General features: G+C 46.0%; 2 protein-coding genes and 1 long non-coding RNA gene across 4 annotated transcripts; all 3 read right to left on the bottom strand.

Annotated features, from left to right (window-relative positions):
- Window positions 1–11122: 11122 nt before the first annotated feature.
- fbxl20 (F-box and leucine-rich repeat protein 20) lies at window positions 11123–32341 on the bottom strand. 2 transcript variants are annotated; one of them, XM_064321897.1, is made up of 15 exons: window positions 31633–32341; window positions 28792–28856; window positions 27043–27097; window positions 26697–26771; window positions 23365–23459; window positions 22211–22279; window positions 21491–21586; window positions 20957–21083; window positions 20101–20175; window positions 19102–19232; window positions 18609–18669; window positions 17080–17124; window positions 16916–16972; window positions 16233–16445; window positions 11123–15408 (listed from the first exon to the last, which is right to left on the bottom strand). In XM_064321897.1, the coding sequence occupies exons 1-15, from the start codon at window positions 31672–31674 to the stop codon at window positions 15301–15303; spliced, it is 1314 nt and encodes a 437-aa protein (XP_064177967.1). In that variant the 5' UTR covers window positions 31675–32341; the 3' UTR covers window positions 11123–15300. The 2 variants fall into 2 exon arrangements, with proteins under 2 accessions (XP_064177967.1, XP_064177968.1); XM_064321898.1 differs by having other exon boundaries at window positions 28792–28853; window positions 31633–32333.
- An 836-nt stretch (window positions 32342–33177) lies between these two features.
- On the bottom strand, window positions 33178–48236 carry med1 (mediator complex subunit 1). Its single transcript, XM_064321891.1, has 17 exons — window positions 48057–48236; window positions 47279–47385; window positions 46717–46795; window positions 46316–46370; window positions 46045–46177; window positions 45464–45492; window positions 45230–45301; window positions 44520–44594; window positions 43935–44008; window positions 43291–43380; window positions 43057–43168; window positions 41943–42067; window positions 40070–40194; window positions 39251–39452; window positions 38699–38794; window positions 38222–38327; window positions 33178–38039 (listed from the first exon to the last, which is right to left on the bottom strand). The coding sequence occupies exons 1-17, from the start codon at window positions 48175–48177 to the stop codon at window positions 34229–34231; spliced, it is 5412 nt and encodes a 1803-aa protein (XP_064177961.1). The 5' UTR covers window positions 48178–48236; the 3' UTR covers window positions 33178–34228.
- Window positions 48237–51040: 2804 nt separating this feature from the next.
- LOC135247914 (uncharacterized) lies at window positions 51041–53623 on the bottom strand. Its single transcript, XR_010328327.1, has 3 exons — window positions 52764–53623; window positions 52153–52509; window positions 51041–51898 (listed from the first exon to the last, which is right to left on the bottom strand). It is a non-coding gene; the product is annotated as an uncharacterized LOC135247914 (long non-coding RNA).
- Window positions 53624–66585: the final 12962 nt, after the last annotated feature.

Genomic DNA, 66585 nt, shown 5'->3' with positions numbered 1-66585 from the left:
TTCGCGATTCGACTGCATTGCCATCGTCGGTTCCACGAATAGCTCCCGTCTCGCATGTAATCATATACCCCCCTCCGAGGGGGTCTTGAAATATGCGCCCAATGACTCAATTCTGCACTAAGTATAGAAGCCAATCGAACACAGGATACGAAAAAAGCACAGTGCCCACACAAAAGATCTGAATGCACTTAACTTATATGGGATAGGTAATCAATTAAAATTCTAAGCAAAAAGCCATGAAGTAACGCCCCAGGCATTAGCTTTTTATTATCATATAATGAAGAGCTCGGTCATTGACTCATAGGACTTAAGGCACACGTTTGACCATATATTTGGCTATAATTTTTTTATTTATTAATAATTAAAATAATTAAAAAATCGGCGTGTGGAAAACTGACCGGAAATAGATGGATGGTGATTGCGCTGTCGCAGGTGAGCTTTCATTAATCTCCTGGGCCGGATGTGAGGGATATCATCAATTCTAGTAGCACAGTTGGAGAAGCATCTAGAAGAATTGACAACAATTACAAATAGTTATAATGTCTATAGTAAGCATTGAGGGGCGCTATAATTCCCACTTCTATGACTGAGCAAACTGAACCAAATGAAGATTTAAAGGAGTAATAATGCATATTCACAGTTTTTTGTTAAATAATGAAATCGCACCAGGGAAGTCAAGCACCCATTTTTTAAGTACAAAGACAGACTTGATTGAATAAAAGCTGGCAAAATATTTTGTCACACTAATCTGCTGCTGAGTATAATGTGTAAGCTGTCCTAATGTGAACCTGTGACCTCTTGAAGTGTGTGTGTATGTGTGTGTGTGTGTGTGTGCATATGTGTGTGCCCGCATGTGTGTGTATTATAGGTATTGCTGGCTAGGGGAAGATGGAAGATTTGGATGACTGTGCTGGTAGGGGGTGAGTGCTGAGCTTGGGGAACAGAAATCAGGGTGGTTATATAAAAAGCATGTTTTATTAACTGCGTGTGAGTGCATTTCTTTTCATGTGTACTCTCTTGCTTTCTCTCTGTTCCCCAATAGCCTTGGAGCATTTTTGCTCTCTTCCTGGGGAATAAGTCATGAGAGAAATTTGTAGTACTCTGGGAAGTCTATTATTTATTTATTTACTTATTGAGGGGGGAGGCATGTGTATGAGTGAATTGCTGAATATAAGAGAGTGTGCGATATAGAGCTCTTTCAGATACTGCAATGATGCAGTAGGAAAAGGCAAGGATTAGGCAGCCAGCTCAGGAAAATAAGCGGGCTGAAAGCCTTTGAAAATACCTCATCCTCTTCCCCATTGCATTAGCATAACACCCTACCCCCCCCCCCCCATCTCTCTCTGTCTCTCTCTCACTCTCATTCTCTCTCTCACTCTCCCTCACTCTCTGTCTCTCTGTCTCTCTGCTCTCTCTCTCTCTCTCGGGCCCTTATAGCATAAATGTGCTGTTATTTCTTCTCCAGGGAGTGACTTTATTTATTTAGGTACAAAGAAGCCATTTCACAAACAGGGGCATGTGATCAGACAGCGAGCGCCAACCCCTTCTGGCTCCAGGCGGCTTTAAATTTTAATGGCTTTTTTTTGTTTGTCATTGCTCTGCGAGGGGAATTGGTTCCGCCGCGCGTTTATATGTGCGCCGTTCACCCCTGCGCCGTGCCGCACGTCCCTGTTTCACCACGTTCGTCTCCGCGTCGTGGAACAGAACCCGACAAACGATCCGGACGGGTAGCGTTCCTCGGCACGCGTGTGGGTTCACGCTGCCAGTCTCTGAATCAATCATTTTCAGGTGCGTGGCTGTTCGGAGGGGCTCTGCAGCACATTGCCAAAAACTTCCACGCCCGCTCGGAGTCTGCGACAACGTATCTACAAAAAAAAAAAGAATTTCTGTGACTTAAGCTGACAAGTCTGCAGGGATTTCTGGGATCAGCCAGCTCTACATACAGTCTCCAGGCTGGTATTCAAAGTCATCAACCAGGAAAGTGAAAACAGATTGAGAGCACCTCACGCTCAATCAAACAGGCTAATTCCGTCCCTCTGTCTCATTAGCTGCCGTTTGGAGACTGCAGCCTGCGACGATGCAACAATTGCTGTTATTTTCCTTTGATGTTTTCCAGTTGATCCCTGCTCTCCTGTAGCCCCGCGGGGCCTCGATCAGAGCAGCTCTCCTCTTCGCCCGTTACGGCCACTTGGGTGCCAACAAGCGGACGGCGAGATCGCGGGAGCACCTCTGGACGCGCTCGGCGGCTCGGACGGCGACGTGAGAGGGCTGCTGCGGCGGCCCGCCGGCCCGATGCTCCCGGAGCTGCGGACTGCGTGGTCACGTGACCCCTCAAAGGGCTACGCTGAAGACAGATATGATTATGTGACAAACGCTTGGAAGAAAAAGGGTCTGAGCGGCACCTGCAGTATTACTTGCTGTTCCTCTCCTCAGGTTGCGTCCCCTGGTCTGTGTAAGAGAGATGAATTGACTCTGTGACTCCTTTAGCTGCCTGCGGGACATGTTTCAGATTTGTATTTCCACATAAAGGAGCAGAGAAATATTGTTGTGCTGGGTTTCTCTGCTCACCTGCACAGGACAATAGAAGCTTTGTCATCTCTGCCCTGTGTCCCTCAGGTGTTGCGATATGCTTCTGCTTCATTGTGACGCAGACCAGAAGGCCAAATTCTCAGAGCTTCGATAGATAAGAAGTCCTGCTTCTCCACAGACGGGTTCCTGTTCTGTTGCCCCAGTAGAGGCAACCGGCTGGTCACACGGATGCACAGAAAGACAAATTTGCTGAATAATCAGTGCTTAATAAGATGGAAAATGACTGTTGTCTTATGGGCCCTCATGATCTCTGTTCATTGGTCGAGGCTTTGATGAGCATTCAGCTCATTGCTTGGAGCCCATGGTTAAAAGTGGCTTGGCTTTCCTCCACAACTTCTTGACAGTGAATGGCCAACCACGGCTGAACTGAATGTCATGCAGTTACTAACATCCCTGACTAACCGCCTCGGTGGGTTGAAAATGCAAAAGCATAAAAAAAATATATTATCTAAAAGATGTAAGCTAATCGCAGAAGGGCGATTCATTTTTTATTTATTGCTTAGAAATGTTTTTCACTGGCGGAAAATGGTACATGGGGGATTTGGTGTCCCATTTTCATCCATATTCTGTATATATATATATATAGAGAGAGAGAACATAAAATGCACATATTTGCATTTATGTTTAAACATGAGTCTACATATAATTCACATGATTTTGTTTTTGGAAAAATATTTTATTTATAACCAGAGGGGGATATTTACCTTTAAACACATTCAAAAGATTTCATTAATAAAAACAAAATGCAAATAACGTTGAGCAACTAAAGATAAACATATCAGTAGGCTAAAAAGTACAAAGATTAATAAATAAGTAGTTAAATTCCCTATTTGCGAACTAATCTGGTCTACAAGTTAAAGTTTTCTCCCACAAAATAACAGTACACATTTGATATTAGGTTTTGTTTGTAAGTGCAGACAGTGTAGAAAATTGCGAACTGGTATTGGAAAATTACAGAGTATTATATTGAAAATCCAGCAAATTTCTCTCTGCCTTTACAAACTGAGTTCTTCTCATCAAGCTTTTGCATTGTACTGCAAGGACTGACCGGATAGTCAAGGTCACCATGTAACAATTAGCGGCACAATTGTGTGCTCAGCAAATTAACTAATTCAGATGAAGTGAAAAGAATGTGGCCGGCATATTTAAACCTGTGTCACAATGCTTCACCATATGTCACAATCTGTTCTGACAAGATATGGACTTATTAATTACCTTAAAATTCCCATGCCTTTGTAATTACGTAATTGTACTGGTCGCTTCTACCTAGTCTGGCGACGTCCTTTTAGAAGGTCACAGCTCATTTGTACGTGGTTTAAAAATGCGTCGTTTTTACGTAACTCTGCCGACGTGGACTAGATCCAAGAGTAGACGTTTAGTTTTTTTGTTGATCTGGCCCTTTCTGCCCCAGCTGCTTCCCCCTCCTCCTGTCGGCACTGACCCCCCAGGCTCTGGATCAGGTTCAGGCAGTCAGCTCCTGGGGTGCTGAGCTCAGCGTTCTGCACTCCATTAGCCAGGCGCTGCTAGCGAAGCACGAGCATAGAAGAGAGCCCACGCGCTATAAACGTGGAAAACGCTTTCCGTTTCTGCCTACAAAACGCTTTTGAAAATACAACGCAGAACATCTTCAATTATGTGCAATTTTGTCACAATAAAATTGGAAATAAGAGCTGGAGAAGGTCATGGGTATGTGGGTGCATGTGTGGGTGCTTGTGTAAGTGTGTGAGTGTGTGTGTACACATCTTTCCTGTTTTATGTACGAATTTACCATCTTTGCCTGCAATAAAATAAAAGCTAATTCCCTCAAAGAAATGTATAATGAATATGAATGCGAGAAATGAGTAGTAAAAGATCAAGCAAATTACATACCCAAACATATCCATCCATCCATCCATTATCTATACCCGCTTATCCTGGGCAGGATCTTGGGGGGTACTGGAGTCTATCCCAGCCTGAATTGGGCGAGAAATGGGAATACACCCTGGATAGGCCGCCAATCTATCGCAGGGCACACACACCATTCACTCACACATACATATATACATACAAATGCATGAACAACCATCATTAAAGTTCCCTAAATCCTAGAGAGTCAATCACAAAATTGTATTAAAGCCTTTGGAAAAACCAATATAAAATGTTCTCCTTAAAACATAAATTGCTTTTGACAATCTGATGACATGAACAAAAACAGATATTTATATTTGCCATTTCATGTAATTACGAATGTACAAGAACATTTGGATCGTAAAATTGCATTGCTAAAATATCCTCTCCTTCTGTCTTGGCGGCGTGACATCACAGCACAATAACAAGCTCTCGGGAGAAAAGATCTACAAGGCCAGCAGTGACAAAGTGAGGCGACGGGGAAGAGAAAGCGAGAGACCTAGATAGCAACCGTGCTCGCTCTACAAATACGACAGCGTTCTATATTTAGCTCTACTATTAGATTTGCTTTCTGGGCTCAGTCGGTAGAGACGGTGGGCGAGCGGAAGCTTGCGAGCGCGTCTTGGCTTTCGCGCGTGCATTTTCACGCATGATGCATAGCTATATAGGTAATAACATTTCTTAACTGAGGTGCTCTTCCGTAACGATCATTATGTGTGTTTAAAAATCAAGAGGGGCTCAACACACGCGGTTTTATGGGGAGCTATTGCGAGGACTGTAAGCACTTGACCGCATGGCCATCTGGTCACAGAACTCTTTTACCATTCCTGCGATTCAGACCATTATTCTGATGAGAAAAGTCGTAGCCCAAACACAGTGCGCTCAATTACTTTGTGCCATGTTGTGAGGTGCAGTTATGTGAAAGGTCCATTGCATTAGCAGTGCCTCTGTGGAGCCTATGAGAATGCGGCAGACGAAAGTGTTTCACACGCGCAAAGAGGTTTCCGCGTGTGAAACACTTTCGCCAAGGGAGCTGCTGACTCAGCGCCAGGGGATTATCGAGATGGCAACGAGGGCAAAATGGCCGTGATGAACAATTCATGTATCAGCGTGCAGAAAAGCCATCGCATTGAGTCCAATGATGGGACCGGTGCCTGCATCAGCGAGTCAGCTTGATTCGCCAGAAGGACGGTGTACGTGGATGGACATGCGTGTGTGTATAAGTTTGTGATATACTAACACTGTATACAGTGAACTTTAATTGTATTGATGTTCACATGATTTGGAGTAAACAAGCGCGAATCTGCAATAGCTGCGACCGCACACGCGCATGCACCCATGTGTGCATGCATCCACGCACACACCCTCACATAAACACGTGACCTCTTCTTTGGCTCATGACCAACCTTTCCACAAATTCTTGTGCACATCTGTGAATCCATTTCGGGAGTTATGTGCTTTCTTGTGATAGGCCACGCCCATCGCCACACCCCCTCTTGGTCAATCGGCCTGAAAGTTACTCAGCTGTACCTTCCGGTCATGACCAACATCCATGCCTCCTGGGGCGAAAACTGTGGCCACTACGGGGTGGGACACTTTTGTGGACCAACCGAGCAACCAAACGACCGACCGACAGGCAGAGCTATATCGCTGCGGTCGCAGCTAATAAAACTGGCTACGGACAATAAATTAATGCATTTATTCACCGGCAGCATATTGCATTGCTTCAGAGCAGTTACCTGTTAATTCACTGACAGTATATTGCGTTGCTTCAAAATTGGTACCTGTGTAAACACCCAGTTTTGGAGGAAGGGGACTGAAGGTGCCTCAGGTGGTTCCTTTCCAAGTCCCCCAGTGATGCTGAGCAAACAGTCTCACATCCATAACTCCAAGCCAAATAGCGGAGGGGCAGGGCAGATCGATTTCTCTCTGTCATCCAATAGCCTGTTTTGCAGTGCCACTCCAGAACAAACTGGGAAAAAGAGATACACAAAAAAAAAGAATAATAGATCTGCATTTGTTTTGCTTGCTAGGGGGTGTCTTTTTATGTGGGGGGTTGGATCCAAGACACTCTTCTGACACCCTGGGGATGAAGGGGAGGGACGCCCGTCATAGGCAGGGCCCAGTGGCGTTACCCATCATCCTTCTGCTCCGCGCCTGTTGAACAGGCACGCACATTTTTGACTCGTCTTTTTTTCTCTGGCTGATTTTTTCCAAAGCCTGCGGTTTTAACGCTGCAATCTGCAGAACTTCTGTGATTGTTTCGGTCTGACACAGCTCTGAATATAATAACGTGTGGAGACCGCGCAATCCTAAAGTACTACTTTCCCCACTCCCCCCCCCTCCCCAAAGGCTAGCACTGTAAAGCTTAACTAACTGGCAAATTGCTCTCTCCCTGATGTTCCCTTATGGCACCCATAAGCTTTCAAAGCACACCGGCTTTCCTTCTCCTCAAGTCCTTTGCCAGCAATAAGGCAACGTTTTTAACGCGGAACACATCAGAGGGTTGGACTAAAGCTCGGCTCTGATCTGTTGCAACGCATTAGACATCATTGAGATATTATCATTCGAAGAGCCGCCGCAGTCGTGTGTTTGGCTGCGCAGTCAATAAGAAAGCGCATGTGTTCTGTCTTGGGAGCGCAGAGGCTGAGTCACGTTCAGACAGCACAGACACAGACCTGATATGAACTGACTGACGGCTGTATGATACTTCCCATAGGGTAGATGCCAGAAACTCACACATCATCACTAACATCCGATTTAATCTGCAGTATAATGCAACAAATACGATATCGCCAGCATTACAGAAATAATTGAAAGCCAAAAAAATGCGAGAGCAGAGCTGAATACAGATGTGATTCGGATGTGAGGAGCAACACGGGAGAGGTGAGATGTTGGAAGAGGTTAAGAGAGAGAGGACAATAAAACGGGAGTCAGACAGAGGGGGAAAGGAAGCGGGTGACATAACCTGCAGTCTCCGTGATTTAATGATGCGGCTCTCTGACAGACGGTTAAAAGGATTGCGACACAAATTAACTGCCCGGCTGCCGTGACACGACGATAGCCCTGAGACAAGGCAGGCATGTACGCGCGTGTGCATGCGTGTGTGTGTTGCGCAAGATTTATGTCTCAATGAAAGAGAGAGAGATGGAGAGAGAGAGTGATGGGAGGTCATGTGAACTGTGCACATGCATGTGCGCGTGTACCTGTGCTGGGAACAACAAGGGCCGCCTCTCAGGCTGCGTATACCCGCAGGTGCGCGGACGGAGCGTGACTGCTTTGCCAAGGTGGCGCATCAGAGCGTCCTTTGGCTTCGCGAGCGCAGGCAGGGGGTTAACCCTTCTCTATTACGCGACAGGAAAGGAGCCGCGGGGCCGTGCTGGTTTCCTTTTGGGCTGGATGAGACCCTCACGGGTTTCTGCCGCATTTCCTGTAGCAGCCAGCTTCGGTGGAACACCGGGGACCCGAAAAGACGCCCGAAACGCAGAGGAGCGTTTCCCCAAAGATAACGCAGAGTCACCGTGCTGCCGCAGCATCCCGAGTGACTGCCTGCCAAAATGGCTCCCCCCCCCCTCGCAGAAATCACTCGCCGTGACGTGCTCCTCAGATTACACCAGTCCAGCAGAGAAAAATGGCGCTCCCTTTTCTCCTCCGACTCGGTGGTACGTTGGTGCGTGCGGTCAACGAGCTGAAAATGTATGACACTGGTGCTCCCGTTGACCAGGGCTGACCAGTTCCAGTCCTTCTGGTCTTGTGGTCATGGTAGACAGAGGACTTTGTCGTTTGTCCACGTGGGGCAAGAAATAATCTGATTTGACTGCAGCTGACCTCAAATACATTTAATTAGACATTCAAATAAAAAATGTGCACTTGTCAGTGTCTGCTCCTCGTCTGTCAGTCCGCATGGCTCCGCTAACGCTAGCGAGCTCTTGCTGTGATGCGAGTCTGTTCCTGCCTTGTGAAACTGGTCACCACGGGCAGTGTGACCCTACATCATCACTGCACTCAACAGATCTGTAGACACAGCACACATGACCTCAGGAGACCTGAACTAGACTCTCGTCCCAGGATTAGGGGCCTTGTTAAAGGATCTCTGCCATAGACCAGGCATGTCAAAGGAGCATTTCTCTGAGCTCTTACATAAGTTCAGAAGTACTTTCCCACTGTCAGCCTCCCACAGTATAATCTCACAGCCCTCACAACAGGGACCAGATCTGCTTACCGAAGTCTGTATAAATAGACCAGGATCTTATACAAGCACCTATTCACTACAGGAATTAAGTGCTCAGTGCACCATTAGGAAAGATTATTTTTAACCTGAACGTGAGGTACTTAAATTACATTTTTTTTTAGCTGCAAACTCTGATGCAAGCACATGCGTGGACCAGTGGACCGAATTCGGGCTATTTGTTTTTTGTTTCGCCTTTCTAGTCTTAGAGACGGCAATAACAAATTCAGTGTCAATCTTTTTCCTATGAAAGGTGCAGCTCCAGGTGTCTCAGCACCAGCTGAACTGCTACAGTAAGCAAAAAATAGCAACAATAGGACGACACTGGCAGCAGCGCTCCCCGGTGGCGTCTGAAAGGCTCGACTGCGTCACGCCACGCGTCACCTCGTTATCGCCCGCTGTAGCGCCGGACCAGTTCATTGGCCGTTTGACTCTGGTCACGACCCGGCGTTGCGTCACAACATTGTGGAAACAAATGAAACGTTCTCTTCATTGTGAATAATAATGATGATGAAAAAAATAAAATAAAAACAATAATAATAAAACAGAGAAAAATGTGAGTGCGCGTCTTTCTGCCTGTCGTTAGGTTACCTGACTTGCCAGTTCTTGCTTGTCGCGCGGGCTTCGCTGTGGTGTTCTTCGCCGTCGGCGTCTGAACACGTTACCTACGGCGCTGATGATCCCGCAGATCCCGCAGTCCATTACTGACACCATCTGGATTGTTTGTGCATTGCAGATACCACCCAGGCCTGTTTCCAGTCAGCTCGGAGGAAAATGAAGGAACTTCATCATGAGATTACAGGGTAAACAACACCGCTGCTCCCCGGAGCCCCCGAGGCTGTAACTGTGCATCATTGTGACGGTTCAATTGCTGCTTGTCAGCAAGCGGAAAATGGTACCTTTTTCCAATCAGAAGTAGCGTGGACAGAGAACCACTGAAATACTGATATACATCACAACGAGCTATAACTGTACAACCTCTCTCTCCCTCACACACACACACACACACTATATATATATATATATATATATATATATATATATACAGGGAGCTCCATAATTTTGCTCCCTAATGTCCACTTGTGTGTACAAAAATAACAGATCCTGGTCAGCCAAGGAAGACCTCTCCAGTGAATACAATGGAGGGATTTGCTTGAACTTGAGCAGATGCTTATGTACACTTCAGAATTCACTCGGCTGCTATCATCAGCACTTACATCATCAATGAAGACAAGTCAGCCAGTATCTGTGGCAGCCACCCATGCTCGCCAGTTCTTGGCAGCCACACATGCCCAAACCATAACACCCCGTGCCACCATGTTTCACAGATGAGGGGGCGGTGGTGCTTTGGATCTTGCGCAGTGTCCATTGGCATTTTGCTCTTGCCATCACTCAGATATCCACAAGACCTTTTTCCAGAACTCTGCAGGCTTTTAGATACTTCCAAGCAAACTGTAACCTGGTCATCCTGTTTTTGTGGCTAGTGGTTTGCATCTTGCAGTGTAGCCTCAGTATTTCTGTTGGTGAAGTCCCCCATGGACAGTAGTCACTAACACATCCACGCCTGCCGGCTGAAGAGTGTTTCTGATCTGTTGGACAGCCATTTGGGGTTTTTTTCATTATGGTGAGAATTCTACAATCATCAACTGTAGAGCTCTTCCTTGGCCTAGCCTAATGTTTGGCCTATGTCTCTAACTGTTTAATTTCTTATTTCTCAGCCTCATGATGGCTTCCTTGACTTTCACTGGCACAACTCAGGTCCTCATGTTGACAAACTCCAATAACAGACCAAAAAACGAAATCAAAAGGCTAGAATCAAAACTAGGTACTGAAAGTTCTCTACACCCGCACTAAGGAAGCATCACCGACTAGTCATTTGTCCCAAACATTATGATGCCCTGAAATGGGGGCACTATTAAGTGTTGCAATTTCTACATGGTGAAACCAAAATGTATACAAACTCCCATAAAAAAGACTGAGAATACACACTTTAACTACATGTGAATTGTTTGATTACAAATTTAAAATTGTGGAGCACAGAGCTAAATCAAGGGGGGGGGTCTTTGTCCCAAACATTATGGAGCTCACTATATTATCACACACACATATGCATGCATACAGCCACAGGGCTGTATATATGCGTGTGTGTGTGTGTGTGTGTGTAATAATATACATGTATGAGTATGTGAACTTGTAAAATACTGTATTTCGCTGTTGGGTGGTGTGTAAGTTTATGGATACAGCCCCAAGAAATGCGAGTTAATTTCTGTTGTGGAAAGGGCACAGTGGATTCACTAAAGAAATATTTTTAAAATTTTCTGCTAAGGCTCTAACAGTACATTGGATAAACGCTAGAGACAAACTTTGCTCAACCCAACAAATCATATGGCAGAACACAGAGAAATGAAAACAAAGATCTTAATAATATAGTTATATATTTATTTATACATATATTCATTTAGGTTGGTTAATTGTAAAAAAAAAAAAAAGAAAAGAAAAAGATTTACAATAATTATAATATCTATAACTGTTGCAGATGATCATCATACCCCTGTTCATCAGCCATACAGGTCCCAATCTCACCGTGGTGCAGAGAATGGGTCACTCTGGATCTACACCGAGTTCACACTGAAACCACACTGACCCAGGATCACAGGCTTCCATTCACACATCCGCAGAGGAAGCTGCACCTCCCTCCTAGCCAGCCAGAGTAAGGAGTGCACGGATCACACTAGAGATTTCCAGAAAGTAAATCTGCTGAAAGTTCTTGTCGTTACACCTCGAGAGAGACCCACAGAAAAGGCATTCACTCTGAACAAGTTACGTGAGCAATACTTCTCCGTAGCGCACACTGTGTCCCATGAACAGCAACCCTCACGAAACAGATTTGTGCTTTTCCCCTCATTTCTTTAACGCTCTACAGCAGTGAACTCTGTACTAATTAACGGGCCGAGCAAAGGGAACCGTCCTGGAGAGGTAAAAACCAAACGGCGACTGCCGAAGAGGAGAGAGGAACGGAAGGATAGGTCAAATCACCGGCAAGAACGCGATCATCCAATTGCCGGGGTCTCGCTCACGAGATCACGCAATCAGTCGCAAATTAACGGAACCGCACGAGCCCTGCTTAGGCTTCACTACGGTTCAGACCTGCAGTTAAACGTAAGTAGACTCGAAAGGTTTTTCCGTTTGCCTTGCTTTCGGCTGTAAGCTCAAGGCCCCTCTCTATCTGCAGGACGTCAATAGCGATCTGTTGAAGGCGTTGCATTATTTCACTAGAGCTCTGATTTCAAAAAGGTAGGATTGTGTAAAAAAAAAAAAAAAAAAAGACCTTTTGTCTGTGAGGTGGGGGGTTTGGGGGGAGGTTGTCTGTGAAGGTGCCTGCCCATCGGTCTGTCTAGCTGCATATCTGAAAGAGACTTCTTTCCTTTGTCGTGAGGTTGTTGCCATGGAATGGTTACCATGGTGAGCAGCTATGGGGTGGGAGGGTGGTGGAAGGGTTTTGGGTGGGGTCTGGCAAGTGCACACTGAATACATCTCCTCTGAAACCCTCACATTCAACAGACCGAACCAAAAATCACAAGCCAGTGTTTGTTTTCCCCTCTGCTGACAGGTTACCTCAAGAGTCATTTAAACAGTCTTTTGTTCAATTGTTTTTTTTTTTTTTTTTTTTTTTTTTTAAAGCAGCCCTTCATTCAAGCCAGATGAGACTAGATAGTTCCACTGGGAGTAAACAACACCTTGTGTTTGGTTTCTAAAGGTTTTGTCATAAGCACTTTTCTAATCGTCCTCAAATTCACAAACAATGAGGTAAAATACAGACACATCAGGAGCCTCCTCTCACGCTGTCTCGCTGTTAGACCCAGGGAAGGAAGATGGAAATTTCCACTCAAACCCTTAAACCCGCATATTCACCCAAGGACAACTTGAAGCCCTGAAGAAAGCCAGCACTTCTCCAGAGACGATCGGACTCAAACACATTCAGCGTCACGTATTACTCGAGGGGGCTATAAATGATAAATGATTAAATGCAGGATTGTGCAAGAATCACGGCCTGGGAAATGGCAGCCATTTAGGGCCATGGTCTGGGCCTCCACCCTGACCTTAAACCCCATGTTACAGTATAGATGCCCAACTGGCTCTAAATGACACAAGCAAGACAATCGACGGTAACAAACACTTCTCCTCCTCGCTTCTCGTCACAGCTAACAATTACAGGGAAGAGAGACGCAGCTAGACCTCTGAAGCTAGAGACCATTCTCCAGAGCACTCGTTTCAATCCCCTGAATGTGGAACAGTGGAACGGAGAAACAAACAAAAAATATTGGACGCTGAGAGGAAAATGTAGATTCGGTGAGAAAGCACAGGAGATGACTCAAATTCAAATGCGTAACAGGTTGCCAGGTAGATCTAGAGTCCACAGAGCCATAACCTTCAACGTCTCCTCTACGGCGAAACAAAAAGAAATGCTCTTGAAAGAACCGTGTACAACTCCTGATCAGTATAAACGTTTGTTAAATCATACCTGCTCTGTCACCGATTTTACAAGGTTTTCAAATGCAACAACATTACACCCACGTTCACACACAGCTGGGTCGCATTTATACCAACTTCTCACTGGTTTTTTTTCCAAATGGGGACCCTTGGTTTTTTTGCTACTGCAATGTTCCAAGCTATCATAATTTTTCTTCCTGTTCCTTCCCATTTCTGTTTCCATTCTACCTCTGGCCTTCAATCAGGAGAAATCACACCTGCAGAACTTAGAAAAGGTGGGTGGGGACAGCAGAATGGGATTCGACCCCCCCCCCCCCCCAACCCTCTGTTCCCCATGAACCAGCCGAGGGGGTCCTCATGATGTTCCATCCTTGTGTCCTTTCAAGTTTTCCCTCTTTGCATCGCTGTCCACTCCCCCCACTTCCTGCCAAATCACAACCTCTAAAGGGGGCTGCCTTCATCTGTAGCCGAAACGACGTGACCTCCGACCTCTCCCTCCCCCCCTACAGGGTTACTGTATAAGCAGCTTACAGCAGGGACAGATCTTTCTCTGGTGTCCGTGGGGAACTAGGGATGTTCTTTAGTCCACACCTGCAATGTGAACGAAAGCCAGCTCCTCGTTTCGGCTCTGCTTGCGCCCCACACACACACACACACACATCGGCGTGGGACACTTCTGTCCGGGTGCAATGGCGGACGGGCGGGGTTCGCCCGAAACCTCGCGGGGCTTCGCCGCTTCGCTGCAGTAACTAGTGCAAATGTGCCTCTCCTTTGCCGTCAAAAGCACCACACCTCCCCTTGCATGTCTCAGTCCTTTTCTTTCTCCTCCGTTAAAAAAAAAATCTCCTCAAAAAGAAAACAATGATTGTGTTCGGGTCAAACTTTTTTTTTTTTTTTTTTTCTCTTAAAAGAGGTGAAGATTCGGTTGTCTTCCCTTCAACCGAGCCCACCTTCAGAGACGCGAGAAACAGCGCTCGTGGGTCAACGGGGCCGCGAGGGACATTCAGAAATGGGTTTTTTAAAATGGCGGCCACCACGACCTCTTTGAAGCGGCCAACTCTGAACCCAGGCCCAGTTCGCCATCACCACGTTCGGCCACTTCGACCCGAGGCGGCTCCCTCCATTCAGCTCCTGCCTACAGTATAGCATTCCGCAGTCGGGTAAACAGCTGGCAGAGATTCCTATATTACTTACATATGTACACATTTATATTTAAAAAACTAGAATTGTAACATGCAACATTTGGCATCTCAAGAATCCTCCTCTCTTCCTCCGTCTCGTTTGTTGTCCGTTATAAAAAATATGATTTTCTTTTTCTTTCGTTAAGCACTACGGTGCTTCAAGTTGAGGATGAGGCGATGAGCAGGGCAACGATGTTCGGAGCATGGTGTGTGTGTGTGTGTGTGTGTGCGCGTGCGTGTGTGTGTGTGTGTGTGTGTGAGTACGTCTGAGCACGCGCAAATACGCGCCTGTTGTTAAAAAAAAGTACCGTGCACTGAAGACATGGGAATCACACAGTTTTGGTTGATGAAGGGCACAAAAAATGGGTCGGGGCTTACATTCCACTCTCTATAAAGAGCCACAGGACCAGTTATTTCACAAAGATAAAGACTACACCTGATTAAAGGCTGTGTGTGTGTGTGTGAGTGTGTGCGTATGTTCCTGTGAGTGTGTGTGTGTGTGTGTGCGTGTGTGAGTATGTGTGCACGTGTGTGCGTGCATGTGTGTGTGTGTGTGTATGTGTGTGTGTGTGTGCCCGCGCGTGTGTGTGCATGAGCGTTTCTTTGGAGAGGTAAACTGAACGGGAAGCAGTGTCGTTGCCCTCGGTGACTCCGGGGTGACGGGGAATGTCGTGACGCGGACCGCAGTCCCGCGGGGAGGGGCGTGTGGGGCTCAGGAACGCTCCAGGCGTGCAGTCAGTCAATCGCATGCCGTCTTTCCGCAGCGCCTGGGGCACCCAGCTGCCACACCACAGAGAGGGGTGGGGGGGGTGGGGGGGGTGCAGGCAGACTCATGGATTCAGTGTCTCAAAATGTGGAGGGGTGGGCAGAGGTAACAGGGAGGGGGAGGGGGGAGGGGGGAGGGGGGGGGCAGTGCCTTCAACATCATAGCAGGATACAGCAGCGACAGAACCTGGGACGACTTCCTCCCACGGAGGGGGGCGGAGTGACGGGTGCGAAGTAGGCGTGCACTTTGATATTGGGCAGGTGCGTCTGGACAGAGAAGCAGAGAGAGACAACTTCAGCGGGCTCACAATGGCGGCGGTCTGACACTCGTGTGTAAGACCGCATTAACGAGGACGTGGATGTCACTGTAAAAGTCAACTGAGGTCTCACCTATACAGCTACATCCACAGCTACATCCATTAAACACGCTAAAATTAATTATTACAGTGTACTGGACGGCAATTCGTTGGCATATTGATTGGGTAACATCATGTGATAGCATGAAGGTATGCTCATGTGTGGTGACAGTGCATAAGTGTACAGCAACATGAACCTGTGAGGGTAAGATGGTTGATGTTGTGGGCTGTGGGGGTGATTATGATGACATATAAACATTACGACAGTGTAACGGTTTGACAATGACAAAATGGGGCAAGTGGGGACATTATCACAGTGTGTGAGTGTGCAACTGTGCAAGTGTGTGAGGGTGCAAACATATGACAGAATGAGGTCCTGATTGACCACGGTCAACATGAACCCACAGCTTGTGCCAAGCAAAGGAGGATGGGTTTCCCCAATTGACTCTGGTTCCTCCAATGGTTTCTTCCCATTTGCCTACATAGGGAGTTATTCCTTGCCACTGTGGCCCTACACTAGCCTTTGTGGGGGTTTTAGACTATGTTATGCTGTGTAGCATGCTAGGACGTATATTACATATAAATCCCTACATACATACATTTGGTTTGAGGTTAAGTGATGATGTCACAGTAGCGTACGTGAGCGCGCGGTCGCGCGACGGTGCAGCGGCGTACGGAACGGGCGGGGCTAAGAGCCGCCGGCCGCGAGAGGACGAGGGCGAGGGCCCCGCTCACCCGCAGCCTCTTGATGCCGGCGCGGGTGATCTGCTGGCAGTCGTAGAGCTCGATGCGGTCCAGGCTGTGGCAGGTCTTCAGGTGCTCCAGCGAGGCGTCGGTGATGAGCGGGCAGTTGTCCAGCTCCACGACCTCCAGCCGGTCGTGGGCGCAGGGGCCGCTGCCCAGGTGCCGGATCCCGTCGTCCGTGATCAGCTCGCAGTGGGACAGGCTCTGGACGAGCACGGGGGGGGGCGGAGGAGGGGGGAGGTTTTGGAGAAGTGGGTCACCGAGCGGGTATGTTACTGGGATATTCGAACAATGCGTGGCATCTGAACACTCCCCCTGAATCAACCACGGCCGACCTTAAATAACCCAAATCCCGTGGGGCGCTTGCATAGCTGCATATGTTACTGGCGAGCCGATTTAAAATAAATCTAACGGGCGTTCTGGAATTTTCCACCAGATGGCGCTGCTGTCTCCCGAACGACGCCCCCCCCCTTCACTTTACTATAAGTAGAATAGACGAAACAGCCACCGTTGGAAGTCTGAAACCGCTGAACCGGTTTCCGTCACGTGACTTGCCATTCGGTCGGGATAAGCTACGCCGAGCGGCACGTAGCAAGTCCATTAGCGCGGCCCCACTGCGCCTACGAGCTAATTGCCGGGCTGGAGGGCTGGAGGGCTGGCCGCTGTGAACTCACCAGGACCTGTAGCCTCGGGCAGTGGACGGACAGCTGGATGAGCGTGCTGTCTGTGATCTGAACAGAAGGACAGAGAGAGAGAAGGGGGAGAGGGGGGGGGAAGAGTCAAAGAGCTGGACTCACTTCCTTACGAGTCAGATCCAGGGGACACTGTAGAAGCTTACCTGGACACACTCCTCCAAGTCCATCTTCTCCAGCTCATGGCAGTTCTGGTGGAGGAGGAAAAAAGTGAGATTCAGTACAGAGATTCAGACACTGTAAAATGTTAAAGAACAATGACAGATTAATGGATCACTGAGCCAAGCTATCACATTTGTGCTAAAACTGAAGTGTCAACGTGTCTTTTGAGAGTTTTATGGACTCCACGTTACCCGCGTCCTTCCCAGATGAGCCGTACTATGATCACGACTATGATTTTTGAAGGTTTAATGATGAGAACAGGCAATATATCCCATCTATGCTAATTGGTCATTTTCCCTGAGCCCTAGTGTGTATGTACGACTGTTATCAATCCTGGTCTCGGACACTCCAAGGGTCTATGTCTCCATTACAAGGCCTGGAAGGCTATTTAATGCTTTTACAGTGCCTGTAAAAAAAAAATCAAAGCGCTATTCACTTTTAAATCATTTCTTCCAATGCCTTCCGGCTCTGCTAACAGAACACAGCCTCTGTGCCCCACTATCAATCCCTTTTAAAAATGTAAACTCAACACCGAAATCCTCCTTCGCCCTCTTTTTGTTGGGACGCATTCGCATGACACCGACAGCAAATCTCGCGGCCCTTCCGTGTAGTTTTGAATGTTTTCGAGTGCTTCTGTGGTAACAATGTAGTGCCCAAAACTGTACACAACTCAAAATCCTTCCATTTTCATTTTCCTGATGTAACCTTGCAAGGAGCCATTAGGTTATGCACCCTGAAATAACCTCACAATGAGTCACATGATACTTTGCGGAACATGTTTCGAAACCTCACTCCATATATAAAATAGTTCACGGTAGATGCAAGTTAAACCAACTAGCCTGCACTTTTTTTGGATCTATTATAGTTTTACACTTTTCAATACCCTCTTATGTATTATACGTTCCTGTCTCCAGCCATAGGGACCATCAATAAACTCCCCTAGATCTTGAAAGTACTCTTGGGTCCACACAAGCAGATCCTTTTGACGTGTTCATCTTCAGTTTCTGAAATGTTTCCAGTACTGCAACCAGTTCAATATTACCCAGTACCTTATCGCCATCTGGGTATGCAATGTAGCGGTAGGCCCATTCATAACAAAGAAACTCTCAGGGAGACAGTGGAGAATACCTGCAGTATCCTTACCGCTACAAAACGAAGCACCCTTCCTACTGTGACACAGGCTTCTCTTAATGTTCTTTGCCTACTACGATACTGAGAAAAGTGTTCCGGACTACTTCATGAATGTTGAGTGCTCTGTTTCTGAGAACGCGTGGGTGAACGGAGGGAATTACAGGGGAGGTAAACGGCATCATTTCAAAGAGCACGGTCTACGTGCTGAACGGGAGCACTCGGATATTGCGAACGACTGTTTTAGAGATGTAAATGGGAATCGCACAAATCTAGCAGAATGGTGTAAGTGCATGTCTATTCAAGCGGCTGCTGGTGTGTGTGTGTTTGTGTGTGAGTGTGTGTGAGAGAGAGAGAGAGAGAGTGGACCAGGAGGGTGACTCACCCGTGCTAATGTGGTGAAGCCCACATCTGTTAGCTGGGAACAGCGAGCCACCTCAAGTATTCTGTAAGAGAGCCAAGGAGTAAACAGTTAAGAGTCCTCTCTAACCTACAGCGCCTAATGGGCCTGATACCTGTGCTGTGGGCCTCAGGTTGGCTGGGCCCCCGCGGCCTTGTGAATGTGCTGGTATACACATGCTCTAACGAGGGCCATCTGTATCCTTGACGACTCAGGTGTCGGGGCGGCTGACAGAACGGGCTGTGGACATGGTCGGACTGGCCGTCTGGAAATTCTGGCACTTGCCGGTCCAGGATCCCCCCCCCCCAGTCCGTAATCGCAACCTCACCACCCCCCCCCCCCACCCGAAACGACGATTGTAGTAAATCAGAGTGGGCCGGTACACCTGATTGTATCTCTCCCAGCCCGGCGTTGGCTGTGGATGCACGTGTGTGGGGGGTCGATGGGGCACAGGGGCAGTGTGTGTGTGTTAAAGTACCTGAGGCGCGGGCAGTTCTGGCCCAGCGTGTTGAGGATGGCATCTGTGATGTTGGCACAGCCGGACACGCATAGCGACTGCAGCCGGTGGCAAGCGCGGCAGATCGTGATCAGCCCCTCATCTGTGATCTGCTGCTCGTTGGGATGGACAGAAAGGGGGGGGGGGGGGCAGGGGGGAGAGATCCATTTGACATTAGTATCTGCAGTGTACAGCTGAGCAATTAGCCGCAGTATAAGTATCTGCGTAAACAGAGGTATAAGAGAGAAATACGAAGAGTTGGTGATGTCATATTTACATAAAAACATTTATATATGCATCAAGAAAAGAAAGTGAGAAGGTGTGAAACCAGAGGAGTAAAACACTAATAAAGGAGACAAAGTGAAAATAAAAGAAAGAGAAGTGATTCTGAACTTGGATCTGGGAGTTTGAGCATGTACGTGTGCGTGTGCGCGTGCGTGCCTGCCTGCGTGCTTGTGTGTGTGTGTGTGTGTGTGTGTGTGTGTGTGCGCGCATGTGGATAAAACGTGCTGCTAAAACGCCTGTTCTGTGAGGCAGAATTAAGGAGGAAGACAAACTGAGCCCGGAAAAAGAACGTGTTGTTTCACTCGCTATTGGCCACACGGGTAAGATGGAAAATGTCTGCTGCTTCAGTCCGCCTCTCAGCTCCCTTCTGTCACCGAGCCTGACGAACGGCCACCCGATAAGGGCCCCGCGCAGCTGGCCAGGTTAAAACACTGACTGAAAGCGGCCCATTTATCACGCAGGGACGGACGGCAGAGAGCACCAGCTCCGACGCGCAGGCACACCAGACACCGCGGAAGGCACGCCCCTTCCGTACTGCCAGTTACTGAACACGAAGATGACGGGTTGCTACACAGAACGGGCAATGCGTCGATACAGCAGGTCCCCGCCCTACGTCCGATTGGGGGCGGGGTGGCCCGGTTCAGAACCCTGACGCGCTGCGGGGCGCCCCGTGGGTCCGCCGGGTCTGGAACTTACCGAGCACGTCTGGAGATTGAGAGTGACCAGCTCGGGACAGTGCGCCCCTATGTACTTCAAAGCTTCATCTTCCAGCTGCACAGGGAAAAGGGACAAAGTGAGATATGGGGTGTAACAGCTGAGGCTTCTACATAACCTACATGATCTGTTTTGCAGATGCCTCAACATGTTAAAACCCATGCTTGAGCATCCATTATAGCTGGGTTACACACCGTCACATCCCTCAGCCTTCAGTGGGGGGGCACTGGCTGCCACGAGGGTCGTAAGGAGCCTTATTTATCAGTAAGGAGCCTTATTTATCATTACATTACATTACATTACAGGCATTTAGCAGACGCTCTTATCCAGAGCGACTTACACAACTTTTACATAGCATTTTACATTGTATCCATTTATACAGCTGGATATATGCTGAAGCAATTCCGGTTAAGTACCTTGCTCAAGGGTACAACGGCAGTGTCCTTACCCGGGAATCGAACCTGCAACCTTTTGGTTACAAGCCCAGTTCCTTACCCACTGTGCTACACTTCGTCCTCCGTCCATCATATCAGAATTGCGCAAAATTGTTGGAGGCCTTTGTAAAGACTTTCTCCAGAGGAGCCAGAGTTCTACTGGAGAATTCTGAGGGCGGTCCCTATTTACTTTTCTCTCAGCCGTAGGGCGTACGGTTGTTCTTATTGTCTTAAGTAGCCTTTGGCTTTGTTATGTTTACGGTGGCTGTGGTGCAGCCGTAGCACACACTTTGCTTACTCAGAGATACAGTGGCACTGTCCCACCTCAGCCAAATCTGCTGGTTGCGGATTGGCTGAGGACAAAGCGGAGGACGTGAGTTCCCACGCAGCGCGTGAGGCCGTACCTGCGTGCAGCCCTTCAGGAAGAGGCCCTTGAGGCCGGGGCAACAGCGCACCAGAGCCTGTATTCCGTCCTTGGTTACCTGGTCACACCAGGAGATGTTCAGCTGCTCCAGCAGGGGGCACCCCTCACTGGAAAGAGAGGGGAGGGACCTCAGTAAAGCGCACCTCTGCTCGAAAACAATCTTTTTTCAGAATTTGGTGCCGTTCCCTACGTGCAAGATGGTCAGTGAGCTTATTTAGGTATTTGGTCAAGCCTGGTATCTGACTAGTCTACGTTTTAGAAACACACCATTGTCCTATGTATGCATAGGTAACTTGGATACCTATGGGGAGGTTCACAGACTGTCAAACAGATACACAGTGTCTGTACTACAACGTGCAGGCAGTCTAAGGTGCTGTAAGTCTGGTCTGTGCCTACAGTCGTGTGGCTGCCCTCGGTCATTCTGCAGACATGTCCGTCACGCGCAGGTGGCACCGTTAACTGAGCGGGGCTAGCGGCCAACGAGGGCCTTGCGCTCTGCAAACGCGCGGCTGACCTGAGCGCTTTGAGGGACAGGTTGGTGATGGAGGTGCAGGAGGCCAGGTCCAGGTGCTTCAGCTTGGGGCAGAACTTGCTCAGGCTGGTGCACGTCCTGCGGAGAGAGGGCAAGAGGGAGAGGAGAGGGCGGAGCGTCAGACACACATGGGATTTTTTATTTATCTGAGGGCAGCATTACACGTCACTGGTTCCATCAGGCACCCAATCAGGAATAGGAGGAGGCGGGTCATTTGCAGTAGGAAGTGCAAGCCTGAAATCTCATCAAGATATATTAATAACATAAATATATTATGTTCGGGCAATGACCCATTTTTACGTTTGTTAGACAAGGGACATCGCTGAAATTAAAATTAATGAACAAAAATGACAAAACAAAGAAAAATTAAGATTGCCTTCCCCCAAACCCCATTTTCTTGGACTGAACTGAACAATATCAACTCAAGCATTTTGATGCGTCATCGTATCGCTTCAAAGTCTATCACACTAACCACTACACTAAATCTGCAGAGTGCTAAGGCTGCCACTTGGGCATATGAGGCTGCTGTCCAGGCATGTAGAATAATGACCCCACCTCCTTCTTTTTTTGATTGGACGCCGGATAGAACCAATCACACGCAATGCAGCCCTCAGAAGGCATGCCGTTAAATAAAACTCCAGCCAGCGCTTCAGACGCAGTGGCGAAAGTGCGCTGGGCGCGGCCGCTCGCGAACGCACTCACGTGTCCGTGATCTTGGTGCAGCCGTTCAGGCTGAGGAGCTCGATGTTCCGGCAGTTCTGGGAGAAGGTCCTGCAAAAAGCACACGGGGGCGACGAAGGTGAGACCAGCGCACCGCTTTGAGGACGACCCGCGTCCTCCATCTTTAAAAACGCAAACATGCACACCTTCTCGCCCGTGTCCTGCATTAACACCTCCACGATGTAGATGAGCAGGCTGTCCATACCACAAAACAAATTTACAAAAGGATGGGGAAGGAAGAGGGACAAGAGGGAATCTCTTGGTATTTACTTGGTATCAGGGCTGGCCCGACCCAATAAACAAAGTAAACATTTGTTTAGGGCCCCGCATTACATTACATTACATTTATTTGGCAGACGCTTTTATCCAAAGCGACGTACAAAAAGTGCATTTCATGGTCATAGACAACTGCTAAACACAGGTTCAGTAAGGTACAATACTTATTTTGTACAGCTATTTCTAGCCAAGAACACAGTTCACACAGTGAACACTATTCTGACCTAACCTCTGCAAAGCCAACTAGGCAGAAGGATAAGCTACAGTATTAGGACAAATACAAATTACCAAAAAGTACTGGGATGGGGCAACATGTTACAAGTGTCACGAAAAGGGTTTTTTATTTTTTATTTTTTGAATTAATACAGCGTGGTGGTGGTTAGTCTAAGTATAGTCTGTAGAGATGAGTCTTCAGGCCACGGCGGAAGATGGGTAGTGAGGGCGATTGGTTTGGGGCCCCCTCCCTCCAAGATATATATAAATATATATTTTTTAAATAAATAATTGTGTTCCCTACGACAATGGCTTTTTCATTAAAATATATTTCTATTGGTGCCCAATCTTGCTGGCTGGGGCTTGGGGGGTGGTTTTCGACCGAAACAGAGGGCCCCACATAGACTTTTTGTTCAGGGCCCCCAAAAACCTTGGGCCGGCCCTGCTTGGTATATTTGAAGACCAGATGGCAGCTGGTCACAAGGCATAGTCGTGGAGCATGTCTAGCCCAGAGGGGGCACTCTCTGTTTCTCTCCTGTCCCATCGGCCCCTCCAAGCTCCTCCCACTTGTCACAGCCATCTTCATCGCCTGCCCCATCCATTCCACCCAGGGGCTGAGCCACTCCCCCCGCCCGGCCCCACCTCACCTGAGTGCGCTGTCCCCAACGCCCAGACAGCCCCGCAGGCTGAGCTTCCTAAGGAACCCTCCACAGCGCTTAGAGATGTTCTCCACCACACGGCCCTGCAGAGAACACACACATAGGAAACACGCAGACCCAGGCACACACACACACACACACACATGCACACACAGACAAACACACAGACAGACACACACACACACACACACACACACACACACACACACAAGCAAGACAGTCAGCACACACCAATACCAGCCACGTCCCTGTGGTCAGCATATATGCAAGCTGCATACCGTCTCAGACAGCCTTGTAAACGCTAGTTAATTCTGCTTTGCCAATTAACTGCCTGATAAAGGCAGGCAGTCATTAATTTAAAAAACACTTGCTATGGCAACAAAAAATATACAGAACCAAATGAATCAGGTTCCTTCCACCACTTGTTCAAGCAAAAATCTGCTCAAAAGAGTAAGAAGTACAGTTTAACCAAGCCAGGAATTAACACAAGTCCTCCTCATGTACATCCTCCAATATGTTCGCCAATAAATTACCCTTTTGTTGCGTTCCTGTCCTTTAATGTCTTAGCTAAACATGTTGGCATTAAAACAATGTACTATCAACCACTGTTGACTGCCAATAACGTACAAATGAATGAATCCGCCTCTCTGGCACCCTTCCATTTGTCATTTTGGCAGCACCCCAGTGTCTGTCCGTGTCCCGCCAACACGCATCGCTATCCACTTCTGCTTTTGTTCTGATACTGGTGTGTTTGAGATTTCACATAGAAGTCCCTTCGTCCTTCATCGTGAATAACCAGTTTGTACACTGGGAAAGCAAGTGCTTTTTACATGTGGATGCTAAACTATGTATCATGAAAAAAAAACAATAATCACCTCTATGATTATATCCTGAAATTCTTATTGTACTCAGTTCAGCAAATTATCTTCAAGATTAAATGTAAAGTTTCCTCAGGCTATGAGAACATACACCTAATGTCCAATGCAGAGTAAGAAAGGAATCACTCATCAGACACATAAAAATAAGCAGCACTTCGACAATGCTTCCTTTGTGCAAACAGAGGACTGTTCTAATGTGTGTTTAAGAACTATGATGAGGGTTTAAATGATTATTTACCAGGGCTAAAGACTAGTAGAGAAGCACGTGTACATGGATTTAGCAAATGTGCATATTTAGGTTCACCATCTTTTCCAAAGGAGTTCTCAGAAACATGTCATTAATTCCTCAGCATGATGTTACGAGAGAATGTTTTAGACAATGATCACATTACACCACATGTTCATACATGGTCACCTGCTGCATTCAGGGTGGTTATCAGAACCACAGACATGCAACGGTAACATATAGCATTGTGCTATATCTTTGTTTTATTAATATGTGTCAAGCAACCTACGTGTGAAAAGGGCAGTTATATGAACTGCACAAAAAATTATACAAAGAAGGCTGCTCATAATAATGAAATATTTCGTAGTAGGGGTAGCCTTACAAAAAGGAATTTGATTAAAACAGATTGACTGAATTTAAATTAAAATGCAAGGTTTAAACTTTGTGATTTAATGCAGTCATGTCCATCTTTATGCATCAACAGAGTTGGTTGGAATGGAACAGTATAATGTTTTGTTTTCGGCACTATTTTTCCAATGATTTTCCTGCCCCAGAACTACCCCATTGCCACCGTAGGGCGGTTTTCTTGTGCAAATTTGAAAATGATTAGTTCGGAAGAACGGTTCTCGTCAAATCCTTTATTCAAGTCCAGGGGGAGTTTTGTCAAATCAGTTGCTGGTTGAAAGAGACACTTTTAGTGCATTGGGGTTGTAATATGCTGTCAGTTGCTCTGTAGCTTCTCTGAATGTTTTGATGCACTGCCATGCATTATTTTAACTGCACTGTGTGTGCAGAGCCAGTGGTATTGTACCCATTTTTAAATTGTCTATTCCAATTGCGTGTTTCATGTACTCCGATTTCTGATTTCTTTCCCCTCTCCTGACAGATCATCTCAACGAGGCATTTGCCATGTTCTGCCATTAATATGAGCTGTGACTCTAAACCCTCGTTGTACAACAACTCCCTGAGCTGTGCCAGCACAGCAGTATTTGCTAAGACGTCCTTCTCTAGGCCTACAAATCTGGAACAGAAATGGAGGTACTGGGAATGGGACAGCACAGCGGAACCATAACTACCCCAGCCCTTTTTGGATGGCTCAGTTGGGAGTTTTACTGGTAGATCTGAACCTTGCACCACTGTTATATTCTTAGAAGAACTGTGTGATGCAACTTTCTGCTTGGACAACGCATAACTTTTTTTTTTTTTTTTTTTAACTTAACAAAACTCCCAAACGTTTCTCAACTTTGTGGAAACTGGTTGGACAAATTGCCATTGCTAGTGCCAAAATGTGGGCATTGCGGGTTAAATGGACTGCAAATTACATCAAGCCTCCGAGGGTTTTCTGGTGTGCTTTTTGACATGAACTTTGCATCACCCGAGACAAACGTAGCGCAATTGCAGTAATCCGCCTCAAAGTCGAACAGGTATTTCCGGCTGCCATCCAAAACTGTACAGCAGTAATAAAATGAAATGAAACACGCAAAAGCGTAATTGTCTACGTCATCTGTTGACTCATCTACAACAGCAAACCATGCCATTAGCTCGTTTGACCAGTTATTTCATACTTTCTACATGTGCAACAACAGCACACGGCATCATGGACTTCTGTCTAAGCTGCCCCACCATTGATTAACATGCTTAGTGGGAAATGCACGTAATTCAGGGTTATCTGGTTTTTCTACTGGAAGGTTTGCATTTAAAAAATGCATCAGTCAAATCGTGAATGGTTTCTGTCCGCCATTCAACGCTCTTGAGTGCCCTGCTGACAGATCCTTCCCCCTTGTTGGTGACCTCCATATCAAGACTAGTTGATTAGTTTTCTTATTTCAAATTTTGTTCCATTTTTGTTTTGTGTGCGGATATATGAACAGAATATAATTAATCTGTCTGTGTGTAGTGTACCAGGTGGATGCTGGTATACTTAGTCACTCAAGGACATTCATTGTTTGACATTCCACCATGTTTACTTTCCTTTCTCTCGAAGTGTTAGGAAAAAATTGCCTTTACGATGATGATAATGTTAAATCCCTGTGGGTCACGCGCTTTGGGAAAAAATGGTGACCCTAATAATGTTGGTATCTGTTCTGAACAGGTTTAAGAACAGATGTGTAGTGCTTATCAATGGTGCCTGAAAGAACAGGAAAGAGATCAGAGATCAAGAGACAGATCACGAGAGATGAAAGGAAAGATGAAAAAGAAAGAGGAAGGATACCGACCTCAATGTCCCTCTGGAAGTCAAAAAGGTCGATCCTCTGCCAGTTACTGCCATCCAGAGCCAAAACGTTCCAGGACTGAGAGAAAGAGAGACAGGGGAGAAGGACAGTCAAGTTTCACACCATCCTCTCAGACATGCATCACACACACACGCACACACACGCACACTAAAATGTGAAGAGTTACACAAAGCACTTCAGCTCTACAACCTAAACTGCAACCCTGCTGAAAAACTAATTTTTACCATGGCACAAGAAAGCTCAGTTACACAATGATTAACAGAGTGATACAAAGAAAAGATGACAAACTGACAGATACACACGCAGGCCTTCACTCCAACAGACTCACCCTTGAGACCTGGGCACAGCGACACAACGTCACCACGTCCAAAAATGAGAAGATTCTGAAAAACAGAAGGATAGATAGTATACTACAGTATACCGAACTTTAATCAGATTCACTAAATGTAGTCACTGCCAATAAAGCATACTGAAGTAGACTGGCCTGAGGGACAGATAGAGAATAATAAAGATAGAGGATGGCATGAATTGGACTAGAGGGAACCAGGGTACATTTGAAAATTGTTCGGCCAATGTGAAGCCAGCCTATCAAAGAGAACTAGAAGGGACCAGGTCTGTAGGTACAGCTGCACCCCATTGAAATGAAACAGTGATAGGTGGCAGCCAGCAGAAGTGATCTCCTTTAGTATTTATTTCGTCCATTAAAAGTCTGTCGCTAAACATCAACTGTCCCGCAAGTTATTAGACACACACAGTAAGCACTACCAGCAAAATCAGGGCGTGAATTATGTTTTCATCTTGTGTCTGGTAGGAGCCTTTTTTTTGTCTAATGATCGAAAGAATTAAAGCCAAAAAGATAATTACATTTTGAGATGGGGGGACGTGTAAGATAAGAGTCACATGTAAGGTCCTCAGTCATACATTTCCCTTTAAATGCAATCTCTTAAATCTGTGATCTCCTCCCATGGTTTCTCATACCATGTCCATGCTGACGATACTCAGTTTTTCTTCTTTAATAAAGATGCGACAGGAGCGCTTACCCAGAGGCCTTCTGCTGCAAGAAGCCAAGGAGTATCCCTACATGACCAGCTCTCCTTTCCCCTCCACACAGCAGCAGCGAGTCAGCCTTCTATATTCTTTTTATATACAGCCTCCAAAGAATCTACACACCACCCAGTCCAGGCCCTGAATCTCATGCCAGAAGTGCCGAAATTCCATTCTCACCATTCTGCCCGTTTGCGCCACTAAACCCTCGCAACTAATACCGAACACAGCTGCACGACCTGTCCCCAATCTTCCCCCGAGTGTGCTCATATCACCCCCCCCACCCCGCTCCCCCAACGCTCGCTTTACTGGCTATCCGCTCCAGCTCACAGGGAGCTTAAAACCTTGGCACCGGCCTACAGGGCAGCGAATGGAACGGCTCCACCATAACTCCAATCAATCTTCCGACCGTCCGGCCCCGGCCAGATCTCGGCGTTTCGCAATGTCGAGGCGACTGGTTCTCCCCTCCCGACATGGCTTCTTATCTTAGTCAGGATGCCTGTCTGTACTGGCCACGTAGTGGTGGAACAAATTTCCCAAAGAGGTCAGGACAGAATCAATGGCTATCTTCTATCTCGACCCTCCCCATCCCCACCCCGTAGCACCTATTGAACCAATTCAGATTATAGTATTTTGTATAGTTATAGGTTACATTTCAATGGTTCTCTTCAAAGGGCTTGATAAAAATGTAGTCTATAAGCTTTTAGAATGTGTACTTTGTTCTTGGTTATCATAGCTAATTTGCACTCATGCTTTAGTGTTTTTGAACACTTACTCACTGGTCTGGGAATGTTGTTAGTCAGGTCTAGCACAACTGCACATATTAATAAGGTGAATTAACTTACCTTTCTCATATATAGTAGGTCACTCTGGATAAGAGCACCTGCTAAATGAAGGCAATGTCCTATAATGTAATATCGTGGATGTGGTGTGGAGGAAGAGCACTCTTTCCCCCCCCATGACTGTGATGGTGCCCAATGCCCTATGCCCTAGCCATGGTGGGGTATCAGGGGAGTGACCAGGAACCACTCACCTCAACAGCAGCTCTTTGGGTAGTTTCTTGTTGATGACAGCCTCATCATTGTTGGAGAACATCTGCTTTCCCATAAAAATAAAAAAAAACAGTAAATTAGCCTAGAATATACAAGAAGCCACTTCAGCTTTTGTGCTGAAACAGTAAGCACCTAACGCACAGTAAATACCAATGGCATTAAACTTAATGCGCTAAAAGTTGTCTTCAATGTCAAACATTTTCTCTCAGAATGGGGAAAACAACTGTAAGCCTTCCTAAAGGTAGATGGTACATTTCTTCCACTCATACAAAACAATTGTACATATCAGTACGGTGACACATTCACACATGCACACAACTCTCAAAGGACTAACTATCAACTGGTTATATGCCCAGACATGTTGCATGCTGCGAGAGCCTGCGGGAGGGGGGGTTTGCCTTGGGTTAAGATTAGATGGTTCTCTGTGGCAGTAGTTCACAATCCAGCAGAAGATACTATTTAAAAAAAACATATAAAACCATGTATAGGCAATCTGTGGCAGAAAGGGAATTGTTTCATCCTCACTTTGTCAATCTGTGGTACGAGTCACACGGTTATGCATAAGACCACAAAGTACACAGGCCGAATGTACCGAATGGAGACAGCATGGAAACAGCTGGGCAACTGTGAGAAGTTGAGCATGGATAATTATTTATTTGTTTTTTTTTTTTTTCATTGCGCAAATCTTGAGGTTACTTGGGCTAATCTTTTACTATGCAAACAACATTTTTTTAATGAATCAAAAAGCCAAAACAATTATCCTCAGCAACTTTGCCAACAGCAGAACAGCAAATGCACCATTACATTACATTACATTACAGGCATTTAGCAGACGCTCTTATCCAGAGCGACTTACACAACTTTTACTTAGCACTTTACATTGTATCCATTTATACAGCTGGATATATACTGAAGCAATGCAGGTTAAGTACCTTGCTCAAGGGTACAACGGCAGTGTCCTCACCCGGGATTCGAACCTACGACCTTTCGGTTACAAGCGCAGTTCCTTACCCACTGCGCCACACTCCGTTCCACACCATTTACCTCTCTGCATGTCTAAATTCACAGTAATGGTCACCTTCATCAATTTACACCTTACTACTCAAGACAAAACATGTCAAGAAATGTTCCACAGCAATCTTTCGTAAGACACGATGCTTCATTTAAAACATGCACCAGCTCTTTTAATGGATACTGCTGTGCAAAAAAGCACTTTCACTGCCCTTTTCTGATGATAAAAACAGAGAATGGCCAGTTTGTGTTTAAAAGGCAACACAATACAGGCCGCACAATCAAGCCAGTCTGGCAATACAACATCCAGACACCAACACCCTGATGTCTGTATTAAGTATTAAATTAACATGTGTTCCAGTTGAGGTTTCACGTTAACGAGCTGGTTATCTGATAGGCTTAGCTTCCACTGAAATGAGTTTGACCATGGCCAAACAGGAACAGGAGGGCTTCAAATTGAAACCTTGTATGTTACAAACACGGAATGAGCAGTTCGTAAAAGGGGTAAGCGTACATTTCACACAAGCCAAATGCTGTACATGCAACCATCAACAGTATAATCGAAAATAGTTGTGTTGACTGAACGAGCTTGCTGTAGTAGCCATGTAACACTAGAATGTAACACTAATGTCTAACCCATGTAACACTAGAATGTAGTGATCAGTGGTCTTTTGTTTTATGCAGTCTACTTCACAGATCCAACATAAAGATCTACAAATAATATTGAAACAACTCCGATGACTACACGCTGTTAAATTATAAAATGTGAAAGCTAGTATTTGTTACTAATACTAATCACGTATCAGTCGGCCGCAGCTGTCGGGACAGAAGGTACGGCCTGGATCTTCTGAGCCGTCAGCTGTTGCACCGTTAAAAATAAATAAAACCACACAAATCCCACGCTGGCTGGTTGGGGATTACAGAACAGAAGTCAGGGTAGACCTCGACTGAGTACTGCATGGCATGAACAAACACATAGAGACGGGAATATTCAAGGGATCTCGTTTAACATCATCATCCACTGCTGCGGGTAGCGGAGAAGCAACAGAGCCCAAAACAATAGAAAGTTTGACAGCTAGAATATAATAATGGCCACGAATGTATGGTAAATCATTTTTGTGCGTACACGAGTTTGATAATCATCTATCGTTACTTTGAATCAACTTTTAATTTTTCGTCCGCTGGTGAAGTTAAGAGTGTTTTTGGCCGACAATCGAGCAGGCTCGTTTGCAGCAGCCCGGAGCCCCGTAGCCGCAGCAGCCATTAGCACTCACAGTCCCATGCTCAGAAACAACACTCCGTCGCGGACTCTGTAAAATAGCCTACATCTGACGGAGTGGGGAAGGCCCAATCGTCACCCTGCTGTATTACGTGCACATTATTAAATGCTAGGTCGTAAACTGTGTAAAGACTGTCGTTGCATTAAGTCTAGTGTTGAAACTAAGAGGAAGATTGTTTTTCCACAAATATTCATTTTCGAAGCTGTCAGTGAACATCATATTCGTCAAAAATGTGGAATTAAATCCATCACAACAACACACAGGAACAGTTGTGATTCAAAACAACACAAAGACAAACAACAGCGGCCGGGCTGCAGTAGGCTACTCGGAAGCAAATGCATAATTTACAACCTAAATATTGACTACGGAAGCAAGCTAAAACATGGAAAGGAGCAGAAAGTATAGTCTATCAATAAACAAAAGTGATTACGCGTATCCCGTCAGCCCCGCGCTACCATCCATAACCAACTATTTGTTCTATCTGTCAGTCATTCTACCATTGTCAGTCGTTTACACGGGCCAGAAACTCACCTCAAACCGGCTCCGCGACACTCCGTTCACCTCCTTCCCCATCGCGGACGGTGAATTACCCAATTCGTTCCGAAAAAATGAAATCCAGCGTTAAATATGCAGAAGTGCGCTAATACCAGTGGTCAACTGTCTGCCCCGTTTAACATTTACCATGCTATTGTTGTTGTTTCTGCCTTGCTGCTATGGGCTTGCTCGTGTTAAACAGCTAAAAACTGCCTCCGCTTTGCTACCCTAGCCATACCAGCCGACCTCTTATCTCATTTGCTCAGCAGCTCTCCCCTCCCTCTCTCATATGCGATGGCATTAGACTTTTTCGATCATCAGGACTATTAGCAAGCTTTATAACTACGTGTAACAGTTTGTACGTCGTAAGGGAAACCTGCATCTCCGGTGTAACTTCTGTTTTTCTTCGATGTCTCTACTAGTAATTATGCAGGTTATGCCTGCCACGTAAAACCTACATCCCCCTTCCTCCTTTCCCATTGTGTACTAATATCATCAGGCCTAAACGGTCTTTATGTAATACAATACGATCTACATGTGGGGCTCAGGTTTTATTTTATTCTAAGGCCTAACCGACAGCACTGCAGTTGTCCGCGAATTATCTAGGAGTAAGCATAAAACAACTTAAATCAATTGTACCAGGTTTTTAGTTTCAATTTGCATTTGGTTTAAAGAAACAGTGTTAAATTAGCCTAATTCCAGTCAGTGGGCTACTGTATGGAAAAAAAACATCATCTAACAAGGCCTGGTGTGCGAATTATTTTCAAAAACGTGTAGCTTTTGGTTTATGAAGACAACTACCATGTTAAATTACAGCACGGTAAGTCAACTATTACTCCGTATGTGCGCACCATGGACTCAGGGTAAATCAACCATGCATAATTACCAACTTTTTCTTATTTTATTACAGGACTTCCGCCTTTGGTGAGCACCGCCCCCAAGCAGCTGGAACCTATGAAAATGGAGAGCTACTGAATGGAATGACGTCATGACAGCGGGAGAATCAAGCATGGTGCTGTACACAAATAGAAGCTTCTCTCCATTCTTCAGTAAAATATCTCACGATTAGACTGAGCGTTACATGTTCATGTATTAACAGGTAAAGATAAGCTACTGTCATTCGAAATACATCTAGTTTGCTAATCGTAAAAATGTTATATCCGAAACAATATTCTGCATTCAGCAGTATTTCTACAGATAACTGAAATGCTTTTGTAACCGTACGAGATCCCGTGATTTTACTTATACCAAAAAATAATGAGTGCACGTGGTCATTTTTGAAATAACTCATCACATTGATTAATCTTGTGACACAAAGGCACGGTGGTTGAACAGGGTTAGCTCTTTCATAAAGAAATTGAAACAAAGAGACTGCTTTAGATTATCTGATGCTGAAATTAATATGATGAAACGTGTAAGTGAAAATAGTTAGGTGAGTGATGAACGCATGGCAATGATTTTCGGTACAGTTTGAAAATAGGGTATCCAAAGGTGCAAAGCTGATTGTTAGATGCTGCTATTCAGAGAAACATTAAACCCATGTTGATTTTTGCAATGAAGTATTTAATTAAAACCAGTAAAGGTACTCATTTCCAAAATAAAAAAGTCTTAATATCGCTGATATAGCAGTGTAAAATACTTAAGAATCATTTACACAAATCTGTGCATAAAGGAAAATGTAACATGATAAAAGATTCTACGTATTAAAATCCAAAACCTCTGTTGACATTGAAATTACATGGGGAGGGGGGAGGGGGCTTAAAAGCCTTTAACACTGTACAATAATTTTGCTAACATAAACTATACAAGCCTTGAAATAAATGTCTGGGAAAAGGGAGAAAAACTAAAATAAAAAAACTTCTTTTTTTTTTCATATGACAGCATGCTAGTTTTTAAAAAAAATAGAGAATCATTCAGTAGTATTTTGATGAAAGCTCTCCTGACTAAAAATACAACAACAAAAAAAACTACTAAATCTGATATTTAGTATCATTATTAGCTGAGAGTACCATACACTTGAGTTATCACAGTGCAGAAAAAATTGGCAACACTGGGAGAGATTAAAAAAAAATAAAAAATAAAAAAAAATAATAATAATAATAAAAACTCCCTTAATGAACACATTTCATTCAATGGGTCTTACAGTTATCCTGATTAGATTCACAGCGATTACATAGTAACAGGCTGCTCTCTCAACTTAATTCCAGCACAGTGGTTGTCCATATACTGTCTAAAACACTGTCCTGTTTTTAAATTGGCCACACTAATTATGAAGGGGGTTTAAAAAATTCTCATCGTAGTACTTCTAATTCTAATTCCAAAGGCTCCATCACTCTCTGAATGGAAAACAAAAGGGAAAGACCTGGAAAGATGACCCTTCCCCCTCACACCTTAAGAACAACTTTGGCTGGCCTGTTTAACACAGATGGCTTGTGGGAATATTCCCCGCCTGTCTTTGTTTCATGACGGAGCAGAAAACCTGCTATTGCCACCCTAAGTAACAAAACAGGATTTTCAGATGAGCTTAAAGCCTACCCCCATACAACTGCACGGTGTGAAGATGGGTGGGCTACACAGTGATGAAAAGCTGCCTCTATTTGAAAGGTTCGAGGTTGCCAGTGAGGGCAGAATCCATGAGGTCATCGTCTTCAGTCCGCAGGTAGGCGGGGCTGGGTCGGGCTGGTCGATCCGACCCCAGCATAGACAGGGAGGGGTCAGGAGCCGAAATAGGCGACCGAGACCAGCTGTCGCCTTTCATGGGGTGCGAGGAGGTGGTGCAGGATGACGACGACTTCTTTTTTTCCTTATCTCGCTCTCGGTCTCTGTCCCGGTCCCTCTCGCGCTCCCTCTCCTTCTGCTTTTTCTTCTCCTTCTTGTGCTTCTTGTGCTTCTCCCCGGAGCTGACTGGTGCCGAGCTCATGTACTCCAGCGGAGGCTGCAAGGGCCGCAAGGCCTGGTCGTCGTCGGAGCTGGGGCTGTTCTGGTGGGACTTCTCTGCCACCGAGCTGCTTCCAGATTCGCTCTCGCTGTCGGGGTTCAGAGGCGTGTACCCTGGGGAACGACTGTGACTGGGAGAGGAGCGATCATGCTTGGGCGTGGACCCACTGAAGGGCGAAGCTTTGAGGCCAGAGTGCTGGGAGCGCATGGCATCGCCAGACCCCTCGCCTGGCTTCTGGAGGGTCACCGTGGTCTTGATACTGGGTGAACCCCCATCATGTTTGCTGATGATGATCTTGGCCACACCGGTGCTGCCCACACCTCCACCTTTGGAGTCCAGTGGCTTCTTGTCTCCTGAGCCAACCCCTGACATTGACACCTTAGACTTCCCCTCTTTCTCCACCTTCTCTCGCTTGCTCAGGTAATCTCCACCCTGCGATGACATCCCATGCTTAGATGGCTGAGGTACAATATTAGGGGGACCTCTAACCCCTCCACCTCCTCCCCCACCACCACAACCTCCTTCACTGCCCTCTTCACCCCCTACTCCACCCCCTCCAGCACCTTTCAATTTGTCGATGACGGCAGTTAGGGATGGCTTTTTGTTGCGGCTAGGAGACTTTCCCTTGACATTTGGGTTATTCCCACCCCCTCCACCTCCACCTCCACCACCTCCCCCACCTCCACTCCCACCATACTGGGACTGGGACCCAGCAGAGAAGGACATAGAGCCGGAGGACGAAGAGGAACTGGAAGAGGATGAGGAAGAGGAGGAGGACCCAGAGGAAGAACCTCCACCCAGCTGCTTCTGAGACCCCATCCCACCCCCAGAGGCAGACTTGGATCCTCCTGAGCCACCGCCTCCAGATCCCATTGGAGATTTGGCCTTGGAGGACGGGGGCGTACCAGGGACCTGAGTCTGCTGGAGCTTCATGGGAGAGGAGAGCTTGTCAGAGCCACTGGAACGGGAGTGTGAAGGAGAAATGTTGGGCTTGATGTTTGGGTTGATGAGGGACCCAGGTGGCTTGCCCCCTTGAGGTTTCATCTTGCTCCCACTTCCTCCTCCACTGCCCCCACTTCCAGTCCCTGACAATCCATGCTTTGTTATGGGGGAGGAGCCAGGTTTGCCTACACCCAGCCCCTGGGAGGAACCCTTCGACTGTGAGCTCCCTCCTCCACTTCCTCCTCCGCCACCTGGCTTTGAGCTGCTGCTCTGTCCCATGGAGCCCTCAGACTTAGCCTTCATTTTGCCCGAGGATGAGGAGGAAGAGTGGGAATGATGGCTCTTACTTCCACCACTGACCCCCGTCCCCCCCGTACCTCCTCCCGCTGAGCTACTGGAGGTGTACCCCCCGTGGGAAGAGGTCTTACCCCCTGACAGTTTAGGAATCTGAATGGTGATTTTGGGTATTGGTGGTGTGGCACCCCCAGGGGGCGTCTGTGACCGCCCAGAGCTTCCAGGAGATTTGGATCCTCCTCCACCCACAGACCCTCCTGAACCTGCACTCCCACTCGGTGGCGTATAGGGCCGGCCCCCTGAGCTGTGTGACGGTGACTTTCCATCCGGGTCCATCTTCTTGCGCTTGGGCGGCTTGTCTTTTGGCTTTCCCTCGCTGGAGGGGGTGCGGCTGCGCTTAGCCTGTTTGGCATCAGATGAGCTCCCCCCTGTCATACCTAACCCCGAGCTGCCCCCACTGCCGTTGTCCTCCTTCCCCCGCATCACCTGCTGCTGCTTGGCCTTAGAGTCGGCGCTTTTAAAATCGCTGCCCCCCCCTCCCATGCCCATCATGAGAGGACTCTGCCCACCCCCCGAATGAGAGGAGTGGGGGTCTCCCAGGTCGGGGGTCGGACCGAGCAACGGCTTGCCCCCTCCGCCGCCGCTCCCAAAAACCATACCCATGTCAAAAGGGTCCTTGAGGGAAGGGTCAGGAGTGCTGCGGCCATGCGGGGTGGGGTTCTGGGGAGTGCCCGATGGTGTGTTCTGCTGGCTGCTCCCGCCAAAGCTCTTCACAAGGTCCAGGTCTTCATTTGGACTGGAGGGGCTGTCGTCAAAGTAGGCTGGAGGGAAACCCTGTCCAGCTAAGAGCTCGGGATTGAAGTCTACAGCATCGGGGAAGAAGTTAGTGGAGGAGGAGTCACTGGTTGGCGTGGCTGCAGTGGCTGCCTCGGCAATGAGTTCTGCTGGGTCGCCAAAGGGATTCTCATTGCTGCCGGCATTGAACAGGTCGGACTCAAACACTGCGCTCCCCTGACCCGAACTGGAGGAATCTCGCAAAGGGGTGCCTAGGGGTCCCCCTTCCTCCCCACCCAGGTGGTGCTGACCATGGCTGCCGCTGCCCCCTTTCGCTGCCTGCTCTGGGAGGTCGGAGAGGATCTCGTTAATGTCTGCCCCGATGCTGTCAGAGCTGGACAGCCGAACCATGCGAGGGAGGCTGGATCCTGGGGGCTGTTGCGGCTGGGACTGCGACTGGGAGTGTGGCTGGGCGTGGTACGGCACCCCGGGGCCAGCCGGTGGCGTCCCACACTGGCTGGGCGCGGGAGTGATGCTGTGGGGAGTGTCTAGCCCGTCCCCCGGCAGGTTGACGTCGAAGATGTTCTGGGAGTCCACGTCCATGGAGAAGAGTTCGCGGTGGAAGTCATCTTCAGTGGGGTGGTGAGGGTGGTGGTGCTGTTGCATCCCTCCGCCCTGCTGCTGCTGCTGCTTCAGTCCCATCCCTCCCGCAACTGCCCCGCCTTTTTCTGCCCCTCTCGGGCGCTTCTTCTTACCTTTGCTGCCAGTCGCGGCACCAGCAGTGTCAGTACGGGGCGATCCAGAGGATGAATTCTGCCTCTCCAGGGGGCTTGAGCTGTAGAGGGTAGTGAAGTCCTGGGAGGGGTTGTCCTTCAGCAGGTTCATCAGCATGGGGTGGTTCTTGGTGTTGCTGGCAGGGGAGGATGTGAGGGGTGGGGTCTGGTGGGGCTGGGACCCTGAAGATGGAGCTTGAGGGGTGGGGCTTGAGCCCACACTTCCTGTGATCTGCAGCAGGCTGGTTAGGATGGGGTTCTGGGTCACTTTGCTGAAGTCATCCCCATGGCTTTGCTGCTGCTGCTGTTGTTGCTGCTGTAGCTGCTGCTGTTGCCCCCCGCCTCCAACCTGGCCCATACCCTCCCCCCCAGACCCAGAGCCCCGTGGCATATTGAACAACGATGTAATCGGGCCAGAGAACGAGCCACCTCCCCCGGCACCACCCCCACCGCTTCCTCCCGTGGGTGTGTTGCCCCCTGAGGGCCCGGGGAGGCCCATTGCGTTTCCGCCACCGCCGCCGCCGCCCGTGCCCATGCCGCAGCCGGGGCTGCCGGCAGGAGGCAGGTTCCTCTTCACCATGTCCTCCACGGTTTCGGCTATCAGCGACAGGGCCGGGGTGTCAGCCTGGATGGTCTCGGCCTTGCGGCGGATGGCCCGCATGGTCACGGGGATGGACATGCACCTGGAGGGAAACAGGCAGAATGTGAGAAGGCATGCAACCCGGTCTTCCTGGCCAACTTCCAAACGGCCCAATACGAGGACTGGACAGGGAATGCTGAAGCGGCTGGAGACGCTAAAGACAGGTGCGACCAAGTTCAGCGGTGAATGGAATCGGTCCAATAAAAACAAGGAAGGAAGCCACACCTCTGGACCACCTTGGTAATGAAGTCGTCAGTGCAGATGAGAGCATCAGACAAGCCCTTGTAGAGCTTACAAGACACCTGCCTTGAGTCAAGCACCTCCATTACCACTGCAGATAGAAAGAGGGAAAAGGACAGGAAAAGAAATAGAGCAAGAGGAAGTAACCAAGAAAGAGAGAAAACCAATAGGGAGACAAAAGAAAAAACTGATTAAACATTCTCAAATAATTCCAAATTATCTTTAAAAAGACACTGTAACAGATCTGAAGTGAGAGTGACAGGGTGGTATGAGGACTGTGGGTAGAAACTCATGAAACAGTGGTGCAGTGAGAATCTGTGCAAATGATTATCTGTGTACAACTGCGAGTGAGTGTTTGTGTATGAGTGTGCCTGGGAGTGTCAGGGTGAGTGTACGTGTGGACGAAAGTATTAGAAAGTGTGGGAGTGCAAGTGACGACGCAGCGCGTGATGAGATCCTTACCGCAGACCAGGGATTCGTTGACTGGGTGCTGGAAGGACACGCTGAAGCTCGAGTCCGTCAGAGGACACACCTCAAACTGCAGAAGCCCAGGCGTGTCTACAAGAACAGGACACCCATTCAATTATTCACCACCTACCTATTCATTCATTCAAGAGTAACACCTGAAGCTGCAGCATTCACAACACTCATTCGTCCACTAAATCCCTGTGAGTAGTAAGTGCAATAAACTACCATTATGTGGATTACTTGCAGCAGGAAGTGAATCTCTAAAAGCACCTAATCCTACTCTTCCTATTACCATAGTACATTCACTTAGCAGATGCTGTAATCCAGAATGATTTGAAATGTTAGAGAACTACTAGTGTGCAAATTCTCATGTGTAGTAACACAACGAATAAGTGCTTTTTTTTGGAATGCACGGACACTGGTGTTTGTACTGATGTCACAGTATGTTTCTGTACCAGCATGTCTGCGTAACGGCTAATATTAGCATTGCTGCGGGTGTCCATGACTGTGCCTGTGACCGGGGGTGGCGCGGAGAGGGACACGTGCCTTCCTTGATGAGGGTGCGTTTGACGCAGCTCCCGATGAGCGTGTTGTACGCGGCCTGGTGTCGGATGACGTCCAGCAGCGCTGGCACCTGAGCCGGGTGCCGGAAGGGGATCTTGGACACCAGCGCCCCCTGCAGGCAGCGTCCATCCTGCACCGGCGCGTCACGGTTCAGGAAGTAACAGTGCTGCTGGCCAGGCAGGGACTGGGGGAGAGAGACAAGACAGGGAAATCAGGGGAAAGAACTGAAGTTTACACACAAAGCTGGGATCAATACCAATATTATAATACAGCCAGCTATTATTGTGGCAAGTCTGTGCTGTTAGTTATTTATTGATTTCTATGATTAGCATGGACTCACAGCCAAGTAGCAAGAGCAGTGCCAGAATATACTGTTTATTCCTTTTTCCCCCCCATTCTCATTTTTACCAATTTGGAATGCCCAGTGCCCAGTCATAACTGTAATCCCTTCCAATCACTGCAACGTCCTCAATCTATCCTGCAGGCCACCAGCTGAGCTACACAGTTACTGCAATGGAGGCCAGAAGTTCACCAGTGGGCACCTACATGGTGAGAATTAAACTCAGACAGTGGGGTACATTCATTCCACTGGGAAAAATGTCTAAGCTGGATACAGGGTCCAGGAGTTCAGATTCTATTGCATTTTTCACACCCATAATTCTGTAAAATGGCGAGAGCAACGCAGACAAAACAAAGTCATTCAGATCTGTTAGCTGAGCACGCTACCCGATTACCTCAGAGGACCGAAGAGGACGACGAGCCTCGGTAAGCAGACCGATAGCAGGCTGGAGAAGCACTCACCGCGTAGAAGCGCATGGCGTGCGTGTGGGGGGGCAGGGCACCCCCCCCTTCCTCCTGCAGCTGGCTCTGTACGATCAGCTCGTAGAGGGGCGCCAGCGGAGGAGCGCTCTCAAACACGGGGATACCTGAAAGGAGTGCAGCGCAACACTCTCAACCCGCGCTTACGTGCTACAAAACATCTCCATGTTGCACGCTAAATCCACCGGCAACCTGGCAATGGTCACGTTTGCCCTATACTCCATTACGTTAAAGCTGCAGTGGGCAACTTTCTCCACAGTCACTATGTTGTGAAAACATCTTGAAAATCATAACACCCGTTGGCCCTGCCCACAGAGAAACAGACACACCCTCACCTCCTTGTTTCTCCACATACCTCGTCATGAACAACATCTCCCTACGACTCCTCGGCAAGGAGGATCGCAGGATTACAGACATGCGAACATCAGCTACACTAAGAATGTCAGCTCCAACAGTCCAAGTGAAACAACAAAATCTCTTGTTGTTCCAGAGCTTACCAATTATGTCATAAACATTTTCCATTTAGTCACCGAGTTCAGTAGCAAACAAAGTGATGATTTTGCTAAGTTCACTAAAGCCAATCTAAAGTTAGCGATCTACCTGAGGGTTCCCCGTAGCTACCGTTAGCAAAATATTTTTATATATGTAGCAGAATTGCTGAACAAAGGCCAATCTCTATCCCAGACTAACAGTTACCCAATACACCTAGCCCCAATTCGGTAGTCTACTGGACGTTCTACGATAGGACCTTTCTGAGAGCAGAATTCTGCTGTCAGGACAGTACTTTCAGAAAGGTACAATTGTAAAATGTCCAGCAGAGTTCTGAATTGGGATTCCGATACACTCAAAGCCTTTCGACACTGCACAGGCTGTTTTTGTAGGTTACTAGCTACATTGGCAAGTCAAACAGTTATGTAGCAGAGCATGTGTTGGGGCAGCTTTAGCTCTGATATAGGACCCTTTGGGAGTCAGGTCGTACAGACAGTTGGCAAGCAGGGTTTTAGAAGGTTCTAGCTAACATGATCTACCGACAGTCAATATCAGCTTACCTATCTAGCCTAGCCTTTACCTACCACACAGATAACATTAGCAAACCTTCCATTCTTCCAAGAACTAGGTGCCAAATTAAGTAATGTTATGAATAATAGCTACCAGGCTACTTCGGTGGCTAAATTCATTGAAGACAACTTAACTGGCTGGAAGGCAGAAAGTACAGGTAAATTAATGTTGAAATTTAGGCCAACCAGTCCAGCAGAAATAATAAAAGCTCCGCCATTGGTGAAGCTCTTTCTTTCTTTCTCAACAGCTATGTTTATTTTTATGTGAACACGCAAGGTCAGTCTCATTGTCGATTGGTTCACGATGTGAACCAACCTATGTCTTCGGTTGTTTTAAGTTGCAAACCACTTTGTTTTGTAAACAAAAACTTGGGCCAATTCCCTGGTTTTTGAACACTTAATTTGAGGGTATAAATACAATTTGAGGGTATAAATACAGTGTACGGTGCTGGGTTTCTCTCACTGCAGCTCTTTCTATGATTGCTGCCAATTAAACATGCCCATTCCCTGATATAATTCTAAAATAAACTTACATACTGCAGCTTTAAGACAGTCGTACACAGACACAACCAATTTCAGCCCGTAAATGCAAAACCGCCACAAGACAGGCCCACAGCCACAATTTCCCTTTCATAAACCACCATTGGGTCTCCACGCAACCACATCAAAACACACGGCGGCCCTACTTGTGATCGCCGATCAGTCTTTCAATGACCGCGTGCCCACACAAGGCAATTCCAACGGTAACCTTCCCTGACTCTTTAGCACGGACGTCCCCAACCACTCGTTCCTCTCACCTGTGGTGTTTCCCATCCTCTGTATGAAGGACAGCGAGAACGGGGTGGGCCGGTTCATTTTGAGGAAGAAACAGGCCGGCAGGTCAACACAGTTGGAGTTTGTCACAGAGGAGAAGGAGGGAGTCCTGAGTGTGTGTGTGTGTGTGAGGAAGAAATCGAGAGAGAAATTAAATGTTAGCTATGCAGGACCCCAACAACATTTCATTTTTTTCAAAATCATTTAAACTGTCTGACTGCATTGCATCCATTCGCATTGTGAAAATGCTTTGATCAATTCAAAGCCAATCAGCATCATGTTGACCTTTGTCATGTCATGACATAGGTTAGCTAACTTCCTTTTGTGGTGCTAGGCTGCTATCAGTTAACATTAGCTAGCAATCCAAAAATCACGTTTCTTAAAACAAAAAGACAAGTGAAAGAAACAAAATGAAAGCAATTACACTAGACAGGCAATGGCCAAATGTATTAAGAAGTGAGTTAAAATAGCAGTGCAGGCAGCAGGTGTAGGGAATGACAGCAGAGCCCTTGTCTACCCATGGCAAAAGTCATAGCCTGGCTTGACCATAGCAGGGTCTCTGGGGAGACCACGTTTACCTCAGTTCACATTTCAGCCACGAGGCAGAGCAATTTATTTTACTTCAACAGGCAGCAAGTCGTCTTTCAAACATTTTGGTGAGCATGTAGCAGCATAGAGGAGAAGAAATGCCAGAGTGTTCTTTCTCTTCACCAAGTACATGCAATATAGAGTTACGCTTCTATGAAGCTGCCACATGGAGAACTCATTTTGAGACCTCGAGTTCCTGCTTGAAAAATGGTGCTCTGCTCTAAATGGACAATCTCTTTCTCTTCTTAAACTACACTTTCCCCAGTGATACAGCTACCAATTCGAAAACTTTCGATTATCGACTGTGAGAACTTTGCAAATAAATATGCTGTTGAAGGTGCTTGCATAATAGAGAAAAAGATCTTATTTTTGCTCATGTTCACCCCGGTTGTCAATATACACATTCAATTCCACATAGTACCACGTTAGAACAAAATTACAACACCTAAAAACAGGCTATTGAGATACAAGGCCTATGGTATTACAACACGACTTGACCGCGTTATATACCCTTTATTGTCCACTGGATGAGAGCCTGTAATCAGCGGCGCGATGGGGAGCTTGTACACAGAGCAGGTTCCTTCTACAGTCACCGACACGCTGACGCCCAGAGAGCGAGGGACTGTGGAAAACAAAGATAAGAGAGAGAGAGAGAGAGGGGGGCTATCAATGACAGCAACCATTACCTTCAGATAATAGGTACATAGTATCAATAAGCATGTCATTCCCCCCGCTCAGACTAACCAGTAGAGTCAGTGAAGTTGAGCAGTGCTCCCGTCCCCTCCTCAAACACGTCGTACGGCGACACGTAACACTGCAGGGACACCAGATGACCTGCAAGAGGCGACGTGAATCAGCCATGGCTGCACATGATAAACAAACGCCCCCGTTAAACCACAACTACTTTTAAAGGTCAAAGGTCATGTACATATGACTAGATATGGCCACACCTTATCTTAGCTGCAGATACTGTATAAGCATTTCTTATGGGTGTATGTAAACATACCTATTCAAATAAAATTCTATTTTATGGTGTGGTGTAGTGAGGTCTGTTAATGTGTGTATGTGGGTGAGAGAGAAAGAGAGACAGTGGAGACAGGTGATAGGCATGCGGTATATAACAGATTCCTTCAACACTGTTCACATATTTGTCAGCACTTCAAAGGGTGTAATTTCGTTATGTTGCATTTAGATCAATATTATAATGGTGAATTTTGTGTGCTGGGTTTTGGTTATGATTGTCAGTTTGATGTTGAGTGCAGTAAATGTGCAATGTGCTTAGCGTGCTTTGATTTAGGGCTGCATGGTGCAGAAGAGTTCAGTCAGTATGTACACAGGATTTCTGCAGTTTAGGATATTCAATTATGTTTTGTGTGGGGTGCAAGTACCTCCACTCCGAGCAGTCAACAGACCCACACTGCCATGTAGAATGGTCTCTACTGTGTTTGCATTTGTGGCCAACCTGTAACACAAGAACACAAAAATTAGGACACAACACATAGCAGACTAGCAAACACAAAGGTTGTGTATATTGATCAATTTAACATTCCACCAAGTACTATATTAAATGAAAACTATTTATGGCGCCTGAGAGTAAATGTTTTTTTTCCTGCGTAAATTACAACTCACTGTGAATCAATCTATTCACACTCTCTGACAGGAATATAAACAAATTATCTCTTCTTTTATGCAGGGTTCTTCTTCTTGAATATTGATGAGAAAAATGCAACATTCTGCACAATTCTTTTCCTATTCACCACACATTTCGACACCCGATGAGCAATCCGCTGGTGATTTAATGCATAAACATTCACTCCAGGCCTTAACTGAGCCTAGCGCCGACAACAGGTACGGTGAGAGAGACACACCAGGGCACAGATGGGTAAAACGCCATAGAGACAGACTGAAAAACAAAATGGCCGTTGCACAAGCGTGCGTGCAGATGACGAGCGAGCGGACGACTGCGGGAGCACCTGAACATGTGCATCATCTTGGTGAGGTCCAGCTCCAGAGACTGCAGCGCCAGGTACATCTTGGTTTTCAGCTTACTGCACGGAAGGAGCAAGAGGGGAGGGAAAGGAACGGCCATTTTAAGAACCGCAGTGCACAGCACGTCAAAAACAAATAGCAAATAAAGAAGTACTGTAAAGACAATCACGATATGAAAGCAGGGGATTTCCACCCAACACTACTCTCAGACGACTGCTCGCTCGGTGCTGACAAATTCTCAACCCAACTTTCCCGACGATGGCAACTTCCCCTTAAATGAGATATCACATGATCTGAATGTCATAAGAGTGCGTGGTTTGTAAACTCACTGAATTACAACATACCAAAATGGTTACGACCATTAAAGTTCCAGGGATGAACACTCGGCAGAAGCACAATTAATCTATTGCAATCAGTCTATATAGACTCAAGGCCCTTTTACACCTACAGTTGAATCAACAGTGCCTCATGCGTTCTGTGTAACAGCACTCCGGGTAAAAGCATATCAAATTATTGTGAACTATGTTCATAGTACAAATTCTCAAGGTATACAAATTTTCTACGAAAGAGCATAATTTTGCAAGTATATTTCCATAGTATATATGGAAATCTTAATATGTAAAATTTCATATGTCCCAGCGACTCTGGTTTCTGGTAGAAAAAAGCACGGGGGCACAGCTATGGCAGGACTCACTTGTCTCCAGGAAGCTTATACAAGTTGACCAAACCCTTGAGATGTTTGGAGAACTCTTCAAAGTTTTTCTCTCTGAGAAAAGAAAGCATAAAAAACCCCAGCTTACTATAAACTTCAGCTTTAAGAAATGATAATAATTTACAAGGACAAGATAACCACGGCGGAATAGAAGTTGGTGAAACAGGGTTATTCTTCAGACAATGAACATGGCTATATACTTTCACAAGTCCCTACCTGAGATGTTGAACCAGCTCTGGACAGCTCTGTCACACCAGAAAAAGAGAGAAGGAGACCACAATGAACAGGGGGGGCAATGTGCAAGTACCATAACCATTCAAAACGTTCATGTTTACTTGCAGATTGCATAAAGGAAATTAAATCTGTGTGCCATGTACCACGCAGAGACCATTGTGCTGCCGTGTAACCTCAGCAACTAATGAGAAAAGCGGAGAAAAATACAGAAAAATATGAAATCTCAGCTCTAAATATACTGTTTAATAGCTTGACTTATAGCCTAGACTACAATTTCCCAGGACCTCACAAATATTTCCAGAACATTTTTCAAATTTTCTCATTTTCCAGGTGTTTTCCATGACTGGAAAACTGGTCAATAAATTTCCAGGTTTTCAAGGTTTTCCAGGACAAGTGGGAACCTTGAAAATATCTACCACAAATCAGTCCCCCATTTCCTTTCTTTGTCCACAGCACAGCTCCACTAAGGACATATTTAAGGGTCCTCGCACAGGGCTTTACTGTGCATACTTTGTCCCAATCTCTTTGGAATTTCTCCACCCCTGTCCTTTCTTTGTACTCACCGCGGGGTTCTCTCCATGATGCGCCACCTTCACGTCCACCAACTGTCCCCCGGCGTCCAGCTGCACCTCCACGTAGAACATGTCGGAGGTGATGTAGCACTCCGTCCCAGAATGGCTCAGGTGGGAGCCTAGCCTATTGGAGAGACAGGAGAGGGAGGCACGGAGAGCACGGTTACAACTCACTATTCAACCGCACTGGGTCAAACTCGGCACAAACACAACAGGACAAAAAGCGAGGGGGGTGTGGGGTGGCTGCAGGGACGATGCTTACCCGTTCTGTCGAGCGATGGACTCCAGGCGATCGGTCATGGACGGCAGTGAGGACACTGTGAGAAAGAGAAGGGGAACTGGTGAGCAGCTAGGTCTTCCCAGTCTTATACTGGCATTATAAACACAGTCAAGGAGCCTTAGGACTGGTAACACAAAAACAATGGCACCGCCACAGCAAATTGCAAGCGCAAGGACGTTTATTTACAGTGCTCTGAAAATGCCAGGCAAAATGAAAGAGAAACAAGGGAATTGCAATATTTGTAGGAGTCAAAGCATTTTCAGATTTGCTAAATATACACATTTTTGCTGTTTTGGCAGACTATGCAATCTGAGGTGAGAATGACTCGTATTAATCCCCAGGCTTCTGTCCTCCTTTTCTTCCCTCCCTCCGTTTTCTCTCACCCTTCAGCGCTCTCTGCAGCGTCTCCAGGCAGGTGAGAAGGAGCTGGTGTCCGGCAGCATTCATCACTCCGCGCTTCTCCTACAAGGAGGAGAACCTTTGAGCATGGCCAGGGCATTCCTCCGAACCGCTTCCTCATTGTGGTGCGGAGCACCCATTGCATTACATTATCTTATATTACATATTACATTACAGGCATATAGTAGGCGCCCTTATCCAAAGCAATTTACACAACCATACATAGCATTTACACAGCATCTATTTATATAGCTGGATATACACTACAGCAGGGATCAGCAACCGAAGGTCCTTGAGGGCCGAGAACTGCTGGTTTTCCACCCTCCCTTTGCCTGGGAGTCAGGTGTGAAGACAGTCTGGCCAATCAGTAGCACTAATTACCCGGGAGAAAAGAAAACCAGGGCTGGATTTGGATTTGAGGGCCAGAGTTGATGATCCCTGCACTAAAGCATTGCAGGTTAAGTACTTTTTTCAAGGGTACCCAGCACCCCCCTGAAAGCACCCCTATCCCCTCCCCCTCCCTCTCCATCTCCTCCTCCCCCTCACCATGGCCTGCCGCACCACCTTGCTGGTCTCCTGCCATGGCCGAGCGGCGTTGTGCTTGGCGTGCAGCTTCTCGAGCAAGACGTTCACTCGGCTCTGCTTCTCCGCTTCTGCGGAGAGGGAGAGCATGTTAGCCTCTCTCTGCTACAAACTCACAGACAATTTGTTCACTACTACGCTATGCAATATATCAAATGGACTGTTTATATCATACAGACTCCTGAAATAGAAAATGCCATATAGTGTCAATTCCAATTCAGTCCTGTGAACAGAATCTTGTCTGTCAATGCAAAATTTGACTAAATATTAATGCATATTCATTACCACAATTCATTGAACACATACTATGATAACATATTATCAATACGAGCTAAATCAATGAAAAAGAAGAATTCTCGTGCCATACATGTGGCATGTGTTCTGGATTAAATCGAATCTGCGGCTGTGATGTCCATTGTAAATAAATCCAGCCAGCTCGTCAGCTCCCTCTATGTACCAGTGACTTACAACAAGTAATAACTTTATCCGTAGCTTAGTAATCAACAGACTTTACTTTACAGAATGGTACACGGACTTTTGCTGCACTTTTTCATCCACAACAAGTCTAGTTAGCCAACCAACTTCTGTACAGTGGTTAGCTAGTCGCCTCGTTAACTGGGTTTCGTCATGACTGCCACCATCTATTCTAGTCTAGCTAGCAGCTAGCTAGCCAGCTAGCTAACGTTAAGTATGCAATTTAAGAAAACCTGATTGGCTCCGATTGTACAGATTACATACATACCAGTCCCTTCCTCTGCTTTTACCCGATCTCCGGTCGCCGGTGTTCCCCCAGACTGTGCCCCAAGAGCAAGCTCTCTTGCCGGACTGTTGCTTTGCACCGAAACCCCAGATACCGCCGCCATCTTCGGGATCTTCCGTCGCCTAGGCAAGAGCTTCCGAGACAACAGAGCGCTACGGGGGCGACAGGCAAGATGTGACGACACTAAATTCTATTGGTTCATATGATAATGACATAATCAAACGGCGACACTAGACAACAACCTCTGGTTTCGTTCTGTGACAGCAGTGCTCATCAACTAAGATTTATTTCTAAACCAATCCGAGTGATTTAACACAGCCTAAACTTGGAGTACCTCATGAAGCAGGATTGTGTTAGCTGGATTACTGCGCTGAGTAAAATCGCTCTTTTATACTTCAGTCCATGTTCCAGTTCTGAGAGGGCTCCAGGTTTTGCTCAGTGAAATTATTCAGCTATCTCAGTAATCCTGCTTCGTGATACAGATCCCTGGTCAAACTGGTTTATGCTGGGTTTTTTTTTGTTTTACACTTTTAGCTGGTCGACCAGCTGACCTGCCTATAGTCAGCTATTCCACCAGTTTGACCACCAGCTTACTCTACCAGCTTAACCAGCCACAGACCAGCTAAGTGTCAAATTGTTTAAACCATATTAAACCATCATTGAATCGCAGTTGGTCTTAGTTGTAATTTTCAGCAGGAATACTATACATCTCTAGAAAAACAACACAACTTCTAAAAATCTGTCCGCAATGCACACCAATTTATTGATGTCAAAAATGATTCCTAACTTTCACAAATGTTTCACGAATGAAACAACAGCCGAAAGCAATGTTACCCATTTTTTATTGGTGGAAATGACAGAACCAAGAGACTTAAGTATATGGAGAGAAGAGGAGAGGACCAAGGACAGGGCATAAAGGACAGATGTTATGAGTTCTAGACACTGAATCTCCCATGTGCAGCCTGGAAGGCATGACTATTGAGGTAGGAAGCAAATCAGTTCAGAGCTGTGGAATACACAGAAATTAGGGAAGGCAGCAGCAGAGGTGGTCAGTTGTGTGAAAAGCTGTCTTTACAAAACAATTTGCTGCTACTGCAAACAAGAGTTCTATGAGAGTACTGCACATGAAATAGTGAAACTGCATTATAACTGTGGTAATACTGCAATTAAGAAATGTGTTCAAAATGTTATACAATAGTAGATAAAACTGCAACAACGATCATTACAACTAGTTCAACTGTAGTTTTTTTTTTCTTTCTGTACAGCATGGAGCTCCTTGTTGACTGTTGTCGTTTTAGTGGCCACCTTATATGGTCATGGCACATCAGACCTGGGTCAAATATGTATTTGTTTTGGATTCAAATATTTTTCTACGCTTTACTGATCTTGTCTGGTGTATTGGAACCAATGAAATACTCTCAAAAAGTGCAAACCCCACCTTCTGGTCATATTGGCAGGCTCTATTACATCAGCACAGAAAAGTATTTGAATCCAAAACAAATATGTATTTGACCCAGGTCTGTGGCACATATAACCTTGGAAACCATGATTGCCAAGCATGCACTGCAGGCGGACACCTACAGGAAGCCTTTGCATCATGCAAAGCGGTGTCTTGAAATCACCCTCAGGTCAATTCTGCTCAGCGCTCGCTGGAAGAGAGGGTGGAGCAAGAGAGGTTTCAGAGATTGCAGCATGCAGTGGCAGCAGGTTTGGGTAGCGGAGAGGGGGGCTGCTTTGTTCTGCCTGCTGGATTCAGCCCTGGGTCTCCTGGACCACAGTGTGGAACCCTCACATTTACATGTTGCCAATTAGCTGAACACGTTTTAACATACCCATCAATGTGTGCATAGGTAGAGAAGTACATGTGCTTAATGGTACTGGGAAATGAACCTGCAACTTCTAAGTAACAAGCCGAATTCCTGCCCCCTTGGTGATTAACATCATTATGAACAGTCAACATGTATGTCCATTCTGTACATTCTTCCATTACTTTTCATTGGCAGATGCTTTTATCCAAAGCGACGTACAATGAGTGAATACTGAAGGACACTGAAACAACTACAAAACACAGGTCCGATAAGGTACAATACTCATTATGTAACAGTTATCCATAGCCATGAACACATTAAGTCCAGTTCACACAGTAAGCACACACTAAGTCAGAAAGTTATGGTAAGTCACATGATGACGAGCTACAATAGTTATAAAAGGGCAATATAAGTGCTGGGTGGAGATACAAGAGTAACATGAAAATGCTGGAGGAACAAATTAGGATTCAAATGAGAGCCATGCTTGATTGGGAGTGCCCTGCAGAGTAGTGAGTTAGTCCAGATACAGTCTGAAGAGATGCAATGACTGAGCAGTTCGTGGAGGAACGTGGAGTTCATTCCACCACTAGGATGGAGAAGCTCTGTGTTTGGGACAAGTGAGAACCCTTTACCCAGATGTTAGGGAGTTCAAGTCGCCCAGCTGCAGCAGAGTGGAGTGGTCGAGCTGGCATGTAGGGTTGAATCATGTCCTGTAGGTAGGGCGGGGGCTGTCCTGTTGGCTGCAGTGTAGGCCAGAGTCAGGCCATTGAACCTAATCCTGGTGGCAACTGGTAGCCAGTGGAGTGACTTCCGCAGGAGAGTGACATGCGAGAATTTAAGACAGTTTAAGACAAATTGGGAAGCAGTATTCTGAATCATTTATAGTGACTGCATGGCACAGCCTGGGAGTGAACCATTTCCTCTATTTGCACTTCTCTTTTCAAATATACTCAAGGAAGCAGAACACTACCATTTTATGTCCACTTCTAATCTATATTTCCTGGTTGATTCCACGCAACAAATGTGAATTGGATTATTAAATTATTTTCAATTTAAAAAGAGAGTACAAAACAAGGTATTAAAAAGAAACTCAAATGTCTTTTTAGTACCTCTCCTGTTTGCAGAGGAAAGACCAGTCAATACCTCTGAATGTATAGATTTGTATTCAGATATGTTTTTATTTGCATTCAAAGAAATTACAAATTGCGTTGTCCCTAGCTAAATTAAAAATCAAATCTTAGTGTGCCAATAAGGGAAATGTAATGTTACATTGTTTTACAAAGGGTGTCTATAAGCAGCAACATATAGGCAAAGCAGCATTGTGCCTTTCTACAGTGAGAAAATGACAAAATATGTTCAAAAAATAAAATAACAGAAATGTTATTTGCATTGAACTTATCGGTAAAACTGAAAACCAATAAACACAATTAAAAAAATAAAATAAAACAACAGGCCTACCGCATTACCTATACTTAAAATGACAGGCTAAAAAACGACATGCTAAAATTCCTGTCAACCAGGAATCAAATACATGTAGCCGAAGTGCAAAAGGTATCCACTAGATGGCGCGTTGGACCTCCAAATCGACCCCATGTTGTCACCGTAGTGAAATATGAGGTCGGGAATATTACATTATGACTATTAGCTTTTGTAATAATTTGTCAGTCGCTGTATGGGGTATATTCAAAGGAATAAGATCAGGGCACCCATAAACAGGTTTGAACTCAAATCCACAGCGGCTTTGAAACTACTCAAAATAACTGATTTTCTTGTGGTTCATCTTGCGTCACCACTAGTGTGTCCAGCTGTGGAGTTTGGTTCAGGTTCTCGCAGATCATTTGCTGGACTCCCTTCCGCCCTGTGCAGTGGTGACCGGTCCCTTGAGTATATGTGCTCCAATTCGGCCCATGGGTCTTCCAGCATGGAAGGCTTGTAAAGTTTGGAGACCCCAGACTCAGACGAATCCCGTCGTCTAGCTGGACCCCTTACAGATCTTGGTGATGGAGATTGGTGCATCTGAAAATGCAGAGAGCAGTTATGAATTGTAAATAGGTGTTTATTTAATGAGTTAAATCTAAAATGTAAAATCCCATAAATCTGACTAGTATTCCGATACACTATTTTGGTCTAATACATAAAATTAAGAATGGTTCTATACAAAATAAATGAAACCAACGTGTGCGCGCGCGCGCGCAAACACACCCTTATAGGCTACATGTAGCGTTCGCGGTACCACCTCCGTGGTAGAACGAATGTGAACAATTTCTTACTCTTGATTGCGGCGAATTGATTGAGGACTTCTGCCATCTGTTGGACCCTCTCTGTAGGCGAGGTGACCATTCCGAGCAGCGCATATCTGGTCCCTGTGGGCTGCGACGGGGATTCCAAACGCCTTCATTTCTCTCCCGATAGAAGACGGGACTGGGGCCACAATTTCGGCCTACAGGGCTAGATTGCCACTGGGGCGGTGACTGAGGCCAAGGCATTCGCCCTATAGCCCTAGATCTCCACTCATCCGCTGAGAAATGTGCGTTGAGCTCTCTTGCCCGATTAGCACCATACGGCATTTCATAATGGAATACCCTTGGCCCTACCGGACTTTGTCTGTGCATCTTTGGTGTAGTTGCCTATACCGATAAAACATAATCCAACAAGTCTGTTTTCTTTCAAAACATTTAAATGAAAGCTCGGAATGGACAACATTCCATTCCGAGCGTAATTAGACATTGTAGGCTACAAAATTAAGAAAAATGTAAAAATAAACAAATAAGACTAAATGAACAAATGTAAAGCCACATATAACCTTCATAACATTTAGATTGCAGGCCAACTGTACGCTATGCTGTCTGAGTTAACAGAAAAACGTTCTTTTTTCTCTTACCGGAGCTTTGAAAGGTTGTCTTCTCTCAAGTTTTCTGCACTGACCGCAAGTTGTTCGCCAAAGCAAATGGGCTAGGACGAAACAATTTATGGAAGCCAACTGAAACGATTCAAAACCCATTCACTCAATGATTGGAGCTGCATACCCTGTACCCCTTGTAAGCATCTAGGCGTGGACACAGCCATTCACACGTCTGAATTTGATGATGTTGCCACTGAGAGAAATTACCGTAATAAAAGAAAGTCTGGAATGCTGAAAGCCAGTCCTTGATGGGTCTGTACCGTCTATTGTATTTGTAATCTGCGACCTCTTGAATAGCCTACGTTTTTATGCGCGTCTTCCCATAGAATGTCTAGTGGAACAATGAGTATAGCCTTCCGGTCTCGGGGTTCATGTAGGGAAACCGCGGAAAGCTACGGCCATAATTTATTGGAAGATTTAATTCTGGCACACTATGTGGCCTACTTTTAAATCAAGCCCTTCCTATAGTTTTTACTTGCCGCGCATTTGTATTTTTAGTTAGAGATTTATTAAATAAACATCGCGAAAAAAAATCGAGTCTATGACGGCGGTTCACGCGGGTCTACTACTGCAATATACACCTTTTAACATGACATTTATTACCAGGTACCCTTGAGTTACAGCTATAGAAGCGAGTACCATAAACGCGTTCCACGACCTTTCATGAACTGAGGAAGTCCACCGTGTGGAAGGGTATCATAATACAAGATAACATTTATTCGATATAAAAATAGGCAAACGCACTTCTTAAACATGCACCAGGGGTTGGGTGGATAAAATGCACTTATTGTGACTGAGCGCAGGCTTGAATGCAGTAAACGGCCGTAACCCTAACTGATTACAGCAGCGGGCACGCATCTTCCATTCTTACAAAGGCTCTCTCTCAGGCGCTATCAATTGTAAACCACTTGCAGTTGCTTTCGTAACATGGCAATCCGTGCGGTCATTAACTCCAACCCGAATTAAGCACCAGTTCATTGAGAAGATATAAGTTCGCACACTCTGGATAGAACGTGTTGACTAATAGGTTTTCGCTGTGACAGGTAGCCTGGTTTCTTTGCCTTATAGACTATAGTCGTATCATTTAGGAATCAATAAAGCATTATAGAATAAAAGTATCCTAGGCTACAGCGTATCACACATCCATAGAAATACTCACTTGTGCCAGAAGTTTCCAGCGGAGTCAAACTGTTCTTGTGATGTATTAAAAATAGAAACAACTTTTCATTATCATTCAGCTGACAATTGGGAATTGAATAGTGTGATTGCGTATATACTTCACGAGAGGGAGACAAAGCGCAAAAATCCGCTGTGTAGCCTACTACTAGACCAATTAGACAAGTAAGTTTCGTTTTAAAACACCTATGCGCCCTACTCACCACACCATGAATAGTTTCGAAGCAAAACAAACGTTTTCGTTTACTAAATATACCAAAACGTTTTACTACTACAAAGAATGACATGTCCAAAACGCATTCAATCATAATTTATCTGCGGGAAACCTGTAAATTGTCAAACTCTGGGTGCTATGGGGGCATATAGTCTGCCTGCCATCCAAATAAAAAAAAAAAAAAACTTAAAAAATTAATTATCTGGAATTTCATTAATAAAAAAAGAAGTAGCGGATGCTATGCCCAGATATTTGTAGAATCTATGTGCGTTTTCTAATGAGATCCATGGCTCATATGAGATTATGGTTGAAAGTCAATGGAAAGCACAAATATGAATTCGTCTATCGTGTATCCGTATTTATAAAATGATAATGATAAATGCAATGAAAAAAAAATCTGCGTACCAAATTATTGGTATCAAAAGTATGCCAAGTTACAATGAAACCTTCACTAATGTTTCACAGAAACTAAGCCATTCCGAAACAATAATACATTATACATTCGCTCAGCTTATAACACCTAGGTTTTTCATCTTGTCCTCTTATACTTGGTTTCTTCTAATGTGTCACCTAAAAGATACAAATCCACCAGTGTGCTTGAAAATGGCTGATTCCACAAAGCCTATTCTAATTTTTTTTTTACTGTGACGTTCATTTGATTCTATGATGACATTAGAAGTTAGAATACATCACATAACCCTACAATACTGAGATAAACATATAACATATAAGAATGCATACCTAAAATACTTAAAGGAATTGTTCATACTTTCTATTGATCAACTATTATGTACAAGGAACGGTGTTATCAGGAACTTAATGCATTTAGCTCTTGCCTAATATGACTGTTTTAATACATATGTATATGCATTTGCATGTCTTCTCCGTGTTAGCACTACATGCATTGACACTGATACTTTTATTACCGCATGGCGCTCTTGGTTTCGCTTTTAATAGGATATTTCTAATAGGCTATTCAGAATTAGTCATCGTTCACAAAAAATCACCTGTGTACGCATTTCAGCGCATAAGCGTACTCTGTATCCGTTATAAAAAGAAAATGTTTAAGTTTTTTTTTTAGAGTTTAAACAAATGACTTGACAATTTTCATAAGGCCTTAAATAACGACTGCACTCAGACATTAAATAGGCTGCACACTTTCTGATGGCATTAACAAAGATTGCCCACATTGATCACGCACATAAATGCCAGTCTCTTGAGATGGCAAGATGCAGAAACACTTAGAACCTAAACGTAAAACGTAGGGATGATGTTACAGAAAATAATCGTACAGCGAATGCTCCTGGCAAGTTTCACAGTTGCCTATTGTCTTTGTATTCCACGTAAGGTTAATGCATATTACCGTGCAATTTTTGTGTACTTTGTTTAGTAGGAATGAGCTTGGTTGTTTTTCCTGCTGAATTTCACACATAGAAAAGCCTGTCGCTACTCAGTTAACCTCTGTCGGTAGAGTAAAATACACGTTTTACACAAGGATGTGCACACATAACAAAACTGTACAACAATAATGTATTTTCACTTGTCTCCTGCAGTTGCCTGTAGTGAACAGATATTTTTTGGTTTAAGTGGTGTACTGATGCAAGTTTATACTTTATTGTGTTGCTGTGTTAAGTTCTATCTGAATTCTGTGCGTTGACATTAGGTCAGTAGGTAGAGAAATATATCTGGGAGGAGTGTGAGCCTGTGGTCATTGTAGTTATTTGTGTGGGGAAACGCTGAAGAGGGCCAAACTCTCCAAGGTACATTGGGTATTGTATGGGATATCTGTAGATTTGTTTATGTAGTATAGTGTCCTCCAAAATTACTAGCAGCCTTGATAAAGATGAACAAAAATGACTATAAAATTAACAATGCACACACTGGGCTATAATGTGACCATAAAACACACTAATAATGATTCAGTGGAATTAACCAAATTAATAGGCCTACTTTTGTAAAATTATGACGTTATTTGCCCCCAAAATGTGTCACAAACATTTACTCCTTTGTGAACAACCAAATGTTATCTGTTAGAGCTGAATTAACACCGTTAGAGTTGAATTAACACTGGAAATTTTACTGTGGTACAAACGCTATGTCTCATGGTTCACTAGTTTCTTATAATTTCTATAAAATGGCTGACACTCGAATTGGTCCAGTGCTCACAAAGGCGAGATTGTTTGTGACACATTTTTGTGGAAAATAAATTAAAAAGTCATGTAGCTACAGCCTCAATGTCTCTCACCTTTGGATAGCGTCAGTTATATTATCAGCACCTATATTATCTTATCTATTATCTTATATTATCTATTTTGTCTTCTAATCTTGTTTTGTAGTGTGAAATATGCACAGAAGGAAGACATGCATTTGAATGATTATTTTGATTGTTTTCTATGCTTAGAACAAAGGTAGAAGGTGGAAAGTCCGTACAAAAGTACACCTGGTCAACTTGTATGTATCTGCAGAGAACAAAATGGAGTGAGTTTCCAGTCTCAATGGACTAGTAGGCCAGAAGGATACCGCTGTCCTTGTGTGTTAGTGTGTCGCCATTCAAATTACTGCTACACCACAGCCTCACCTGCTAGCTGTGGTTTAGACCTAATCAACATCTCTGGCGGCAGCCGTGGTCTGAAGTGAGATGCACTATGCACACAAGCCGAGCAATTAAAAGAGCGGTCATTTTACTCACTCAGTTAGCTTACAGTACAAATGTATTGTTATCAAAGGGGCGAGTGGGTAACTTGCAATGCACCGTCCTGCGATTAGGAGCAGTCTGTACGTACTTATCTCAGTTAAGTGCACAGTTGTCACTGGGTGCCTGTCCAGGCTGAGGGAGAGGACCAGACATATGGCTGCTAAGTGAGGCTACTCATTCTCTGGCCCAGAGCCTTGGAGACTAGCGGATCTAGGGGGAGATTACTAGGGCCACCTCTGTCAACTGCTCATATTGTATAAAAACCAGATCGATGTGATGTGAAAAATGGGTTCTAAGCAGTAAGTGGCTGGTGAGCAAGAAATGGGAAATTAAACTGTTTTAAAGTGATAATAGACTCCAAACTGTTTTTTTTTATTTTATCAAGCTCGTCAGTTTGAAAAAAGGATCACCCATCTGTATCTGACTCCTTTTTATTTAATTGCGTGTAGCCCTGACATGCAAGCATTTAATAAATAAAACAATACTAGACATGATTATCTGATGGGGACTCAAAATGATTTCAAGGTATTGAAAACAATACAAACTTTGCAAATATGATTGTGTTGCCTACCGTATGTATGAGAGTGTGCAATTGTGCTGCAAAAAGATAAATAAATTAATACACAAATAGGCAATGAGTTTATTAATACGTTTATTAGTAAACAGGCAAACCTTAATAAGGGTTCATATAACCTAATTGGTGTTATAATAAAATATAACAAAAATCAGCAAGCCTGTTTATTCAAAAAATGATCAAAACTGGATGAAGAAAATTCTAAGAAACTAAGCTTGTGTTCTCCGTGTCCTTCTTGTGGAGCACTGCTGGATCCAAAATCACACAGGACAATCTTAACAGAGGGAATTTTCTTTTACTGAAACAGACCAAGTAGGCTTCTGTGAAAGGGAGGGGTTTCGCAACTGAATGGTGGTATAAGGGAAGGGAAATGGCATTGGGGTGCATTAACCATAGGTTCCTCGTTATTCATTCTGTGATTTGTTTTGTGCAATATTACTGAGATGTGTAGTAGCTTTGCATACTCAGTGCAAAACCAACGATTTGGTTCAATGTCACTGAAAATACAGCGCTTGAATGTCTGCATGTATGCTCACGCATTTCCACATAAATACATATAAACACATGCACACACACACACCCGCACACACACAAATACACACATACACACACACACACACACACACACACACCAGCTGAAACGGATACAGAGGCACGCTCTGGTCTCGCCAGCATGTGCCCGCAGACACGTACTCGACTTGGCACGCGTACAGACACGGTCACTCCGAGTGGCACAGGGCAAGCCCCGCCCCCCGCCGACTCCAGCGCAGCTGAGCCTCAGGGTGAGAGAACGCTTTAGAGGAGCTTCCTCACCTGGTCCCCTACCCAGCGTGGTGTGTGCGTGTGTGTGTGTGTGTGTGTGTGTGTGAGAGAGTGAGTGTGTGTGTGTGTGTGTGTGAGAGAGAGTGAGTGTGTGTGTGTGTGTGTGTTTCTGTGTGTGTGTGTGTGCGTACATGCATGTGTGTATGTTTGTGTGTGTGTGCGTGCGTGTGTGTGTGTGTGTTTCTATGTGTGCAGGTGTTTGTGTGTGTGTTTATGTGTGCGTGTATGTTTCTATGTGTGTGCATGTGTGTGTGTTTCTGTGTGTTTGTGAGTGTGTGTGTTTTGGTGCGTGTGTGTCTGCGTTCGCATACACAATTGTCTGTGTCTGTTATGTCTAAGTGTGTGTCTGTATGAACACATGTATGGGTGTGTGCGAATAAGTATGTGAGCTTTTTTGTGAGTGGGCACGTTTGTGTGTGTGCATGTTTTTATCTGTGCGCGCATGTGAGCGCATGTCCCTGCTTGAGTGTGTGTTTTTGAGAGCGTGTGTCATGTGTGTAAGCGTGCCTAAGTGTATACGAGCGACCGCGCGGGCCTGCATGTGTGTGTGAGTGTGTGCGGACGTGTGCGCACACACACACAAGGGGCTCAGTGCAGTAATTAATGTGGTCATGGGAAGTCACCAGGGGGAGGGAGAGAAGGCAGGAGTGCCAGGACAGCAGGGGGATGTGGGGTGGGGGGGGGGGGGGGGGCAGCACCTGGGCTGGGCTGGGAGCTGGTGCTCCACTATCAGCCCATGCTCTTCACTCTGCTGTGACAGCAGCCCCCCCCCACCCCCCCCGCCCACAACCCCCCCTCCATGTGATGGGCAGGGCTGAAGATGGTGGCGCTGAACGTGCCTCTTTGCCCCCCTTCGGCGGCATGCCTTCGCCCTGCCGCTGAACGGCGTGCCCGCGGCAGGACGATTGCGTCTCTCTCGCCTCACCATGCTGCCATTTCCTGTTCTTCTGAGCTTCGGTCTCGCGGTTCTTCGAAGACCGTTTCGCGTTCTGTGCGTAAGAGAGGGTGCTCTCATCCACCAGAAGGCACGCGTTCGTAAACGTCGCACGAGAGAAGACGTCGACGTTTCTGTAAGCCTGTGTGGGTGCGCACGTGTGTTCCTTGGCGTGCACGGAGGTCTGTCATTTATTACGGTGTCTTAGTGAGAATTTGTTTTTGTCCCATTTGTCTGTGTGTACCAGGCGAATGTTTCGTGTTTTCACCTCAGCTGTGGAACGGGAATGTCCAGGATGTGATTGGATGTAACGTATATGAGGTAGGGACCTCTGGTTAGACAGACACTGTACCAAGGTCAGGAGAGCTCTCATGCTTTCATCCGCAAGCTAAAACATTCATCCCTTGTTACTTGTTTCCCTCTGCCCCTCAGGAGGAGTACTTCTTATTAGTCTACCATCCTTGCAATTAAGACATCTCAGATATCTCATTTTCAAAAGAGCTTTAAGCTGTTTTTTTATTTTGTTTTTACATTACCTTGAACAAAGAGTCCAAAACTGTTTGAATATTGATCCCAGGCAAAGCTTGCGGGGCGGCGGACCTTCCAAAATGCAGGCGACGGTAAACGGTCGTTCAGCTCAGTCGAACACTTTTACGGGTTTTCATTTGTTTTAGCGAACCTCGGAGAACGCTAAAGCGCGCGAGGCTGCGCCCCCCCCAGCGGAAGCCTGATGGAACGCCGGGCCCGGTAACGACCGCTCTGGCTCACCGCACGGTGATGAAATGTCAGGGCGAGATTAATGGCGATTCCGGGGGGGGGGGGGGGGGGAGGGGGGAGCGTGACCTCGACGGTGCCCCGTGGTGAGATGGTGCCACGGACCCCCTGACTGCCAGGCCTCCCCCTGCCAAACCCACAGACGAGGCCTGAGATCTTCACTGACGGGGGGGGGGGTGTGCTGGAAGGTGAGGGTGAAAACAGTGGGGGGGGGGGGGGGTGTCTGGGTGTTTGAGTCCTTTGATTCTTGCTTCCTTGTAAATCACAGGTCCTGGATGTGCCCTAGAAGAGAATCCCAAGGCCCACGGCTGCGATGGCCTTTTTCTGATAGACCGCTACAGGGGCTGAAGCTTCTTACTGGCTGAAGTTCAGACTGCCGTTTCGTAACGTGCTTCGAGAACAGCGCTATACAATTTCAACCCGATAATATCTACGGATTGGGTCCAGCCAATGAAACGGCTTTTGCTATTTGTAGGAAACGCTGACTAGAGAACATCGGAGCTGCTGTTCGCAACTTCTCGCATTTCACGGACCATTATGAGTTCATCGGATGCTGATGTGAATCAAACGCGTTACACGTGCCGCGGAAAAGATAATACGTGTTTAAGTGAGGTTCGTAAAGTTGAGGACGAAGCAGAGCGGGGTTTGAGTGGGTGCCAGATGTGTGTTGATGCGCCGAACTGCCGTGGGTGAGGAAGCAATGAGCTCGACTGCTTTGATCAGGCTCGTGCGAAAACACGGAGGGTGACACGGTTCCCCCTGGGCCCGGAGTGAATCCACGTCGGTTTGTAGACTTGTACAGACGTAGACATTTTATAAAAAACGGGCAAGCCTAGTCTCTGCATTCAAATTCATTTGGTGAGGTGTCGCATGCTGGATTGTCTTCGAAATTAGACGTTTGGCAAGTCAGTACGCCCACTCGAAATTGCTAGTATATCAACTGTTATATCAATCAAATATAAGGTTAAAACCCACATTTGACAATCAAGTCAGCCACAAAACAAGATGGTGGCACGAGGCACCTTTATTTATGACCATATATGTACAGTTCTCTGCAGGCTGATGTGTAGTGTTTCTATAGCAGAGCTGTCCCTCACTCCATTAAAGCTTTCATGCATTATCTATGGGTGTCACACAAGCAGTGGATTCATTACTGTCTTAATGGTTTCAGTGACACGTCAATGCTATGAGAATGAAAGAGCTCTTGGTGCACCTCAGTAACTGTCCCTTTATATTCATTTTGTTTTCCTCTTTGGTGACTGTCAGTATTCCCTGTCAGTTCCTTAATAATTTTCCAAAAAATAGTTGGGTGCTGTAGACCCAGCACCTCAAGTTATTTGGTTGCTAAAAATCAGCTGTAAGCACCCTTGTGTTCTGTGTTCAAGTAGATCCTCCTGTTTTTATTACGTGGAGATGCATGTTTATGTAGGCGTCAGGTTTTATTTCGGCCACTTTTTTGTGAATGTACGCGGCTGCTGAGACAACACTGAAAAGTGTCCTGTACAAAGTGTGGTGTTTAAGTGGGGATTTAAGTTTTATGCGGAGTTGTGGAAGTCGCGAGTGATGTATTGCACAAGACCAGGTATTAAAGGTAATAGGAACGTTGGGTCTTAACAAAGTCATTCTCAGAACCTTAATTGCATCACAGACTGTTATGAGCCCTGTGAACATTAAGCCGAGCTAAGACATCCAGAATTAATGCAAAATAAGCACAGCTGTTTTAGAATTTATTTACTGCCGAAGGCATAAAAAAATGAAGAATTATCTAAGAGCTGAATTCTTGAGCGTTTCCTCAGTGCATATTACAGCTAAAGTAGACAAGATAACAATGCTTAATTACTTTGCTCGGTGTTGAACTGTCTCTTACCCAGCGCCTCTGCAGCTACTGACGAGCACACCGTCCCCAAACTGGAGATTTAGAAAGCCTCTGTCAGTTTTCTTCGCAGTCAGATTCGTACAATGCAACGTAACAATGTTTAACACAGTGGAAACAAACAGCGCATTCTCTCCAATCTGCATCCCCTGTATCTGCTGCAGCACTGAAGTTATCTGTCCGTCAACAGGATTACCAAAGGACTGTAATTTAATGTCATGTAAAATGGATAATGAAAATGACCACTTCCCCCACCCCCAAAAGGTAGGTTGACAGGTAAGGTCAAACAGGAAAAAATGTTTGACCTTACCTTTCATTCAACAAATACATGCAGATGATAGGCCTTTCCCATGTAAACAGTGGCTTTCATTAATATCAGTGAAGGCTCCAAACCATTTTATTTTGATGAAGCGATGATATTATTGTTGTACACCATTATGCCCTCGACCTCATATGTACTGTTCAGGAAAACTCAGGACCGCAAATGCAGCCTACTTACTTTACGAGACTAGATGGGCTCGCCACTTTTTTTATCAGAGCTAGTCATATACAGTCAGTGTCTGATGATTCGAGGGAGCAAGGTGTTTTGTTTTCGATTATATTCGTGTTATTTGTTATAACTTGTGTACATTTTGTTTTCATGCCAGTGTAATTGTCATGACCATCAATTTGAATTGTAGAAATGGACTCCAGACACACAAATGCTTAGTTTAGTCCTGTGTGGAGGCTCCTGTGTGTGTGTGTGTGTGTGTGTTAGTGTGTGTGTGTAAGCACGTGAGCACATGTGTATTTGTACTCCCTCCTCAAAGAGCCTCCTGAGTGTCTTTATCGCCCCTGCCTCTTTAAGGGAGCAGGGGCTGCTGGGAAGGCAGGCTGGTGGGGAGGAGGGTGGCCCTGCAGGACCATTTGTGTTAAAACTCATTTGCACAACGACACTTAATTGGCTACAACAATTAATTAATGTGTTGGAAAGTTGGCACAAAAAGTTCATTTAAGAGGTTTTAATAAGCAATTAGCGGAAAGCAGGAGGAGAGAACGACTAGAGAGGAAAGAGAAAGGAAGAGAATGAAAAATCTGTCAAAATTGAGGACAAGGGAGACATATAGAATATTCACAAGAAAAAACCGGGAAATAAATGAAAAATGCTCCTTTTCCCCGCTACAATACAGTATGCATAAAAATCACACAGCTCATTTATTTCAGCTCGTACACAGTGTCTCCAACATTCATTTTTTTAATAAAACTGAAAAAAGTAGCATTGTCTCTCCCTGTCTCCCCTCTCTGTTCCCATCTCTGTATGAAATATCGCATGACTAATGAGAGGAGCAGGTTGAAATCCTGGGGAAGATGTCCTTGGAAGACGAATGCATTTTCAGCAGAATAATTAACTTAATTAACAAATTCACATGCATATTCATCAGCCTATTAATGTCTGCTCCGCGCTGCTTGATGAGCAATGCGGTAATAACCATCTCATTTGCATACCGCTTTCACACTACTCTCCGGAAAAAAAAGAACAAAATACAAATAAGGCAGAAAAGACAGGAGCAGACGCACAAACAGACACACGCACGCACACACACACACACACACGCACACAGTATGATGCAGAACAATGTTCAAAAGCAAGGGGGAGACAGTCATTGATTTTGACTCAAACACCCAACTGATGTACAATGTTCTTATGGTAGTTCCACATGAAGCAAGCAGACGGGCTCAGACTGTGCCTCCTCTCCCTGTCTGTCTGTCTCTCTGTCTCTCTCTCTCTCTCTTACTCAGTATTACTCAGTAAGCCCACTGTGCTTGATGTCTGGCTGCAGACTCCTGCCTCCTCTCTCTCTCTCACTGTCTGTCTCTCTCTCCCCTCCTCTCTCTCTGTCTCTCTCCTCTCTTCCTGTGCAGCACCATATCCACATGTGTTGTCCTTTACCCAGCCCTCTATTATCTTATTTGTTTCTTGATTTATTAAGCACCTTACACGTCAATTGCCCATCAGAGAGCAACGCTCCCCTTGCGTTGCGCTCTTATGTTTGCTCATTCACCCTGTCCTTCCCTCTCTCTCTTTATGGCCCCACTGTCTGTTTGACCTGGGGAGGAAAGGCGTCCGTACGAAGTCTCCATTTTGTGAACGCAGAGCCTTTCACAGTCACGCACCTCTGGGGGCTTTCGGAGTGAACGGAGCCTTGTAGACGCGGCTATCGCCTTTGTCCATCGTCTCCGCCACGCACCTTTGTTTTGGGGAGACGTGCGCGGCGCACGCGTGTAAAGGGGCGTTAGTGCGTGTGCGTGTTTGACAGGCGGCGTTAGCATGCGCCTTTGTGTGCGCGCGCCTGTGCGAAATCCTCTTTCTTCTCTCCCCGTCTCCCTCAATCTCTCTCCTGGGACCTCACTTGGCAACGCTCCTCACTTTTTTTTTTTTTTTTTTAAATTCGTGCATCGCAAAAAACCGCTGCACCCGTCACGGTTCCCCGCGCACAGCCTGGCACCTCGGCGGCGCCACCCCGCACGCTGGCACCGACGCGCTCGACACACTCCGCACGCTGGCACTGACGTGCGTGACACACGCGCGCGCTCGCGCTGACGCTCGCGGACGCACACACACACACACGCCGACGCCGGCGACCGTCCCTCTCCCACGGCGAACCCAGCCCTCGCTCCGCTCCCAAGAGTCCAGCGCTGAGTCGGTTCTCTACGTCTTTATTTTTAGGAGCAGTTCATTTATTTATGTTTATGGGCAGTCAGAACGTAGAATGAAACAAATGCGGTACGCGCAGGGTCAGAAGAGCGCAGGAGCGGCAAAGCCGTCTAGATTCTAAGAGGCCGAAGGCCGTTAGCCCGGTTCCCACTCCTATGCTGTTTGTATGCAGCAGAACCTCTGGCATCCGCACAAATGTACTTTTCAAAACATTACAGTACATTACACGAATATCACAAATGAATCTACTCAATATAGCACTCCCGTAAAACGCCTCTTAACGGGACCTCCAAAACAAGCCCTTGCATCAAAATATCAAACCAGTCTCTGCAAGCAAACAATTTCAACGTGATTTTTCCCTCCATCACATCACGTATCTGCTCTTTATATTTCCTCCTCCTCTAGGTACTCAGTTTGCGAGTTTGGAATGGAGTACCTCTGCTGCGTAATGGATTTATAACGCAATGCCACAAATAAATTGTGAAAAAGTGTGTTGGATGTGTATGTGACCCTTATTGTAACAAAATGGTACTGATGCACCCATACTCAAACACTAGCACTGACACACAGACTCTCACAGACTGACATACACTGACAATAGCACGCTGGTATAAGCATTGGCATTCACATGCTGGTACTAGCACACAAGGGCAGGGCACTGACTCATACACTGATACCTGACATTGACACACTGACACTCACAGACTGAAGCTGACACAGGAATACACATTATCAGGAACACTTAGTCACACCCTGATTCACACACTGACACATGCTGATACCGTCATGTTGACACTCATGTCCTAGTAGATACACACTCTGGATTTAACACACATGTGAAACACGTACACACACACTGACAGGACTCTGTTATTGCCATACAGAGACTGTTTATAGAAGGTGTCAGTTCCCTGCCTGTAACTTCTCTTCCCATATCTATTGTTTAGTGTAGTTTAATTTCTTTGTGGCACATCTTTACAATTATAGTTTGCTTAGCCATCAGTCACATGTATAACTGATCTGTTTTGATCTTTTTTCTGAGTAAACTATTCAAATGATGAAATTTAAAGCTCTCAATGAAGCTGTGTGTGCAGGTCAAGGCTGAAAAGTTTGTGGTGGGTGTTCAGGTGCCAATAAACTGGAAGCGTTTTTTTTTAAGAAAAAGAGAGTGCAATCACCACATTTCTCCAGTAGGGGGTGATAGAGCAGATCTTTTCCTCGTGCCACATTTTCAGATGCGTGAGGATCTCCAGGCTCTCGCTGTGCCTGTGCCTGGGTCCCTGGTGGAGGGGGATTATATGTTTGTGTGCGTGGTGATGTGGCACTGGCTGTGTGCGGAGGTGCTCCGCGGTGTGTGCTGGTCTGTACCGAGCTGGTGCTCCTGGCCTGGTTGAGCTGTGGTGAACAGGGATGCAGCGATTGAGATATACAGCATTAGCTGGTGTCAGGAGTAAATTAGGGGCCAGATCTGTTTTCTAATCAGAGCACAAGCACCGTGTTAGAGGAATTAGGTCGACAGCTGCTGGGAGATTTTTTTTCTCTGACTCTCTCTCTCTCTCCCTCTCTCCCTCTCTCTCTCTCTCTCTCTCGCTCTCTCTCTCTCTCACACACACACACACACATGCATACACCCTCCCTCTCGTTCTTAGCCGGAGACAGTCAAACCTGAGCAGTGGGACCCCCCCCCCCGTCTTTACCGTGACCACCTGTCAATGCCAGTGACCTCCCCAGCCCCCCCTTTTCTCCACACATACGTGCACAAACACACACATACACACAAACACACACACACACAAAACACACACAAACACAGGGTTAGGGATATGTGTGCATAAGTGACAGAGAGTGAAAGTGAGTGAGGGAGGGAGAAGGAGAGAGAGAGAAAGGAAGAGGGGGAGAGGACAGCTGGCTCGGTGTGCCACAGCCGAACAGAAACAGGCTGAGGGTGTGTGTGTGTGTGTGTGTGTGTGTGTGTGTGTGTGTGGAGTGGTTATAGTCCTCAGGCTGAGGTGTATGGGTGTACAGGGACACATCTGTTTCCCAG

The sequence above is a fragment of the Anguilla rostrata genome, chromosome 2 (assembly GCF_018555375.3).
Source record: "Anguilla rostrata isolate EN2019 chromosome 2, ASM1855537v3, whole genome shotgun sequence".
Classification (NCBI taxonomy): Eukaryota; Metazoa; Chordata; class Actinopteri; order Anguilliformes; family Anguillidae; genus Anguilla; species Anguilla rostrata.
The sequence above is the reverse complement of the archived record's forward strand: the minus strand, read 5'-3'. Positions and strand labels throughout refer to the sequence as shown.

Excerpts from the sequence above, each read along its gene's own strand:
- fbxl20 (XM_064321897.1), bottom strand. The coding sequence starts at position 31,674 with ATGGGGAAGGAGGTGAACGGAGTGTCGCGGAGCCGGTTTGAG. Across the intron at positions 28,857-31,632 it reads TGTCGCGGAGCCGGTTTGAG|CAGATGTTCTCCAACAATGA; the intron begins GTGAGTTTCTGG and ends TTTATGGGAAAG. Across the intron at positions 23,460-26,696 it reads ACTTCCAGAGGGACATTGAG|GGCCGTGTGGTGGAGAACAT; the intron begins GTCGGTATCCTT and ends TGTTCTCTGCAG.
- med1 (XM_064321891.1), bottom strand. The coding sequence starts at position 48,177 with ATGGCGGCGGTATCTGGGGTTTCGGTGCAAAGCAACAGTCCGGCAAGA. Across the intron at positions 44,595-45,229 it reads TATAAGCTTCCTGGAGACAA|TAAGCTGAAAACCAAGATGT; the intron begins GTGAGTCCTGCC and ends CCTTCCGTGCAG. Across the intron at positions 42,068-43,056 it reads CATCCAGTGGACAATAAAGG|GACTCCCTCCTTCTCCTCTG; the intron begins GTATATAACGCG and ends ACACACACTCAG.